The 72089-nt window shown below is 41.9% G+C and overlaps 1 protein-coding gene across 1 annotated transcript; it reads left to right on the top strand.

Annotated features, from left to right (window-relative positions):
- Nucleotides 1-50753: 50753 nt before the first annotated feature.
- LOC311421002 (uncharacterized protein) lies at nucleotides 50754-71674 on the top strand. The gene is made up of 5 exons (XM_084492498.1): nucleotides 50754-50797; nucleotides 52704-52749; nucleotides 55963-56172; nucleotides 57021-57269; nucleotides 71118-71674. The coding sequence occupies exons 3-5, from the start codon at nucleotides 55989-55991 to the stop codon at nucleotides 71135-71137; spliced, it is 453 nt and encodes a 150-aa protein (XP_084348624.1). The 5' UTR covers nucleotides 50754-50797; nucleotides 52704-52749; nucleotides 55963-55988; the 3' UTR covers nucleotides 71138-71674.
- Nucleotides 71675-72089: the final 415 nt, after the last annotated feature.

Raw genomic sequence — 72089 nt, 5'->3', positions numbered from 1 at the left:
CTATATTAGAGAGTCTTTCGAGGCTGTAGAACTCGAGGTTGGGAATGACAAGGTCGAGTCCCTTTGGGTTAGGATCGGCAGGGACAACAAGGCTAGTGTCCTGGTCGGGGTCTGCTATAGACCGCCGAACCAGGATGAGGAGACGGATGAGGAATTCTACAGGCAGCTGACAGAGGTTGCAAAATCATCAGCTCTTGTACTCGTGGGGGACTTCAACTTCCCTGACATATCCTGGAAGCACAACACAGCCCTGAGAAAGCAGTCTAGGAGGTTTCTGGAGAGCGTGGAAGATAGCTTCCTGACGCAGCTGGTTAGTGAGCCTACCAGGGGAGGTGCCCCGCTAGACCTTCTCTTCGCGAACAGAGAAGGACTGGTGGAGGACGTGATCGTCGGGAGCTGTCTAGGGCAGAGTGACCACGCAATGGTGGAGTTCACTATTCTTGGCGAGGCCAGGAAGGGGACCAGTAAAACCGCTGTATTGGACTTTCGGAGGGCTGACTTTGAGCTGCTCAGGACACTGGTTGGTGGAGTCCCTTGGGAGGCGGTTCTGAAGGGCAGAGGGGTCCAGGAAGGCTGGGCGCTCTTCAAGAGGGAAGTCTTAATGGCGCAGGAACGGTCTGTTCCCACGTGCCCAAAGACGAGCTGGCGGGGAAGAAGACCGGCCTGGCTCAACAGAGAATTGTGGCTTGATCTTAGGAGGAAAAAGAGGGTTTATAAGCTTTGGAAAAGTGGGCAGGCCACTAAGGAGGACTTTAAAGAAGTAGCGAGGCTGTGCAGGGACAAAATTAGGAAGGCCAAAGCTCATCTGGAGCTCAATCTGGCTACTGCCGTTAAAGATAACAAAAAACGTTTCTATAAATACATCAACACAAAAAGGAGGACTAAGGAGAATCTCCATCCTTTGCTGGATGCGGGGGGAAACTTAGTTACAAGAGATGAGGAAAAGGCGGAGGTGCTCAATGCCTTCTTTGCCTCAGTCTTTAGCGGCAATACCGGATGTTCTCTGGATACCCAGTACCCTGAGCTGGTGGAAGGGGATGGGGAGCAGGATGTGGCCCTCATTATCCATGAAGAACTGGTTGGTGACCTACTACGGCACTTAGATGTGCACAAGTCGATGGGGCCAGATGGGATCCACCCAAGGGTACTGAGGGAACTGGCAGAGGAGCTGGCCAAGCCGCTGTCCATCATTTATCAACAGTCCTGGCTATCGGGGGAGGTCCCAATCGACTGGCGGCTAGCAAACGTGACGCCCATCTACAAGAAGGGCCGGAGGGCAGACCCAGGAAACTACAGGCCTGTCAGTTTGACCTCAGTGCCAGGAAAGCTCATGGAGCAGATCCTCCTGAGAGTCATCATGCAGCACTTGAAGGGGAAGCAGGCGATCAGGCCCAGTCAGCATGGCTTTATGAAAGGCAGGTCATGCCTGACGAACCTGATCTCCTTCTATGACAGAGTGACGCGCTGGGTGGATGAGGGAAAGGCTGTGGATGTGGTCTACCTTGACTTCAGCAAGGCTTTTGACACCGTCTCCCACAGCATTCTCCTCAAGAAACTGGCTGCTCTTGGCTTGGACTGGCGCACGCTTCGTTGGGTTAGAAACTGGCTGGATAGCCGGGCCCAAAGAGTCGTGGTGAATGGAGCCAAGTCCAGTTGGAGGCCAGTCACTAGTGGCGTCCCCCAGGGCTCGGTGCTGGGGCCGGTCCTCTTTAATATCTTCATCGATGATCTGGACGAGGGCATCGAGTGCACCCTCAGTAAGTTCGCAGATGACACCAAGTTAGGTGCGTGTGTCAATCTGCTTGAGGGTAGGAAAGCTCTGCAGGAGGATCTGGATAGGCTGCACCGATGGGCTGAGGTCAACTGCATGAAGTTTAACAAGGCCAAGTGCCGGGTCCTGCACCTGGGGCGCAATAACCCCAAGCAGAGCTACAGGCTGGGAGAGGAATGGTTGGAAAGCTGCCAGGCAGAGAAGGACCTGGGAGTGATGGTGGACAGTCGGCTGAATATGAGCCAGCAGTGTGCTCAGGTGGCCAAGAAGGCCAACGGCATCCTGGCTTGTATTAGGAACAGCGTGACCAGCAGGGCTAGGGAGGTGATCGTCCCCCTGTACTCAGCTCTGGTGAGGCCGCACCTCGAGTACTGTGTTCAGTTTTGGGCCCCTCGCTACAAGAAGGACATCGAGGTGCTTGAGCGGGTGCAGAGAAGGGCGACGAAGCTGGTGAGGGGCCTGGAGAACAAGTCCTACGAGGAGCGGCTGAGGGAGCTGGGCTTGTTCAGCCTGGAGAAGAGGAGGCTCAGGGGTGACCTTATTGCTCTTTACAGATACCTTAAAGGAGGCTGTAGAGAGGTGGGGGTTGGCCTGTTCTCCCACGTGCCTGGTGACAGGACGAGGGGGAATGGGCTTAAGTTGAGCCAGGGGAGTTTTAGGCTAGATGTTAGGAAGAACTTCTTTACAGAAAGGGTTGTGAGGCATTGGAACAGGCTGCCCAGGGAAGTGGTGGAGTCACCATCCCTGGAAGTCTTCAAAAGACGCTTAGATGTAGAGCTTAGGGATATGGTTTAGTGGAGGGCTGTTAGCGTTAGGTTGGAGGTTGGACTCGATGACCTTGAGGTCTCTTCCAACCTAGAAAATTCTGTGATTCTGTGTGATTCTGTGATAAGACAGTATTTTCTGCTCTTGGCTACCTGAGAGGGCTCTTTTCAGTTACTGTCTTCAGAAACAAACAGATTTAGACCTTTCTCCATCTTCACTCTTTGCTGCAAAGGTGGCCTTAAGAGTACAAGGTCAGCTAAAAGCAGAGTCTGGGGAGCCTGGAAACTCCTGGCCCTGCAGGACACTGCCTCAGACAGAGTGTTAAGAATATGAAAAGGAAGGTATTTCTGAAAACAAAAATTAGCCTTAATTTTGTAGTCTTCCTAATTTGCAGATGCTATTTTTTTATGCACGTATTTTTTTATTTGCTGCTGTTTAGCTCTCCTACTCCTCTTCTGTTTTGAGCTGTGTAAGGAGGCTCCATTTAGAGGGGAAAAAAAAATAAAAAGAGTAAGAAAGGTCCAAGTCCTTAAGGGCTAAGAGCACAAGTATCCGAAATTCTCTAAGCCTTAGCAAAGACCAGAACAGGCACTGTTTCCAAAACATTGGCCAAGAAGCATGGCCCACTTGAACTCAATTAATAGATTAAGTATCTATATATGCCTCCCAGACATATTTTGTGCTAGCATGACTGAATACACTGCAGAGAGGTTAGCAGTGATAGGGAGAAAATACTAAATCAAGTCAAATGCACCTCTCCCAACCAAAGCAAGCTGCCTGCCCAGTCTGTGTGCAGCCCATACACGGACCTCTCTGCCCCTGCTCCCAGGACAGCCGCTGGGGCTCTCTTTTATAACTGGTCCATGGGAACTTACTTAATTCCCTGCCACTGACCCTGCCCCGTCTCTGCACAAATCCCTGCACTGCAGGCACAGCTCTGTGGTTTCTCCTATTGTTCTCAGTTTGTTTTTCTTTCCAGCAGAAGCATAAAGCTCCAGTGTTGGATTTGCAAGTATAGATGACAAATACAGAGCATCAGACTAGCATGGTACTTTTCACCTTGGACTTGTTAAATGTTTTAGCTGGATGCCTATGGAAGATTCTAACAAATGCAATTAAACAGGGAATTAGATAGTGGAGATAGCCCCCAAATGCTACAACAAGCATCCCCACCCTTTTTCAGGCATCAGAAAAAATGAGGAGGAAAGGAGAGGGTGAGAAAAGTAACTTTCATTAATCCCTCTGCACACCAAGTTACTTGTTTACTACTATGAGAATTTTAACATCCAAATCTCTGCTTCCAGGATCCAGAAACTCAGTCCTAGAAGCACATGGGAGCATTACATGCTCTGGTCCATAAAGTTAAACACATACTTACAAGCTCCAGGTCTGAAATCTGGTATCATGCTGTATCCTTCCTAAAGCAGAACCCCAAATAACTAACTGGGCTGAAAAGTTTCCACAACAACATTCAAATATAAATGTCTGTGGCACAACAAAGAAGAAGTATGTTGGTGTTACTGTTTTCACGGTGAAAGATAGAAATTAGTCAATAGCCTTTGGAGCCTTAAGTGGGAGGATTTTCTTTTTCCAGTTTATTGCCATACCAACACAGTATAACCCTGCACGTAAGTTTTTAAAATTTTTTCCCCCTAGCACTTTTGTCCTTCCTGCAGACATAAGCACTGATTTGCAGAACAGCAGCAGCAGCTTGGGTGCATGTGCCTAAGCTTTATGTTATATAAGTCCAATATAACAGTGTGTCAAATGTTTGCTTTGGCGATCCCAATTCTTCAAATCCCCTTTTTACACTAATATTTAAAATGGGAAAAGGCTTTAAAAGAATGGGTGCGAATTACAGGTTCAAAGGTTTTATTAGGCTTCCAGCTGAGCATTGCTTATGCTAAGAATGGGGATTTGAAAAAAAAAAAAAAAGTGTTTAGGCAGTTTATTGGGGTTTATTTTCTCTAAGAAGCTGCAACTGCAATCCCATGGGAGTGGGACAAACAGCAGGAGGGGTGGGGGAAACAAATTATCTTTTTCCTCATGTAAATCCTGTAACCGTGCTTACTTACAGATCATAAAGACTGTTCTCTAAAGTATCCCAATTATGAAAGCTAAGGAAAATTCAGATCAGCAGAAATGAGATTGACTTCCCAACAGTAACAGCCGCCACTAAAAATACTCCATTTTTAAAATAAAATATTTAGGAAATTCTGGCCAAACGTTTGTTGAAAACTCACAGTTTATAAAATTTCACCCAGCTCAGCTGTTAAACTCAGGGAGATGGGAGGACAAAGTCTATGCATGTAGATGGCTAAAGAGGCAGAATTAGCCTGACTGGATTTTGAGCTATTCACACAAGCACATTTTACGGTGTTATTGTGACACTTTCCCTCAATTCAGTTACCTTATCACGTTAAAGGGTTTAGCAGCTCAGGAAGAGCTCTGTGCTTGTGCAGCAGTGTTGGCTCTCCTCAAGCTGCTGTGAAGCACAGGCAGGGCATAATGTGCTCCTACCTGTCTGTATGGTACAGAGAGCAGCATATATGAGCATATACTAGAAGCACTATCTGGCTCTCATTACCTTGCCAGTTCTTTTCCAAACCCATGGGATTCAGCATACACAATACAAATCCATCTCACTGCTACTGAACTCAGATCTGAGCTTCTGCCTTGTTTTCCCTGGACAGTCAAGTCAGAGCAAAGAGAAAACACACAGCCAAGCTCTCCTGCAGAAGTACAGGCAGAAACACTACTATTTGTGGGGTGGGGGAATAAAAAGACCCATTATCTCCCCTAGCACGGAGCTTTGCTGTGCTTTGGACACAGGCACAGTTAAGTGTATCAAATAGCTTTTCATCTGGAGTCTAAGTCTGGAAGCGCCAAAAGGAATTGCAGTGCTGTAATCATCCATCCTCACGTGCCAAGAAGCTTTCATTCCTCAATCCATGCCAAAGAAGCCCTCTTTGGTGGATAATAACGACCTGGAGATCGTGGACTTTAAAACTTTCAGTAAAGAAAGTGAGTTAATCAAGGGGAAAAAAGGAGGTTAACACAGTCATGTTTCACTACAGGATTATAGTGTCAAACCACAGGAAGCTGTCTCTGGTGGTTTGCTGATCTCTGTGGTCTGACTGACTGAAATTATTACACACAGTAACTTCATTGCTGGCAGTATTATCATGTGTCTTTCTCCCTACCTGTAACCCTAAGGACTAGTCTTAGGCCCTGATCCTGCAGTGTCTGGAACAGCTCTAACCCTGCTGCCAGTGGAGTCAATAGTGAAGTTTCCTTTTACTCAGTGATGGAGGATCAGTTCTCCACACCAGGGGATTAGCACTGCTGGTTTCACTGGAGTTACACGGAGTTACACAGTGAATTGCAGTGAGTGCTGCATGCTTGCAATGACCAGACCTTAGTTTAGTTACCATTAATTTTTGCTCTCGGATGTAGTTTGGTATGGATATGAAATAGGTTATCTGGTGCAAACGAGCCAAAAAAAAAGGATTTCACGTTTTAGAAAACCCAAATCTACTACACTGTTCAAATACTAAATAGCAGACTTTTTTAATAATCCCTAGCTTTACCACAGCACTTTTCAATGCTGATTCTTTACAAAGGAGTTCATTCCCATTAATCCATTTTGCAGATAGTGAAACCAAGCCACATGAAAGAGGTACAAAGATCACAGTCAGCAGAGACAGGGCACACTGAGCTAGTCAATGAAGGAAGAAGACAACTTGAAGAGAAAATTACACATATTCTTAAAATTCAACAAACACCTCTTAATTATTTAAGGCACTGTTTTCTTAACGAGGATTAGAAATGATATTCCAAATACATGACTTTCACATGATGATACCTTTTGAAATGAAGGGTTTCTGTTGCTGCTAAAGTAGGACTTTCAAGTATTTTGTCTATCATTTTTAAAAGAGGCAAAAAAAACCAAGCCTGAAAGAACAAAGACAACACTTCAAAGCTTTCAGCAGAGAAGGAAGTGCCTTCTAGCAAAAATCATACACTTTTGTCAATGAAACCTTTGTCAGACAGTTCCTCTCCTGTCTTGGCCGCTGTATGGTTAAAGATATAAAAGCAACTGAAGACAGAAGAGAAAGAGAATCCCTGAGAGAAGGAAAAAAGTCATGTCCCAGCGAAGTACTCTCTTTGCCCTCGGTGTTTACCTGACATACTGTTATTGATAGCTCTTTTTCCAACTCCCCTGACTAAGGGAGCACATATACCTTCTATCGCATTGAAGTTGATTTAAACCACCCTTACAATTTGTGAGGCTGTTTTTCACTTACATACGGAAGTTCTTGAGAGGATTTTGAAGCAATACAGTCTGGTAGTTAGAACCAAGGCCATTCTAAAAATAATTGCATTTCCTCAGGCCATCCATAATTTTTCATTCCTAAAAATACCAGGAAACTCTGCAGATCTGGTAGGGAGAAGCCAGCTAAATTCTGTGGGCATTGAGTCACTTCAAAGCATCGGTGTGAGTTCATTCCCTTTTGACTCCCAGGTTCTCAAGACTTACCATGGACAACTGAGATTTCTCTTCCCAGCCATTTGAAGGGCCATGTGGATTTTTCTGGGAAAAAGCTTTCCATTTGCTCAGGTACTAAGATGATTTTGGGACCTCTATTTTATAACATGTATTCTATTTGATAACATATGTTTTAGTAAAGTCCTGTGCAGTTGTCTTGTACCACTTGCTATACAACAAGAGTTTACATACCTCTCTTTACTGCTCTTTTTCCGAAGTAAGATGTGAAGAACCAACCAATTAGTCACATTGGCAGTGGTTACCTTTTCCTGGAGTAATGCAGCAACACGTTACTTAAGATTTGGTTGGCTCTGACATTATTCAGTTAAGTTTCTTCTGATAGCTATTATCCCTAACAAGTTTCCCTTCAATAACAAGTTGCTTTTGACCTCAACACACCTGGAGACTTCACCCTTACATTTCACCTCTGACCTAGCCCAATATAGTTGACATTTTGCAATTATCAGCAATTTGTTAGCTTTATTTTTGTTAGCACCCAATTATGCAAATAATAGACCTATAATAGAACTGCTCCTATTGGGCTGCAAATCTGTGGAGAAGTGTTTCATGCATGAATGACTGTGGTAGCCTGGCTCTACTTTGTTGGAGCAGAAGAATGAGAATTCAGAGAAAATTTATCCCATGGATACTTTGTTGGGGTGGTAGAGACTTCATGCTTTTTCATTAACACTTGTGAGAACCTACAGTTCAGATGAAGCCTCATTTTATGAGCAAGGACTTCTTAATATTTAGCTTTTCCATACTCACATGCTTATTACCTCGGCTATACACCCTTAACATTTCTCCAGTAAAACTGGAGTGCCAAGATCTGAGATACTATCAAATGACAACAAATAAAACATTTTCTAAAACCAAAGAGAATTAACTTGATTTGGAGCATGTTGAACACATGGAAGATGAAATCCCAAATTTCTTAATGTAGACACTGAGCTGTCACAGGGGATTGGAAGATTCAGAGCAGAGCTGTACCCTGGACAAGTTTACACTGGCTCTTGTTAATCTTGAATACACTGTTTTGTCTTTACACTATAGGCTCTTTGCAGCTTACTATACTGAAAATAGACCAGATGATCCTGTCACCTCCTGCCCTCTATATATCAAAAGGGTTTTTAACCCACAGCATTTCACAAGCACCTGAAATGTATATAATAAACACTTAAAAAAACAGTACACTGGGCTCCATTTCCCTACCTTTTCTTCACCAACAGCAGCAGTCAGCTCTATTTGATGTGTCAACTTCACCATCCTCCCGACAGCAAACAAGTCCTTTCCCAGTTTTCTGACCTCATCCACTTCCCCGTCAAAAGATTAAGGCACATTTTCAAATGCTTGGGGCTATTTTTAGACTGCACTAGAGACATGTGGGGAGGAAAGTAGCTGGTGTACTTTCTTCATAATTTAATAATCTCAGTGTCTAGAAAAACCACTCTGGTTTGAATGTCACTTCACATAATTACCTTGGGTACGGCTGGATTAGCTGCATCAGTCTGAGATGTCATTGCCCAAATCGCATCCCGCTGGAAAGGGACTCGGTGACTCTTGTGGCTGAGAATGTGCAGCCACAGGATGCAGGACGTGGGCTCTTATCTTTGCCATTGGGAGACGCTCTCTTTCAAGTGTCCCCAAAACAGAAACAGAAGCACTGGAATAAGAAAAAACGCAATTGCTCTGTTGAAATCTGACGAGGCCAAGAGTATTGTGCTGTGGGCTGAGACCCTGAGTAAGCTCTGAACAGGGTGGAAGTTCCTCTGTGGTGCCTGGACCCAATTTTACATGGCAAGGTGTATGCTGAAGAGCAAACTGAGACCCAGCTCCACTGCAGACCTGTCTCTACCCAGTCCAGACAGCTAGCTGACCCAATCTCCACTAAGATGAACTATTCTTCACTATGTCCCACTGCAAGGGATTCTGGAACAAAATAGTCCCTGAAGCCACATAGGTTATGCCCAAAAGACAAAATTCAATATAGATGTCACAGGCATACAGCACCAATGACCATAAACAGTCATTTTTAGAGCATTTTATTACTGCCTTTTTCATATTTGAATAGCAGAGAGGAAAGGCAAAGGAGTATCAGATAGCCAGGACTTAGCATCTGAATGTTGCAGGTATAAAAAGCCATGCACACACACAACTGCTCCATGCCTTGTCTGCTCTGTGCACAAAAACAGCCCTTGCAAAATCCTCTGTCAGAGCTTTTTTTTTTCCCCCACAATACTGCCAAGTCCCTGTGCAAATGGCTAAGCCACAAGTGCACTGTGCTGTTGTGATAACAGTGCAAATAAGTAAATATACATGCCTGTCTCTGTCACTGTATTTTCAATTAAAAAATAGGGTCCATGATATGGTGGCATACAGACCTGATGCCACCCTCCTCCCTCCTCTCCAGGAACTCAGTAAGAACCTATATTTTTATCAGGTTCCATATGAAAGTGCAACACTAGTTACCAGGCAGTGAGAGACAGGAAGATAATAAAAATGTTTACAGAGAAAATCCTAGCTAAAAAAAAATCACAGAAAATCAAAGTAGCATAATAAAGCCATCATTTTTTTTTCTTTTTTTTTTTTTTTTTCTTTTACAGAAAGAAACCAGATTAAAATACAAAGTCAGAAGGCGGCAATTCATGATTACCCCTCCTAGGATCACCCTTGCTGTTCTGCCCACTTTGCCAAACATTAAATTTGCTTCCAGCCATGCTTGGCATCTCTGCATCAATGAATATGTACATTTGAATGCATAATGGTTATTGCATGTCACGCTTACAGGCATTTGGCCTAAGTAGCAGTCTCTTTTCCAATCTATAAGTACATGAAAGAGAAGACTAAGAAAAATCTGAGACATTTTGGAAACTGATGATGTCTTGAATGAGCTTCTGGAATAAAACTGGAGCCCCTCCCCACCCAGAGCAGTATTTTTAGGAAGTCGATTGAGAAATGTTTTCCTTGCTCCATTTCCATGTTTACTGGGATACAGCATTGTTACACTGGATTGCATCAGAAAACATGGAAACAGCTCTACAAATTGATCCGACCACAAGGTCTCAGGGGAATTTGCTCCTTGTCTCCAAGGAGTTTACTCAGCATAAACAGTTTCAAATAAATACAAGGCAGGCCTGAGAGAGTGTTTCTCAACTGAGTGTCATAAACATCAGAATATACATGCATCTGTCAGGTAACTTTGGATGGATTTTATGATGGCAAAATTCTCCAAAGGCACCGACTGTAGAAATTATAGAGTAATTTTCCTACCTTCCAAACTTGCTGAGGGTGCACTCCATTCCTTCATCCAAGTCATCAATAAGGATATTAAAGAGGGTGACCCCTGGTGAACACCAGTGGGGGCCAGCAGCCAGCTGGATTTCACTCCATTCACCACCACTGTGATAAAGGCCTTGCCAAAATCCAGGTATACGCCATCAACAGGCCTTCCCTCATCCACCTGGTGGGCCACAGAGTCATAGAAAGAGATGATGCTGGTCAGGCAGCCTTTTATGAACCCATGCTGACCGGGCCTGATCCCGCAGCTGTCCCGCATATGCTGTGTGATCACGACCTGTTCCATCACCATTCCTGGCACCAAGGTCAGGCTGACAGGCCTGTAGTTCCCCGCGTCCTCTTTATGACCCTTTTTCTAGATGGGTGCCATATCAGCAAGTCTCCAGTCACCTGGGACCTCTCCAGCTGACCATGACTGCTGATAGATGATGGAAAGAGGCCCAGCAATCACATCCGAGGATAAGTGTTCTGGCTGGTAACGACCAAAGCAAAGAAGATGTCAAGAGCCTCAGCCTTTTCCTTATCCTCAGTAGTCACGTTCCCCACCGCATTCTGGAAAGGATGGAGATTCTCCTCCTCCCTCCTCTTGTCATTAATATATTTGTAAAAACATTTTTTGTTATCTTCAACCATAGTGGTCAGGTTGAGCTTGTGTTGGGCTTTGACCTTCCTAATTTTTTCTCTGCATATGCTGGCAACTTCCTTGTTCTCTCCCCAAGTTGCCTGCCCCTTCTTCCCCCGTATATAAACTCTCTTTTTCTCCCGGACACCCAGCAGAAGTTCCCAGTTCAGACACACTGGTACCTTCTTCCACGCTGGCTCATCTTACAGCACATGGGGACATCCTGCTCCTGCGCCGTGAACAGTCCTGCCTTTCCATCAGCAACTGCTCCTGGATCTGTGTCTGGTTCAGGTCATGTTGATTTGCGAATTGGCCAGTAAATTATAAAGAATTTTTATAATTGGCCAGTAAAGAATCACAGGTAGTTGATTAACATGATAATGAGAAACAAATTTCTAGTTTGAAATTTGGAACTCTTCAATAGAAATTCCAAAAATGTGCATGCGTTGATTTTCAGAAATATGATTTGCCTTTTTATGTAATCAGTTAGAAACCAATTCAGTTTCCTGGGGAAATGGTTGTCTTAGTCAAAAGATCATTTTTGTAATACAGGAAAACTGTTCCCAGGCACAGCATATCCCCTAATTCCTACCCAACTCTTTCTGTCTCGTATCTTGTCTTCCCTGTAGGTTTTAATTTCTTAGTACAAGAGCTGGCTGAAAATGTAATTCTCTTTCCAGAAAAAAATAAATATTGCTTTCATTATGAAATAATGATATAGATTAAACTGACAGGGACAAAAATGAAAGTTAAATGGCAACAACAAACCCAATATAAATAGATTTGTGTGGAGGGATTTCCAAGCACTTTTAAGTTTTTCTTTTTCTTTTTTTTTTCCTTTTTTTTCTTTTCTTTTTTTTTTTTCTTTTCTTTTTCTTTTCTTTTTTTTTTTTTCTTTTCTTTTCTTTTCTTTTCTTTTCTTTTCTTTTCTTTTCTTTTCTTTTCTTTTCTTTTCTTTTCTTTTCTTTTCTTTCCTTTTTTCCTTTTCTTTTTTTTTCTTTTTCTTTTTCTTTTTCTTTTTCTTTTTCTTTTTCTTTTTCTTTTTCTTTTTCTTTTTTTCTTTTTTTTTTTTTTTTAATGTTAAGGATTTATTTGATTTCAGTTTTTATCTTCAATAAAGAAAAAATAAAAACACAAAACATTATGAGGCTCCAAGGTGAGCAGCCAGGAAGCTGTCATTTTGATTTTCCCACTGGCAAACTGGTGCTTTTTTTTTTTTTTTTTTTTTTTCTGGCAAAATTGTAGCCTTCTCTGGGAGAAATTTTGATTTTGCAAAGAGGCATTTTCTATCAGAAAATCATTCTGATGGAAAATTGCCCAGCAGACCTGTTCAGTGCACGTGGTAGGATGAAATAAGCAGCCCCAGGTTTTCAGGCAGGCTTGCTGTAGGACTGCTTTTGCCATTACAGTGACTGACCAGTCTTCTCCATCATACTCAAGTAAACCTGAGAACCAAGAGGCTTAGTAAGAGCAATTCATTGCCTAAAAGAAGAGGAAATTTGGTCTTCATTCTGCAGTCCATTAGATTGAAAACTGAAAAAAAAAAAGTGCTTCATTCCGAGCTAGGCTGGACCACACAGTAAGGAGCAGGGTAACAGCACCTGCTTGTTACTGCTTTGTAACCGAGGCCCTGAATCCACACAACTCAACTGCTTGGAACTGAGTATAGGGAGGGTGTGCTGATAAGAACATCAGTTCTTATCAGCACACCCTCCCTATTGTCAGGCTAAGGAAACAGCCTGAGATCAAGTGTCAGGGCCCAGGCTCTGCGGGTGTGAGGAGCCCCGAGGAGCCCCGCTGGAAGTGGTCGGCTGGTCCCATGGCAGCCAAGTCCGTTCCCAGTTTCCCCATGAGAACGATGTCTGAGCAGGCACAGCCTTTGGCAGTGCGTTTTGATTGTTCCTAGAGGCTGGCACACAGGGATAATTAGAGAATATTCCGCGCGTATAAAAAGAACTTGTTCCCTCCTCCACCCTGTACGTGGCAGGCTGTCTGCAGAGACACCGAGATTAACTTTTGCACCTGAATTAAAACTGTTTGGCTACTCCCTTTCCCTCCCCCTAGCTCCCCTCCACCCCTTCTGCTGTCCTCACTTTAATCTACAAACCAGTAATGGGTCTGCAGGCGTCCTGCCAGGGTACAGCTCTCATTCACCTGGCAAATGCCAGGATCCTTCTCCTGGCTCCAGTCGTGAACCACGACTAAAACAAGGAGCCAGGAGGTCAGTTTTGAGCCAAGGCATCCGCCCAGTGTGTTCAGACTTTATAGGAACAAAATTTATGGGAACTAAAGACTTCCATCACTCTCTTGCTCTTTCTCTTGCTCCGGAAGATGTTTTCATCGCCCTTGATATCAGAGAGGAAATGTTTTAAAAGACTGAAATTACAAATATTGATAGTCTTACTATTTTTGCTAAATAAATAAAATAGCAATTGCATGGGAAAATAGACCGAGGCTTCGTGCATTTTAATGCATTAATGACAATTTTTACTTCTGGTCTAAAAGCTCAGTGAGAAGTGCTAAGAGGGACTTCAAAACACAGACGCTCCGGGGCTCTCAAATAAAGCAACAAGCCATCCATCAATTCATTCCCCTTAATTGTCTTTCCTGCAATGAACCAATCATATTTTAATTGTCCACTTTGCACGTTTCACTGAGAAACCAGGTAGTTGTTAGTCACATACTAAGTGCTTCTTCAAATCCAACATAAACCCACCAGCAAGCACTCCCGGCAGCTCGTGTGGGAGGAACACTTTTTCTCAGCTGTCTGTGCTGTTATAAATTTAATCCTCTGCTGGAGCCAACAGTGCTGTCAGCACTGCCTGTCAGCCACAGCTCCCCCTCCAAACTGGCTCCTTCCAGCCAGTGGTCCACCACGGGTCTGTACCCTTCCCTTCCCTTCCCTTCCCTTCCCTTCCCTTCCCTTCCCTTCCCTTCCCTTCCCTTCCCTTCCCTTCCCTTCCCTTCCCTTCCCTTCCCTTCCCTTCCCTTCCCTTCCCTTCCCTTCCCTTCCCTTCCCTTCCCTTCCCTTCCCTTCCCTTCCCTTCCCTTCCCTTCCCTTCCCTTCCCTTCCCTTCCCTTCCCTTCCCTTCCCTTCCCTTCCCTTCCCTTCCCTTCCCTTCCCTTCCCTTCCCTTCCCTTCCCTTCCCTTCCCTTCCCTTCCCTTCCCTTCCCTTCCCTTCCCTTCCCTTCCCTTCCCTTCCCCCTTTTTTCTTTTTTTTTCTTTTTTTTTTTTTTTTTTTTTTTTTTTTTTTTTTTTTTTTCCCCTGGGTATTATTGATTTTAGTGCCGGGGAAAGCTGTCCCCTTGTACATCATTACGACTCTGAGCTCTTACAAACTGAATTCTATAATTCAGTTCAAAGTTTGGGTGCATTTGTATTAAACCATCCTCTCTGTGGGGTTTGCTGCCCGTAGTATTTGCAGTGAAGAACTAACGTCACCCATCTCTTGAAACTCTTTTCATTGCCTTGTTGTGTATCTCACTCTGAAGCCGTCACACCCACGGTGAGGGGATGAGGGGAGGCAGGAAGATGTTGGGGGCGCGTATAAGTGACTCAGTGTGTGTCAGACTGCCAGATCTGAGCACAGAAGGTGTCAGACATCACCTAATGGTGGAAATTAGGAAACCAAAACAAGATAAGCGCAAAGGGACTTCCAAACTATGCACGCTGCAACAGCAGAGAAGTCCAGAATTAAGATGATATAAGGACCCAAAATTAAATAAAATTAAACCTGACAATGTAAAGCAGCCTAGCAGAGCAAGACAGAACTACCAGGAACTACCCCGAAGTTCTGCGCTGCCCAGTTAATTCTGCTGCTGGGACTTTTCCCAGTTCCTTTCCATACTGACATGGACCGATTGCTCCTTATCTGGCTGGCAGTTTGTTTTACCCACTTTGTAAAAGAGCTGTAGAGGAGAGGAAAGACGTGTTGGCTATTTAAAGCCTCTGAAAGTCACAGCTGTCAGTCTGCAGCACTGCTGCTGCCACAGAAAGGGGAAGATAGGACCACAGGGGAGATGAATGTTGACTTCACGAAGAAAATATGTCAATATAAGATGCCAAATCCACGCTTCTGACCACTTGTGGTCATTCAAGATCCCAGGGCACATTTTGCAAGAGTATGGGTGTTAGCCCTGGTATACTGGCCAAATCCAATCTTGGCTATTTATATTCAGCCTCCCTAAAATACCGCTTGGAGTTTCAACTGGAAAAGTTAATTTTGCTTTTCTGTCTGGAACTGTGCGATGATGCAGGCCCAACAGTGGCATGCGGTATGCCAGCGGAACGGTGTCCCCGTGGCTGGTGAGCCCTGGGATGGTAGAGCTTCATTTATCATCGTGCATCAGCACTTTAACACCCACAGATTGAGTAAAAGCTGCTATGGGACTTAAACATTTTTTAAAAGTGCCTGATACCAGTTCCAGACTATTACCAGGAAGCCCAAAATGCGTTAAATGCGCTTAATAGCCAAGGCTCATGGACTTCAGTGTGTTTTGAGATACTGCCACAGAGACCTGGGGTTCTAGATTCAACCTCTGCATTCCTGTGTTCTGCTCTTGTGGGTGCTGATCAGCTGGGCTGCACGATCAGAAACCCAAGCGTGAGCAATGTTAATTCATTTGTTCTTGCCTGGTCACCTGTCATGCATTTTGATCAGAACCAGAGCATTTTGACACAGGACAAGAACATTTGTCAAAAATGAAAGGTTAACTGTAGTGTCCACTGATTTTTTCCTGTTCCACAGAGCCCCAGTGGCAAAATAAACCAGTAAAAAATAAACCAGGGGGCTCAAAGTGCAGGTAAATCCTGGGAAGCTATTGTCAGCTTCTAAGATTTTTTACTGGGTTTAGCACAGCGAAGTGAACACTCAGCATTGAGCTTTTGCCACCACTACAGTTTTCGGTGGTGTAAAATTTAATACTGTATCACAGGGATCAGAATGATGGGAAATATATATATTTTCTTTAACTTTAAGAAACAATAAATAGATAAAACAGTTAAAAATGAAAGGTATTCAAATAACCAAAGGCTGCAGCTGACTGTAGCCAAGCTAACTCTGGGACATTGTATAATTCCACTCAGATCTGGAAAAGAGATACAAGGAGAAAGGTGTATCAGCCAAAGTTAATATTTGCACAAAAATGGTGAGTCATATAAACTGGGATTTCCTTCTCCAGCCACTTATGGCATATCGTCTGAGTCTCAATCGAATTTGGTGCAAGAATTTTCATCTGATAGTGAAAAATGTTCAGCTCAGGTAAGAAACACTTCATTTTTGGCTGGAATTCTTCTGTACCTAGCTTCTAAAATGGGTACGAACAAATATTGTCATCAAGGGTTCCATCCCATGCTGTTGCTCAACTGTTTTAACGATGTACCCGCTTCCTTTCTGATCCTCAGTTATCTCCCAGAAATGCAATATAGAACCAATACAATGGCAACTGGCCAATTTTTTATTTTTTTTTTTTTTTAAAGAGGAAATTTCAAAGTCATACCAGCTAAAACTGGCTGATTTTTATTATTATTATTTTTTTTCTCCCCTCTAGAAAGTACATGACGAATAAAGACCTACTGTTGAATTTTTTCAGCTTTTCCTATCACACAAATTTGATAGGAATTTGCCACCAGGAACTATTGCTTTTTACATTGTTTTGTCACAAAACCCTGAGCAATTTAGATGAAACAGAATTTTTTGATTTTTTCTTTTTTTCTTTTCTTTTTTTTTTTTTTTTACATAAAACCCTGCTTGTTTGGAGACACACATAAACAGTGTCTTTTTTTTTTTAGCAACTTTATTAACCACCACTAACCATCTAAAAAACCCTTCCCTGTAGTGTTTCAATGCAAATTCAGTGCAAGTACTTGCTAAGAAAAACAAAAAAAAACCACCTCCCTCCCCCAATACATCTCTTTCCTCCCTTCCCCCCCCCCAGTATCTCTCTCTCCTCCCTCTTCCTCCCCCCCCCTCTCATCCCCCCAAAATGAGCCATATGTAAGCAGATATATCACAGAATCACAGAACCATTCAGGTTGGAAGGGACCTCCAAGGTCATCCTGTCCAACCCTTAACCTAAGGTCCACCACTAAACCGCACTACAAAGCTCTACAACTCCACGCTTCTTCAAGGTAAGCCATGGTTGCTTCTTGTCTGAAAGGGTGGAGTAATGCAAGAACCAAGCTCGTACAAGAGCCAGTATCCTACAAGAGTATTTTGGAGCAACTTGAGGCCATTCTCTCTAGTCGTATCACTGGTTATCTGCGAGAAGAGGGTGACCCCAGCTCCACACCATTTCCTTTCAGGTAGCTGGAGAGAGCAATGAGGTCTCCCCTGAGCCTCCTCTTCTCCAGACCAAACACTCAGCCGCTCCTCACAGGACTTGTGTCCCAGGCCCTTCAACAGCTTCGCAGCCCTGCTCTGGACGTGCTCCAGGGCCTTGATGGCCTTGTTGTTGTTGTGAGGGGCCCAAAGCTGAACCCAGCACTCGAGGTGTGGCCTCACCAGAGCAGAGCCCAGGGGGACGATCACCTCCATGGCCCTGCTGGCTGCACTGCTCCTGCTACAGGCCAGGATGCTATTGGCCTTCTTGGCCACCTGGGCACACTGCTGGCTCATCTTCAGGCGAGCATCTACCAGCACCCCCAGGTCCTTTTCCTCTGCACAGCTTTTGAGCCACTCTGCCCCAAGCCTGTAGCACTGCATGGGGTTGTTGTGGCCAAAGTGCAGGACCCGGCACTGAGCCACGTTGAACCTCCTCCCCTTGGCCTCAACAGCCTCTAGCTGTCAGAGGCGAAACGTTAAGAGGAGCCATATAACAACGTTGTGGAAGCTACCTGGAGATGTTTAAAATGTTTAAGAACACGTCAGGCAAACTTCCAAGTCCAGGTGTAGTTCATTCTGACTCAGTTCAGGAAGTCAAACTACACGATCTATTTAGTTTTCTTCTGGTTCTAAACTTCTACGATTTTATTATCATTGAATGTGTTTTACTCAGACTCGCAGTCCGCCAGACGTTACTGAGCTTCTCCTGTTCCTCACACAGTTAACAGGATGCTTAAAAAGAAAAGGGCTTTTTATTCAGCCACATACGTAGAAGGAAATTCTAAATAAACAATTAACATTCAAAGAAAATCGTTCGTGTAAGTAAAGAACGTATTTCAAACACAAACACAACAGCTCCACTTCTCTGTGGATGGTAGTTGTAAGACAGCTGGATGAAACAAAAATAAGCTGAATCATTTTTTATTTTCTTGCCTATAGACTGGAAGACATGCTTCACTAGGCTTAGCTGCCTTTCCTCTGTGAGGAAGCCAGGCCTTCATGGGAAAGTGCTGGGCACGGTTCGCTTTTGCCTGCCACCACCTCCGAGTCACTCGCCAGAACCCACGCCAAGCAGTAGTACTGCGCTCTCCAGAAACAACACGCAGCAGTAACACGGGAGGAAGGACCACACGACAACACCCTGCGCGGGTCTGGAAAAAGTGATGGGTTACAGGGTGACTGATGAGTGTCAGCAATGAGCAAGAAAGGAAACAGGTAACTGCAGCAGGGAAATTTGTTCTCTGTATCTCTCTCTCCTCTGAGAAGACAGAATGGAAAAAAACGAGGTTTTCCAGATGATCCCTCGGTCGCTTTCTCATATTTTGCGTGATGAGGGTGAAAGTACTACAGAAATGCTTGTCAGTTTTGTCAGGACACATGGCAAGAAGTTACCATCAGTGAATGTAAGGAATGCGAATCTGGTTTTGGTAGTTCAGAGGTAACTTCTGCAATTCCAGGTTTAAATATAACCATCAACATAAAATAATGCTAAAAGGCTGCTGTGAGACAGTGAAGCAACAGCTTTACTTCTGCTTCTCACAGTTTGACTGTGCTCTACCTTGTTCATTAGGATTTTAGATTCTCTGGAGTAGGCACTATTCTCCAGAAGTATGGAGTATTTCGGTGCTCAGATTGCTGCTCTTGGCAATGTATAAACGCTAGGTCAAATTTTAAAAAGCATATTATGCATTTAATTAGGTCGATATGGAAAGAGTAGGATTTATTAAAAGCACCTTGATAAGTTCCGGGCCTTTCTCCCATTAGTTTCCAGTGGTGACTCATAACCTAGTTTTATGAACTGTCTGAAAAAATCCCTTTGGGATCTTACCTGCATCTTTAAGCACATTTTATAAATTTGACCTGCTGGTGCTGTACAGTCCTTAGAACAATGGGGTGATTCCTTTGGGGATTTTTAGGAATGACAGTAATGCCTCCAATAACCAAGTGATACCCCTGCCTATGGCACATTCAGTACCCAGACATTGATCTTCCTCTGCTTATTCAAACATACACTTATTTCTTAAATTCTTTTCATTTATGTTCTTGTAAAAATCCGAAGAGTTCTTACTATTTCATTAGTAAGACTAGACTGTCCTACAGGCAAATGCAGGGTTCTTAATAATAGGAATGAACACACAAAAAAAGTAAATTCAAAGCCATAGGAAAATCCCCATGGTGCTGCCTCTGCTGACCCAGACACGTTTGGTCAGATACCTAAAGGCATTATATGGTTTTGTTCCATGTGAGAAAGCACAGGTTGTCTTGAGAGACTGGTCAAGGATGAAGTAACTAACAGCACAGCTCCTTAAGAGTGGCCACAAATGTGGAGGGCTCACGGCAGAGAGCGGAGGCAGTGGCAGCTGCACTACCCACACAGAGTCACGGAGCTAGCTCTCCTCATAGCTAGCTCTCCTCATAGCTAGCTCTCCTCGGCCGCTCTCCTCATGGCCGCCCTCCTCACTGAGGCGCCTCTGCTCGGCTTCTCCTCAGGAGCGTTTCCCGCCCTGCCCTGCGCCCCTCCTCTTCCCGCCCCGGGCCGCCGCTGACGCTCATTGGACAGCGCGTGAGATCTCACCCTCCTGGGCGGGACTTCACGGAGCGCGGGCCAATGGGAGCGAGGCACCCTGTTGCTAGGGTGACGGCAGAACGTGCTGCGGCCTGGGGCTGCGAGTGCCGCCCTGCAGCCTGAGGAGAGCCCGGGGATACCCGGCGCCATCTAAAGCCCGTTCCCCTCCAGCCCACTAAAATTTCTCTTTATCAAATTCAGCAGTTCACACACCAAAAAATATAAGGGAATTTATGACTGAGTGCTGTTGAGAAGCATACTCATGAACAAGTATATATCTGTGTGTCTATACAGACATGCATGCGTGTGGCTATAACATAATTTTAATTCCAATAGAGCAGCTTTTGCTTTAATAAATAAGATGTTACGAAGGGAGGGTGGTCAGCTTGTTTGGAAGAACAACACTGAACGGGTGCGACTCAGCTTTCCCTGGCTTTTTAACAGCTATGAACTGCTTGATATTTTTGGCTCAGCTCTATTATTATAATTTTTTATTTTTTTTTCCTTTTAAAAAATATGAGGCAGTAGGCTTCCTCCCAAGACACACTCAGGTGGGGCCGCTTCTAACTGCTGACTTTCCCCTGGGGCACCTCATTTTGTTAAAAAAAAATAAAAATAATTCTATATTAAAAAAAAAAAAAAAAAAGGACAACTCCCCCATGACGCACTCAATAAAACTCTGATTGCTTTTCTGTCTCCTTGCCCCATCCCTCCAAGTCACCACGGGCAGCGTAGCCTCATTACACTCTCTGGCTTAGTCCCTTAAAATGTTTTAAAAAGTTTGCAGATGCAAAGGGACTGACATTTATCACTTGCAAATGAGAGCCCTACTGTCATCTCCAAGGGAAGAGTTACATTCTGTAATCCTTATTCCAGGGCACTTTTCTGCTTACTTTAGACTGGGAGTCTCAGTAAAATGAACTAAGTGTGCTTGGTTTTATTGCTGCAGGATTTGAGTGACTCCCTGAGGACGGCTATTAAGCCTCAGAAATCTCGATGGGATCGTTTTAATTTGCACGTCATCCCGAGTGAGCATGATTTGACTACTACTCTTCCATGTCACCAGAAGGAATTTTTCCTGATGTTCAGCTCTTCTCATACAAGAGAGTTGTTTCACCTAATGGCTACACTGGGGAACCCAGTCAGTTTTTAGCTTGTTTTGGGAACTTTGACTTCACTCAGTGAGTTTTGCCTGAATAAAAATGATAAAACCCTTTGAGATGAGACCATTGGTAGGGGGCAGGCCTCGTTTCTGCTGTAGCCTGTTTGTTATTGAGAACTAGTTCTGACTGCTCATTAAAACATAATAGATGAAGAACATTTTGTCTATGTTACATGAAACATTATTAACCCTTTTCAAAATATTCATTTCTGTTTTACTCACTCTTTTATCATGCTATGAAGTAGCTATGGATAGATGGGACTGAGAGACAGGAACAACAAGCACTGTGAAGGTCTCCAGTCTTTCCCAAATGCCATATGCACACAGAACTTGGAGAATACCTGACAGAGTCTACAGACTACATTTCTGAATATAATCAGAATTGGGCAAATCAGAACAAGTGATTAGGTATAAAGGAATCAGTTATTTCTATTCAGAAACTAATGTGGAAGTTGAAAATGATGTTTTAAAAAGAAAGGAGAAAGAAAGACTTTTCATCAGTTCTCAATATTTTTCCAGAGAGCCTTCCTGGGAGATTTCATATCCAACATAAATCAGAAATTAAAGAGTTTGACTCCTGACCTGCTTGGAGTATTTCCTGTCCGTTTTGACCTAAGCTAACCCACTGGTATTCAGAGGGGCTTAAACAAGCAGCAAAAGTGGAGATGCCTTAAGTCAAAATGGCTGAAACTTTTTCTGTTGCAACTAAATAAAATGAAAGGGAATATGAGGACAACATGTTACAGTGACAGCTTCTGTTTTGTTGGTTCATCTTTTCATCTGGAAGTCAAGAGACTGCACTCCAGATATTTCTATCTCAAATAGAGCATAACATAATTAAAATCATATCCAGGTTTCTGCCTAAATTTACTGAAACTTTGTGTTAAGTGTTACCCATTAATGATAAGATCCAGCCAAGCTTAGCTTCTTCTAAAGCATTAATGGCTAAATTAAAACGAAGCCAAGCTGGCCAGTATTTAACCCAGCTTGACCATTGGTCACTTTATCATAAAATATCAGAAATATGATGGTCATATCAACACATTTCTCCTTCTCGGGAAGTATTTTGGCTGTTCTGTTGTTCCAGGGCACATCCCTTACATTCTGCAGCCAAAAATAATGTTCAGGATTTCCAGTCTCACAAACATGTTTCCCATTCACTTCTGTCTGTGGTTATGTGAAACACTTCTCTAACAGAAGCCTGCTTAGAAGAATAGACTTTCTCTGCTGGGTCTGAGCAGTAAATCTAAGTCATGACCAGAGTGATTATCATCTTAGAATCATGGAATTGTTAAGGTTGGAAGAGATCTCCAAGATCATCTGGTCCAACCATCACCCTACTACCAATATCACCAACTAAATCATGTCCCTAAGCACCACATCCAACCTTTCCTTAAACACCCCAAGGGACGGTAACTCTATCACCTCCCTGAACAACCCGTCCCAATGCCTGACTGCTCTTTCTGAAAGGAAATGTCTCCTAATTACCAACATGAACCTCTCAAGCATCGACTAACACCCAGGTCCTTTTCCTCTGCACAGCTTTTGAGCCACTCTGCCCCAAGCCTGTAGCGCTGCGTGGGGTTGTTGTGGCCAAAGTGCAGGACCCAACAAAGAGGTCTTGTGCTGTATGCTTCTGGATTGAGTATTAATAACTGGTTTGTTGGGTCTGAATGGATCTTAATGGCTCAGGTAATTCTTCCCGTGTCTGTAGTTTTCATCAAAAAGCCTCAAATCTGTTTACAAAGGAAGTCACTGCTTTGGTCCACTGTCCAGGCCTGTAAACCAAGGAGAGCGGTTCACATAGCCTAACAAGAAGACTTTTGGATCCACTTTCTTTTGACTAAAGAGAAACTACACAGCCTGAAAAGCTGCTTTCCCCAAGTACCTTCCTAACCAAGGTGCTTAAATTTATGCACTGTGAGCTCCCCCCCCCCCCCCCACGCCCTAGGAGATGTGCCCAAGGCTGCTCAGCAGTATTTGAACCAGGCTTAGTAGGCCTCATGGCTCTCAGTTGCCTGTTCAAAATGAAAATATCTTGTCCTGCCATTGCACTGAGGGAAGAGAGAGAACAGCAGAGAGAATAAAACAGCAACTTTGTTTAGGGGGTCATGCAGGAACTGCCAAGTATCGTTAAGAAAATTCTTCCTTTTCTTGTGATATTAAACTCTCCTCTTGGCAGGTCCCCTGAAGCAGTCAGTGTTTTTTGTGAAAATACACAAGGTACCAAATTCTTTAACCTTGGTTCATTTCTCATTATCTTAGACTGTTAATAGTCCTGGGAAGTGAACAAATAAGCCCCAAATCTGTCTGTGCTCCAGCTGGGATCCCTGACTCGCTGTTTATTTTTTAACTCATAATTTCAGTTGACAAATAACAATCAAAATATGATCATGGCAAACTCACAGAGAAATAGTTCAATGACTTGATCAATGATTTGCCAGATATTAGGTGCCCTGTTTTTAAACAGCGATGTCCTTGGAGACTCTGGTCCTGGAGAACATACAGTCATTGAATCAGAGAATGGTTTGGGTTGGAAGGGTCCACTGCTGAATTTGCAGGTTGTTTTCAGATTCTGTCAAGCAGTTTTGTCTCGGTACTGCAAGCCTTCAAACATTCCCATGCATACAAATAAGAAAGCTGTACTCGCACAGAGCTGCACTGTCGAATTGCTGAGGGACACTGTAGCTAGGACCTGTCTCCGACAGAATCAGCAATACTCAAGCATCTGTCCAGATCTCTGCTCCCACTGGCTCTCACAAAGAGTTAATCTGAGCCAGTACAAACTCAGCACAAGTTTCAAGACATGTACGCACAGCACCTCAAGACAGCTTCTATTTGTGCGTATCTGTAGAAGAAGAAAAAAAGTTCCATTTTCCAGAATTTCCTCCCACTTCCTCTTCCCTGCCTGTGCCTCTAACCACTGCTGTATACGCAGTTAATTGAAATGGTGTTTGTTTTATCTTGAATAACCTTGTAATTGATTGAGGTGGTGGACAGCAAGACTCCAGAGTCATTTACATACCTGTGCGTGGAGCAGTAATTTCTAGGAGGTTTTCCACTGCTCCCCCTCCCCAGGAACTATACTTCCCTGTGTGTGCATGTTTGCATATACCTATAGCTCGCTCTATAGATATTCGCATTCATATAGATCTCCCCACAGTCCATTCGCTCTGGCTGCAACTGTCCATTTGCTGCGTGTTGAGATCTTATGTTACTTGGGGTGGTAAGACTTCTGGCACTCTTCCCTCCGAAAGAAAAACAGCCTGATTGGGGAGTGCTTGCTTCGTACAAGGCCTCGATTGTGTGCGAGTGCCGAAAAAGTAACAAATGCAGTTTAATTACGTTGGATGCTTGGTGGCTGGTTTGCAAATCTTTTATTTGTTTTGAGAAGTGCCCCAGCAGCAGCACTAAATTTTGTGTGCATTTGGGGAGCCTAATACACCACTTATGCTGGGGGAGGGAAGACGGTCTAATTAACTGGGCTGCTGTCAAGCTAATAAACTAATGGAGAGCTTAAACAAATAAAAAAATAAAGGAAGTAGACATGATGGGGGAAAAATAAAGTGACTAGACATGAAGTCTTACGACATGCATTTCCACCTTCCATGAAAAGGTATCGTTGGGCACCCAGAATTTTGCGGATGAAGTTTTATGAATCGTAATTCAAGTCCCCCTTTTAGGAGGCAAAGGTTTAGCAGATCTATCCAGGAATGAGTAACGAGAGAGGAGCTTTTCCCATCCTGCCCAGAAACCAATTCCAGCTCATCAGAGTTGTTCATTTTGGAAAAGAGTCAGATTCACATTCATGGGACAGAGGGGAGTGGAAAGCAATCGATGTTTAAATCTTCTCCTTGCCAGGCCGAGATGTTACATAAGGTTGAGGAAAATGTTTTATTATCCCAACTAAGCCTGAAGTGTCAGATACTGACAGCATTTCAGAGACAGGATACTGGGCTTGATGGTCCAATAGTCTGACTCAGGCAGACAGATTTTCTATTCCGCCCTCTCAGATTATTAGTTGTTCTTTTTTAGTCCATTAGGTATGAGGTGATTTTAGACTCAAAAGGTTAAAGAAGCACACACGTTGCTTTGGGACTGGGCTGAAAGAAACCTCCCAGTTCTGGTCATTACCGAGCACAAGACAAATAAAGTTTTATTTTTATTTTTTATTTTTTCCATCTGATTTCTCAGTGCCTCGCTGCCGTGAGCCTGCCAGCTGAGATGGCACACTGCTACTGTCTGTGGAGTACCTGTGGTCAAGCCAATATAGTTCACATTGTCTTTTTTAAGTCCTTTCTACATGTTTCAGGTGCCATAGTGTTCTTACATGAGATTTTAGGGTAGCATATGTCCATGTTTTACCAAAGTTTTCAATTCTTATATTCATGTAAGGGGATCGTGGCTATTGCAGCTGCATTTTTCAATGCTTATCTCAAGTCTTGAGTTTTCATAAGAACTCCAGGTTTTTTCAGATGTTTCTGAGCAGTCAATTATCTGATCTAGTGGTTAACAAAATAACCAGTGCTCCGTGTTCTTCTTCAGGAAAATATTTACAAATCAATATCTGTGTTATTTGGCCACCTCAGCTCATCAAACAGAGAGCTCCATCTTAAATAAATTGTGGGAGCTGTTGCCAGACCAGAACTTGAAACATATCCTTTCAAACCCTAAAGAAAAGAAGTTTTGCGTTTGGAGAAAATGATGGGTCCCAGCCAGCGTGGGACGTGTGTGACTGGGATCACATGAAGACGTGGGATGCCTCAGCTCTGGAGCTCAGCCAGACTCAGCCTGGAGCAGGCAGGCGGGATTCGAGGGCTGCTTTCAGAAGCAGTTCAACTGTCCGCTCTTTTCCCTTTCATTTTCAGGATGAAATGTCAGCCTAGAAGCCAGGGAGATTTCTTCCCTGGGTTTGATGGTGCTTCATGAGTGTGACAGCAAGTTAAAGAAGTAGAAAGATTGCATGGTCACAGAACCAAAAAGAAAAACAAACAAACAAACAAACAAACTTATTTTTACTTATATATATTTTTAAATCTCTGCATTGAGCAGTAGTTTCCTTTAAACTTGGAAGGTTTTGAAAGGGAGTGAGGTTGTGGTTGCATCCTTGCAGCCCTCCTCATACATTCTTCGCAGTGCTGCAGACAGATTTTGTAGCACATCACGGTGATGGCTACAGTCTGCCCTACATTATATCCTCAGCAATCTTCCTGATCCTAAGGATTCCCTGCAGCAGTGTGGCTCCCTGTGCTCTCGTCAAGTCTCGAGTGGGAGGCAGCAGTCGTGCAGAGAGCTGTGCAAAAGGGCTTGAAGGAACTATTTTCCAAAGAGAAGTCAAAATCAACTTTTTTTTCCAGGAAAAGGATTGATTTTATGTGTTTATTGTCTTTGCTAATGTACTTCAGGCTATTTCTTGATTAATAAACCTGAAGTAATGATTTTGGCTCGGGAAGCAGATGTTGGTTGCCTTAGTTAATGCTGTGCTATAAGATGCTAAAAGACTACACAGATGACTGAGGCAAAGAACAGAGAAGTAAAACTTTCCATTTCAATCAAAACAAAAGCTTTCATCTTTCTAGAATAAAAAACTTCGCTGAATATTTTCTTCCCTCCAAAGTTGAGCTGTTTCAGCCTCACATCCCCCATAAGAGACAGGGAAGAGCTGGATCTACACACATTGCTCACTCACTGCATTGTCTCATTGACCATAATTACTCTGCTCATTATTGAGCTCATGACAAACAGTTGCAGCCCTGGGTCATTGGTCTCAGCCTCATCTCTTTCATCCATGCTGAATTTCCCTGAAGATCGGGCATTTGACATTTTTCCATCCCTCCATGTGCTCATCTGAAATATGGTAGCCTGTATCGAAGGAAATGGGCTTTGCTCAGTGTTTCTGAACTTCCTAAGGAAGTTCTAGCCATGGACCAAGCAATTACTCACACTGCTCAATATTCTGGCTACGTGCTTTCCTCAAAAGGGAGAATGAATATTCAAACTGATGTGAGTTGTGAGCTCCGTATTATATTCCACAGACAATAAAAAAAAATAAATCAAAACCATCTTCGGTGAAGTTAATTTACATTTTTCTGATTTAAAAATTGTAAAGGGAATTTGAAAACTCTTTTTAATCACGTTCGAGATTTGTTGCTAGGAATTATAGCTGGACTGTGCTGATGGAAAGACTTGGGTCATTAAGAATGCCCACAGGAAAAAGTGTTTGTTATGAATATTGTATTTCATTAACAAGCCATCCCAAAGCCAGCCTCAATCTCCAAATTGCTTCAAAACTCTTGATTCCAAAAATTCATCACTTGTGTAATGTGGTTTACCAGACGAATCTGGACCCGGGACCAGATGAGAAGATACGGTTAAGCAATAGAATAATGGACAATAAATAACAAATACACTGTCATAATCTTTTGATCTGACACACAAAACCAGCATGTTGATTTTTAATTGCTTTCGTCTGTCCAAAGTCAGTGCTTTTATCAGCATTTTTAGAAGATCTAAGACATTTGACTAACTCTGCTTTTTATTATAAGATATCTGGGTGACATAAATTGATTTCAGTCCTAGTGATAAGAGCTTATGAGCTGTCTTTGGTAAGGTGTGCCCTGCTGTGCTTCTCACCTTTTCCTTTTGATGCAGTATACTTCAGATTTATTTACCATGGAGTTTCTTATACCTCATCCTTCTGTTTCTCTGGATAAGAGGTAATGGAAGGAAAATGGAAAGACTGAGAAAGACCACGTTTGGAAGGCAAACTTTAAGCTGAAATGAACAGTACAGTAAATTTGAGGAGGGCATTTTGTGTGTGTGTGTGTCTAAAGAAATATAGTGACCAGCTACAACAGATTTCAGCATGTTAGAATAAAATACATAAACTCCTACACAACTAGCAAAACTAAGTTCCAAGCTTGTTTTCTCCCAGTGTTTGCTCCTATATTTTAGACGAATTATAACAATTTGAAACATTTATCTCAGCTCTCTTGAAATCAGCGTATATATTCTACTTCGGAGCATTCTCACATCCAACTTTATCTCCGTGATAGATTCATGGCAGGCAGTTAACAGTTGTTAAAAAAATACACGGAGAGGTTCCTCCCTCTTCCCCCCCCCCCCCCCCCCCCACCTTTTTTTAATTTTAATTTAAACATTTGAAAATGAATTGCACACACATCCAGGATGGAGTTTCCAGTCTGAAAATAAAGATCAGCATTTGGTATTGCAGTTAGCCACAGATAAAACTCAAATTTGTAACACTTCATTTAGCAGAGTATTAACCCCTTGGGAAGTGAAAGGGAGACCTTCAGTGAACAAAACTCCTCAGTGTAGAGCAGGTAAAAATACATCTACGCGAGTTCTGCCCCTACATGTTACAATGGTGTGAAGGTGACCAGCCCAGCTCCAACCCGTTTGTTTAACCAGCTCAGAATTAATCAGAGCACTCTGGGATTAATAATTACTTAATCAAATAATTGCTCCGTGACTCCAACACTATCTTTTTTTTTTTTTTTTAATTCTTCCAGCAGGCTGGAAGTAAGACCTGTGAATATGTAAATTGGAACTGATTAGGGGATTAGGTTTCACTCTTTTTTTTTATTATTTGGAATAAAAACAGCCTGCAGATCCCTCTAAGCCAAGCCATGTCTCTGAATTACAGCGCTAGCGCCTGTCGGCTGTGATAATTTCACTTCATTAAGTTCCAGATATAAATAGAGAAAGTTTCTTATTTTTTTTCCATGCACCACCTTTAATAAGCATGGATTGAAAACACAGGGGGTATTGATCCATGCAGCTATTGGGTCTTTGCGAGGCTGGTGTAACAGTGAAAGAAGACCAAACACCTACCTGTTGGCTTGTGCAGTCAGGGACAATCCATCTCTGTTGAATCCATTTGAAAGCTTTTGCACAAACTGCCAAAAAAGCGTTACAAGAATGAAAGTGTCAGCCCCGCCATTCATAGCAATGCAAAACAAACACGTGCGACTGGCCTGTGACAGTGAAAAATGTCCGCAGGACGCAGGCCAAGATTTCAAGGTTAGATGTCTGATGCTCAGCACCTCTGTACAGTGGCCCCCAAATAACTTGGCTGACTTAGTGCTAAGCAAGCCCGGTGTCCACTAACCTACAGGGAAGGCACATGCTAAGCAGCCCTGAAACACTTGTGAGTAAAAGGGAATTGTTTATGCACTTTCTTTTCTTCTAATATCCAACTAATATCCGATTTCGAAAAGTATTGTCCACAGGCCAGAGTGTAGGGTCCACATTAGGGTTTTTAACCATGGCATCCTATTGTATCTATAGAGTATCAGAGGTTTTGCATTTCAGGTTGCCACATGTGCAAATCCAGCTGTGGGATATCTGCTACAGAGTAGGGAGCTCACAACTCATCAGGAAATCGGAACATTTCTTTACTTTGTGACTTACAGCTTGATGCTGGGACATAAGAAAGCTAAAAAACATTTTACTCAAGCTCAGAAGATAATTCTGTGGCAGAACAGAACCATTATCTTTTCCAAAATTTAAGGGTTATGTTCTTCATTTTCATTAATTTGGGAATGGCTAAAAGCCATGGGCACAGAATAAAACAAGTTCATAATTTTGCACTAAATTATGCACTCCCTTTGCCATGCATCAAAGAGAAGCTTGGAGGTGGGTGATCACTGATGCTACAAGCAACTTTAAGGACAAAGGTTCACAGCTTTATTTAGATGTGAAAATTAATTCAGAAGGCCTCATCTTTGTCATGGTTAAATGTCACATAAAATCTATATGGCCACATGTGAGTAATGGCCTTTCTCTGCTCAGAAAAGGATCCCGAGTAACAAAGGTTGTTGCAGGTCAGCAGTGAGAATTACCCTGGTAAATCTGTTTTTTTGCAAGGGGGTGAATGCGAGGTTCAAATACATCAACTGGAAACCTAGGCATGCAAGCAAAGCTGCTTAAAATAAAATCCTGTACACAGTCTACTTCTGGCAATCCTTACTCCAGCAGCTAGTCTTAGGAACCCCCTATTTTTTACATTAATTTTATACAGAAACATTAAAATGAACAGATTTGGGAGCAAAATGTGCTGGGGCCTGGAAAAGGGATACAAACCCCTCCTGCTTGTGGTCAGCAAAAGGTATTTTAGGCTTCTTTATGAGACATCTTTCCCCAGTTTATAATTTGGCATCTATAGGAATTACCCGGCATATTGGTGGATTTGCAGGTGCCAATTCACCTCGGTAGGGAAATGATAAATGATAAAAAACTCCATTCAGAGGTTCTGACACTCAGTTTTTCTTGTAAAGGAGTCTTCAGAAACATTGCTTTGGGAAAGAAAGGTGCTTACTGAGAAGCGGGGCATGTGAACTCATCATGCGAAGGGGACTCTTATGTGGGAGACTGAAAATGCTAAAATGAGATCTCTTAGTTTGTGCTAAATTGACCAAACAATGCTCTCTTTTACACGTCTTTAAAGCCATGAACAATTAGAGTGAATAAAAACAGCTAATAACAATTGATTTCAGGCTGAACCCAGTGAGGACTAATCCTGGTTCCAAGAGGACACACTGAAATAACTAACTGCCACCACAGATGTTCTGGGATTTGCTAATATTTATTTCCATGGGCCACTGACAGTCAGGAATGACTACCAAATGAAACTGGCAAGTTCACCCTGATCCCAGCCTGCAGCTTAGCTAGGGATACACAGTGAGAAATGCCACGGCGCCTCAAAACGCCGACAACCACGCCTGCGTAGGCAGGGAGGGGGTCACGGGGCATCCTGCCCCCCCGTGCTGCTGGAACGTTGCACGGGCTGAAAGCAGTCGTGAGCCTGCAACAGCCTGGTGCAGATGCTGAGTTTGTTTCAGCTGCACATGCAAAAACTGAACAGCATGGTGTCTTCCTGCGCCAGGACTGCCAAGGAGAGACAGCAACAGCTTGCGAAGGAGAAATGGAGTGAAATTCTTGGCTGGATGCTCATATTATGTAAATTCAAACTGAAAGCTTTAAGTATTTTTTTAAAATAATGTCACACACGTGGGGCTTGTTAAGTGTTGCTGACTACTATAGGCATTCTTAAGGAATTAGGAGGGCTTGCAACTCTAGAGCACAAACTTAGCCACTGCTGCTGATTCTTAAAAGCACCTGGTGGATTGTGTGTGCTCTGCTGGCATTTTCTGAAGAGCTCAGGTGCTGATTTCCAAAAATAAAAAAAAAAAAAAAAGAAAAAGAAAAAAAAGGGAAAAAAAAGGAAAATGAAAAAAAAAAGGAAAAAGTAAAAATTTTAAAGAGAAAAAAAGAATAAGAAAAAAATATAAAAAAAAGAAAAAGAAAATGAAAAAGAAGAAGGAAAACAAAAAAGAAAAAGGGGGGGAAAAAAGGAAAAGGAAAAGGAAAAGAAAAAAGAAAAGGAAAAGGAAAAAGAAAAAAAAAAGAAAAAGAAAAAGAAAAAGAAAAAGAAAAAAAAGAAAAAGAAAAAGAAAAAGAAAAAGAAAAAGAAAAAGAAAAAGAAAAAGAAAAAGAAAAAGAAAAAGAAAAAAAGAAAAGGAAAAGGAAAAGAAAGAGAAAGCACGAGAATTACTGTGAAACTGTAATGCTGCTCAGAGGAACCTTGATGTTTTTAACAGTATTCTCAGGTACTTTAAGGCAAGGTGTGCTTGAAATTGAAGTCCAGGAATTAGAGAACACAAACTTCATTTGTTCAGGAGCAACTGGAAAACGTGACTGTGTTTCCACAGAGATGGGGTTATTTCCTTTCCCACAATTCAAATCTTTTCCACAGGTCTTGTTTCATTCAGGTCACCCTAATGTTTTGTTGAGGAGAATTTTTTGGATTTTGATCTCAAGAGTTGGCTGAGCTCCAGGCAGAACAATGAAAAAGTCGTAAATCACTTTAATAGATATAATAAGAAGAAAAAAAATGAAGGCAGAGAAATGGAGGGACTGAAATATGGCAGTCCCAGCGCATCCATCAAACACAAAATACTCTTCTTGAGGTACAGGAGAACTCACCAACTAGTAAAGTTTAGAGTTGTTATGGTGTTATAAGGAGTTCTGATGCCTGAGATGCCATTCAGACTTATGCATAAAAAACGTATTTTGATGTTTTCTCCAATTCGTGGTGCCAGTTCTGAGTGCAATGTTCTGAATTCAGCATGAACAGTGACATAACATTAGGCTTGCAAAGCTTAGAGTCACCTCTTCTAAATTGGCTGTGGGCATGTGGGAATCATCCCAGCTACCTTTAATCACCCAAACTGCGGCCACCTCGACTATCTCAGCAGTGCTTTGGGAACTTCAGATCTTCAGGTATTTCAAGAGAGTGACTAAGCCCCATCTGAGCGATCATCATCAGAAGGTGGTTACAAAGATGGAGAACTCATGTAGGAATCAAATGAAACCTAAGGTTAAGATAACTTCCTGAATTGTGTAGAAGTCAAAAATATATGTATCTGGTCTCATGAAGTCAAGTATATAGCAAAGCAGTGGTGATTCTAATAAAGTGCCTGTCACCTCTGTGAGTACTCATGCTATGGTGCAGGATGGGTCCTTCAGGCATATCATATTAAGTGCTGTGCAGTATTTATATGTATTCCACAAAACTTGAGTGAGTCTGGTTGCTTTGGCCACTCAGAGCTTCTAGTGATATCTGGAGAGGTCTGTAGCAGGTGACTAGAAAGACAGTTTTGTTATATTATGCTCAAACCATACCATGCCCCTGTCACAAATCTGAAGAAGGTTTGTAGTATTTTTTAGCAATGTTTGGGAGACCAAAAATTACAGAGTATATATGGAGAATATTTTTATTGAAGATTTTTTTTTCATCTTTGCTCTAAAAGTACAGTATACACAACCTTTCTCCTCAAAAGCTGATAAATGGTTTAGCCATTATTTAAGGTTCGGGAAAAGACAGCTACAGAAATAACATTTTAATGTATTCCAGATTAGACTTCATGCTATATTTGTAATAAAGACTTGTTTCCAACATTGGTTGGCAGATCACTCATATGGACAATTATCCAAATAGCTATTAGGATACGATTGCGCTCATTTCCAGGCAATGCAAGATTGCCAGAACTGAGCTTGGCTGGCGGTTGGATTTTGGTTTGACTTTTGGAGAAAACCACAAGAATTTGTCAGTCTTCTTGGCCGTAAGGGAGTCTTCTTGTCTTGAGGCTATTCTTTTTCCTCTTCAAATATAGAAGGCAAAACATGTTCTTGTTTGGTTTGTGTTCCTTTCTATTTTTTTCATTATCTCTCATCTTAGTGGCATCAGAAGACTGAGATGGAACTAGGTTAGGAGGTGAGAGACCTCTCTGATCATTCATAGAAAAGAGGAAGGTCAGTATGAGAAGAACTCATGTATTCTGGAGGATAAAAACTGAAAAGAAAATCAAAGGTCATGAATTTCTTGCACTGGGGGAAGGGAGCCTAAGGGAGGGAATGCATAATGCCAAGCTAAATCAGTGTTAGTTGGGAATAGAGACTCCCTCTCTTTATGCATTATGCTAATGTGTCATTTGGCAGATCTGAATCATGCTCGCTAGTGTAGTCCAGAGCTTGAGCCGAAGAACACCAACTCCCTCAGAAGGAAAAAGATCTCTTTGTGCCAGGGAACATGTTCTGTGGTGAGATGATGTAATTGTTTGAAGTCACAGATACAGTGGTCAAGAACCTTTTCCATGTTGAAAGATAGATAGGTCCACAATGGTCCATGAAGCTTCAGGTGAATCCAGCTGTTCCCTCTGCTAGATCTTAGAATACAAATAGGTTCGTTATTTAGTGCCAGTCTAGCCTGGGTGCTACTGAGACCAGTAGATGGGGATTTGGGTGCAGGATCCGTCTCTCCCAAGACCTATAACAGCACTTTGCAAGACCTCTAGTAAGACACTTAGGTGATGATGCTCAGTGTTCTTCCCTTTGTGAAATGGAGGCAAGAAGTCTAGAACCAAATCATGCTAAATCGTAAGTAATGCACTGTTGAAATTAAATTCCTGAAAGATAATGTGACAACAGGGGACTTGGTAAGGCACCCAAAGCTTATTTGCTCTTCTGTATTTCTGTAATCAGATAAAAGGCTTTGGAGAAACACATCACATTAGCTCCTAGCAGTTGACGTGATTTCTGAAAAATATCTTTCCAAATTCTTTGTTTCTCAAGATGAGAAGGTCCGTGATTAAAGAGTTGCCTTTTTAGTTTGTTTTTCATGAGTAAAAACATATACTGTATAGGAGCTGAACAGTGAACCAGTGCTTCAACCCCAGAAGCTGGTAAAGACAGTGGCAGTAAGGCTAGTGAAATTAAAAACATTTAAGGGACAAGATCACAGGCTCTTTGTTAAAATATAATTTCAAGATCTTCTCCAAGCTCTGGTTGGGTCTCCCTGTAAAGACTTTTCCATGGGGTGAATACTGCAACATTTACTGTACAGAAATCCTTTCTGGCTGGCTATGTTCCAAAACAATGACTGCACCAAAAGGGCTGAGGCATATCCTACCAATGGAGCAGAAAATTGCTTCAAGGCTAATAGCAGTAACACCTTGGCGAAGCAAACACTGTAATTAGCAGTAAAGCAGCACCCATGCCCAATAGGTCTATTGTGTCCCGTATACGATTTTGCTCTTTGGTGCAAAGGGGAAACGTGTGTGTGAGTGAGAATGAGTGTATGGAGGTAATCCCCATCCAGCATGTTAATGATGAATGTGCTGCAGTTGGCATAAAGTGGAACATATGCCAAGATGAGGCCCTCTTGTTCCTTTCAATCCCCCACCTACATTCTCCCAAACACCACATTATATTTTTAGCATTTTTATTTTCTTGGAAAAATATATAAACTGCAGTTATAAAATGTGTTTAAACAAATGAAATGGAGCTAGCAGGTGTACAAAATGTCCTAAAATGCTTCCCATGGCTGCAGTTAAAAAAAAAAAAAAAAAAAAAGTAAACTTAAACAGTTCCATAGTGGAAAAAAAATCTCTGGTTAAAGTATATAAATGTCAGTTTTTCATACGTACTGCACAGTCATTTTCATTTTTGACTCCTAAAATCCAGCTAGAATCATTCTTGTTTCATAGTTTCATTTCTCACTCAGATTAAAGGGGTTAATTCTCTCACTGCCATCTGTGAGGAAATACTATACCAGAGGTACCAATATTTTAAATTCTGAGATCCCCAGCACATCATGTGGAAAGCTAATGCACAAAGCTGTAAATGTATTCTGTTATTTACCATTTTTGTCATCTCTGTTTTGAACCTGGATAAAACTGAGATTATTTATATCTGGGATTTAATTTTTGGTAGAACAGAGTTGCATGTACAAGCTTAATCAAAGCTGAAGGGTTGCTGGCAGTGCACATAAAAAAAAAAAAAAAAAAAAAAAAAAAAAAAAAAGTGCTTATATATTTCTATATATGTATGTGTACATATAGAGAAGATGTCAGCCCCAAATAATTTATAATCAAAATAAGCCATTAGCCAAGAGACAAGAGGCTATCCAGAGAAGGAAAATAATTCGTTCTAAGAAGAGCTAGAAATAGACTTTTACATTGTACTTGTGCTGCCTGGTTCAGTGGAAATCCTATAGGAAAGGGACTTTGTGGAAGATTAAAATTGAATGTGGTTTCGGATCCTAACGCCTCTCTGCCCTGTGAATGCTCAGAGTTGATACTTTGAATTTTGGGTGAGACCCATCAGTAGGTCTTTGTAATGATTGCTGGGCTGATTTAGCCCGGGAGGGAAGAGGCAGACTTTCACCTGACAATGAACAAATGCATTTCTACACCTGGCTCTGAAAATTCCATCTCAGACTATTTTTCATTTTGTTTTCTGTTTGTCCATTTTTCAAAGTACCAAGTGCCAGATGAGCTGCTGTGGAAATCAGGCCCAAGCCAGGCCCCTTGCAGGGCTGCAGGTGCCCATACCTCACCTCAGGCCCCAGGATGGGCCCTTCCAGCCCTGCTGGGCCCTTTCCAGGCCCTGTCCCTTCTGCTGAACAGCCCTGTGGAGCTCCTGGGCCTTTGTTTTTAGCCATGAGGGTGTGATGTGAATTCTGTCCACTTGAAACCAAGATCAGAGTAATAGCAAGATGTTTTTCGGTCCCTGAGATGGCTTTCAGCTTCATGCTGTCCATTAAAAAGTTACTTGAGGGAAAGGACTGTATAACATTATGAAATACATAGAGAATACATTGCTCTTGAGGCAAAGTATATTAAAAGCAGATTTGTTGATTGCTCTGACATATTTTCTACTATTTGCCGTTTCTATTTGCTTTTGCTACAGCCTGCTAAAATGCAAAAAATTATTCCATATTCACCACCAGGAAGCCATATTCCAGAAATAAATCATCCATCCATTTTTAAAAACACCTCTTTGTTTGTTTTTTTATATAATTAAAACTTTTCAAATGAACACAAAAATTCAGCTAAGTATCTCAAAGTATATTCTTGATTAGTCTAGCCTTGGACAGTTCTCTGAGATGTTTGAATCAAATCCTCAATCCTATTTACTTTATTAAGCACCCACTGTTACACTGGTATATTAAGTTAAGTATGATTCTCCAGCCTCACTTAGTGTGCTGATAAGAGTATCAGCATGCCATATTGACAAATGCGAATGGATGGATTATTCCGTCGTGTGCCCAATTTTCTTTTAATGGGTCATTTTCATTGGAATGGCTAATTCATTCCACTACTGCTCTGCAAACCTGGAGACCTGTCTTAATTTTAATGTCTATTAGATGGCTGCAAATGTGCTAAATTCTGCAAAATGGTGGAGATTCATTTTGAAACTGGAGAGAAGCTGAAATGGAAAAAAGGAGAAATGGCTAACTTGCCTGAGATACAAGGTTTCTGGTTGTTTAATAGTAAATGCAGAGTTAGGCAAAGACAAATGACAGTAAATGAAAACATTTTGGATTCCAACAGGCTGTTGAAAAGGTGTGGAGATGACTTCTCCTCTAGCATAACAGTATCATTGTTCTAGCTTCTACAAGCTTTTTAGTATCCCCATCTCTGAACAGAATTACAAACCTAATTACCAGAAATTATTTCATAAAGCCTTGAAGGCAGTCCAGCTCACTGCACTAGCAGTGATGGACTTGGAGAAAAGCTATTTTAAACTCACGGTCCATATGCTGTCTGAAGTTTAACGTGATTTGCAGTGAGGCCGCTAAGAGTACTGGGGCCGTGTATTCAAGCCTGTCCATATGCACAGACAAGTGAAATCTTTTCAAACAAACAGGGTGGAAATTCTTGGCTTCTCCAGGAACCGGCCTTATTTCCAGCAGATCGTGGTTTGGATTCCCAGTCTGCCCTTGGCATTCCAGTTTTCCCCCTGCTTGCCACAGCTAGATTGAGTTTGCTGTTTCTGGACTGAAATGCTGAACAAGATCCTGGTGCCTCAGGTAGGCGATGTTTTACCATGGAGGATGAAATCCCTGTCTGAAGTCAGAGAATGGAACCTCCTAGCTAACAACTGGCAAACCTACAGGAAAGGAATTGAGCTGCCGTCAGTAGGTAACATATTAATGGTTGGTGTTTAATTTCTTATAGGTAAAACATAAGAATATGGTGGTCCTCGCATTAGTGGTCTAGCTACAGAAAAGTGTGTGTAGAAAGGTAGCACCATTTCCTTCCATCTACCATTAAGCGCCTTGTGGATCTGCCAGAAAAGGGAAAATTAACCATCTGTGGAAATCCAGCAAAGGCCTTTTCCCCTTTAAATCATTAAAGGAGAACTTAATGATGCATCAGTCTGGAGAGTTCATTTCAGCCAGATGCACACAGGCATTTTGGATATTCGAGTGGCTGCTTTGAAGACACTGAAGCTTCATATTTCCTCCTTAGTTTTACTAGGCATTGTAGATAATAATACCTGCATTTCCCTCTATTTCTACCATTTTGGAAATGGTAGAGGTTAGAGGCTGTTGTGATCCATAATAATATCTGCTGTTGAATTTAACTCTGCTGTAACCAACATGTGCTGGTTTGCATGACTGGCAGAAATAGCATCGAGGAGAAAAATAAGACTCAGCCCTATGCAGGGACAGTTGAAAGATGACTGAAATTTGGCTGATAAAAAAATCAGTGATGCATAAATGAATCATTAATGATTATTATAATCATTATGATTTTGTTCAAAGTAATAGTGACAAAAAAAAAAAAAAAAAAAAAAAAAAAAAAAAGAGAGAGAGAGAAAAGCCTGTCTTTTTTAAGGCCCTTTTAAATGCAAAGACTCATCTATAGCCACCAGATGCATGGTACAGAATTTTTGTTGGTTGGAGACCAAATGAGGGACAATGCTATACACGAAACTTGCTCATTTGGCCAATGTTATGCTTCATTTTCATCAGTGCTGTCCATGGAATATTAGATATTCTGGCAGTTATTTAATAAGGCAAATGCACACAAGGAGCCCTTTAAGGTAAAAAGTAAAATAATCTCTATTTTCTCTTCAGGAGGTTTTGGCAAATGGGAAAAGATGGGGAAGAGGGAATAAAAAGTGTATAGGAAACAAAAGTTTTAGCAGTCTGTCTAACCAGTTGGTATAATTAAGTTTTACTTCAGCCCTCAGGAAACCCCAGGGAAGTTTGTGGCATCCCGGTTCATGTGCATATTAAGTAGGGGATCATGTAACCTACATGCAATGTTGGAAAAGGTTGTTTTTTAAAGAGTTATAACACTCTTTTTTAGCACTGTCAGTCTGAGGCACCTCTTGACTTCAGCAGTATTAATCCAGAGTTATATTTGGTTGCATAGAGTTGAGTTTGGATTCACCAATGTTCCCTGGATTAGAAGTGGAAGGAATGTAAATGAAGGGAGCAACATGACCTAAAACAAATGGGTTGAATCCCTGATCAGACACTCCTCTGAATCGATTAATGGTGGGAAGTCACTAAATATCCGTGAGGGAGGTGTTATCATTAAAGGTGCCTCCTAGTGAAAAGAGGTTACTAATAGGAGTAACCTCTTCAATGTGGGCAACAATTTTTTGTCCAGCAAGCAGATTGGCTGACAAGCCAGCGGTCTGATTTTTTTCCAAGCATAACTTTTCTGCTCAGGATTCCAAAATCTGCTCATCCTCAGCAATTGCTCAATCGCTTTAGTTTCTTGCAATAGAGGAGCTACAGTCATATCTTCACCATGTTCTTCTTAAATACTTAAAACTATCAGTTTACACTGACCTTATTTCTTCTATTCAATACTAGGGTAAATTCTCAGCTGCTGAGATCAGTCCTGTTCCACTGCAGTGAAATTGAATAAAATTTGTACTGGAACATCTTTCCAAATAAAAAAATGACTTTTTCATCCTAGATGAAAATTCCTGCAAATTTGCAAAAAAGTCAGATTTCTTTAAAGGGTTTTTAGTTCTTTTCTCCCCTCAAAAAGAATTAAAAAAAAAAAAAAAGTGAAAATACAGTATTTATTTTGGCCAAATGGGTTGGCCAAACCCATTTGTAATGGCCAAACTGATTTATAATCAGCTAACACCAACCAAAAACTTGGCTCTGTGTTTTGCTACTGCACACAGCAAACACATCAAATTCCCCCATTCTCTGCTGGAAAACACAGGCGTGTGCTGTGGGAAGCTGATGATGTTTGCCTCTGCATTTTCCAGTCCTGCTATGGTAGTCTCCCAAGTGATATGTGCTACTTTTTCCCTGCACTTCTCTTTTCAGGTGCAGATCTAATTACATGTCATTGCTCTCTGTACAGGAATATCAGTGGGAGCATCAAAGTGCTCATGGATGGAGCTGAAGAAAGTAATGAAAGCGAATTTTGCCGTATGCACTCCAATTTGAAAGTTAATTTTGGTATGAACATATTCTTCTTTGGAATTAGTTTTCTTTGATCTGTTGAGATCTAACTCTGAGGTTAGGAAACTCAAAACTATTTAATCTTCCAATATTTGTGAATATTGCTTTGCTTATTGGATTCACATTAGCTGAGCAGGTCATGTTGTATCTGTCTTGCTACTTGATCAGACAATTAATGTAATTAAGCAACAGGGCATAAATGATTTCAGCTATATATCATTTACATATACAGGCAAAATGGATTCAAACACTAGATTATAAAAGTGGTTTTAGCTATATTTAGAAGTATTTCATTAGTTCTTTAAAGGCCTTTATTCAATAGCAATGCATTGCTTCACAGGCTGTCAAACATTTTTGTCATTTGATGTGACTGCATAATTTTGGCTTATACGACAGTTTTCACATTTGATTTTCACAGTTGCAACTAGCAATAAAGATTAACACTTAACTTCAAAAGAAATAATTAATTTTTTAAATTATCTTTCTTTTCCACATTGTAAAGTTTATTAATGGAAAGGAAAGGATGGGAAGATTTTGTGTACGAGCTTTTTCATAACAATTTAGGCTTCCTGAGAAGATCTCAACCACAATATCTCATTGTGTAGGTAGGGAAACAAAGCGCAAGAACGTAGGGGCTTGTAACTCATTTTAAAATATAATCCACTAATGAGATTACAAATTATGAATTCTAATCCTTACCTCTTCTCTCTTCTTTAGCCTTTGGTCCACTAAGCAGTCCTAAATATGATCCAGGACTTTAAGAGACAAATATTCCTATGGTATTTCAAGTGTGCTGAGTAGTGAGATATAGGTTTACGAAAGGCCTTAGAGTGGGACTTTTTTTATTATTTATTTCCCCCCAAACAATGCTGTTATAGAACCTGTCCTCACAGAATATTCAACCCTTGCACATTTCCATTTTGGGCTTGCAACCAGGTGTGTCTGAACTCTCTGAAGCAGGGTTTTACTCAGCATGATTCCTGGAACGTAAATGCAGCTTGTCCCCATGTGTTTCCCCCAGCAGCTTCAGTTCCTGAACAAGCAGTTCTTTCCTTGCACGTAAGTCACCTACATGCTGGAAAAATACCAGAACGAACCTGCAAATAGCTGCTGTGCATAACGTCCTCCAACATACACAGGCATCTTCTCTTAGGTGTATCTCTTGGCTTTCTGTGCTTCTGTCTCAAGGGCTGGGATTATGTGTACTGTGTTATGTTAGTACTCTGATTATTTTATTTTATTTTATTTTATTTTATTTTATTTTATTTTATTTTATTTTATTTTATTTTATTTTATTTTATTTTATTTTATTTTATTTTATTTTATTTTATTTTTTGGACAAAGCAGTGGGAACAGAAGAGTAAGGGCTATGGCACCATTTAAGCTCAGTGCTGTGTGACCTAAACCAACAAATTGTAACTGAGGGCAATCAGGACATGTGCTTCAAAACCTCATGCTGCTCAGTCTCAGTAGTTATTTAGCTCAACTGGTAGCAGCTCATTCCTCTGATACTGAATGTCCCAGGCTCACTCTCACAGGTGACTTTCTGCTACAATAATGCTTTCATAGCTACTTAATGAGAATGGTAAAATTTAGCATTTTATAAATTAGTTCTCCTGTAAAAAAACTGTTCAAAGACACTCTTCTGTGGCTTCCATGAAATGAGTTAGACACCTGCCAGGGATGGCCTAGGTTTATATGATCTTGCGTTTTTCAAACTGGATGTGTTCCTGAGATTTCTTTGAGCCCTACCTTGTATGATTCTAAACATCTTTATTTTTATCCACATTGCATCATATGTTTGTCTTTATTCCTTTTCCAGGCCATCAGTCTACTTACTGTTTCTTCTAAGCATCAGCCAGCCTCCCTAACACAAAGCATTAAAACCACCCCACTAATCACAGAAGGGTTAAAAACATGATTGGTGGGCAAAGACTCCCCCCTTTTTTCTGCAAGGTTGGTTGAAATTGTGAATAGAGACTGACAGCTTGCCTGAGTGTTTGTGGTTCAATTTGAAACCACAAGACCCAGAAGCACATGGTTTAGATTCAGTGTCTTTCTCTAGCTAACACGAACCATTTGTTTAAGCAGCTTGGCTATCTGTTGGAGAATAGTTTTGCACCAGGATCAGCCTTGATTCACCCCAGACAGCCGAATACATTCAGATGGAAACCCAAAGAAAAAAAGGAAAAAAATCCCAAACAAAGGCTTGCATTTACTTTTTATTGTTTATTTTTGCAGCTTGTAAAGGAGCTACTAATATCCTGGTAAGAAAAAAAAAAAAAAAAGAAAAAAAAAAGAAAAAAAAAAAAAGGAAATCTGAAATGCCAATCAAAAGCAGTGCCAAATTAGGTAGTGTTTACTTCAAAAATACATTTTTCATTGCCTTTTTAAAAAAGGCAAATTCTTGTAAAGTAATAATGTCATGGAGGGTAGAGAAAGAAGAGACTCCAAAATACATTTAGACCAATTTAGAACAATCTTTTTGGCTGTATAAAGAGAGGCATGTAATATGGCACCAGTTTAGCCATTGAGCTTTCACACATAAAACATTTGAATATATACCTAATTCTAGTCACTTACTTTAAGCCTACTGTCCACAGAAAAGCATAAACATAAGTGCTGTATTGCTTCTGATGGTCACAGAAAAGTTGCAGGCCTCTGTGTCAAACTGGAAAATCAAAATCAAAATAAAATGCATAGAGAGAATGTCCAAGTCTACACCAGCACTGCAGAACAGCCACAGGTGATGTGGATGATGCCCACCCTTGGCAGAAGGGTTTTCCCAGCATGGATGGGAAGCACAGCAGGGTGGGAGAGCTCCCCTCTCCCACTCATTAGGAGGACACAGTTTGCTCTACCGAAGCACCTTGTTGATACTACACTCACACGTACTGCAATGAGGTAATGTCACGTCACTCAGACTCTCTTCAAAGATTGGCACTGGAGAAGTGAGGGAGGTAATTTGATGAACTACTGTGGTAAGGCACTACACTGAGTGTTCAGTTACCCCAAATCTCAGGTATTAGATCCGAAATGAATTCTCCTAAAGCAATTTCCCATCAGAGAGCCCCTGGGGTTATTTATTTTATCTTCCTCCTTCTTGAACTAGAACCGACTCCAAGCTGTGACGTTACAATGCAGCAAGCCACGTACTGTACTCAGAGGTGAAGTACCTTGGAAGAAAGAAAGAATTCTCTGCTATGTCTCTCTATCTCCTTGTTAGGAATAAGTGACCGTAAAATCTGTGTATGTGTGAAACCACAATATATTCCCCTGTTCTGTCATTAAAAGCCACTCACAACATAAAAATGAATCAGAGGTGGGAGTGCATTCACCGGCAGGGAGGAGCATGCGATTATATACCATGAGTTTACTTCCAAGAAAAGATTATATTTCTGGGAATTCAAAATAACATATATTTTATTTTAGTATTATGGGAATATTGAAAAGACTTCTAACGTTACTGCTTTTTAAGCTACTATATAATCACAGTATAATTTTTATTAACAAAAAGACTTTATAACTTCAGAGACGTGCTGCAGTCATTGCAAAGCTAAGGAAGTGAGCATGAGGCTTTGAGGGCTGAGATACACAGTAGGTGTATCAGGAAAACTGCCTTGGCAGTCTTAAAGCTGAATATGAGTGCAGGTTTAACGTTAATGTCTGTTGTTTAAGCTATTTGGCTGAGCATCAGGAGTAGAGCTATACAGAGCTATTCACCAGAGACACACACTTACAAGCCCCTTTCTTTTCTCCTTCCCTCCTTCTATTTCTTGAGACCTCCAGAAGATTTTCAACCCTTAACTTTGAGTGATTGCCTTTTGTGAAAGAGAGGCCTCAAATAACGGTGCTTTGATCCTCAGGTTTGTGTAGTAAAAGCAAGTGTGAAAAATAACCTTCCAAAAGTGGCACAGAGAGTTAGAGCAAACTGTTGTAAGTACTGTTGTCAAGCCCTAGAAGTTCTCAAAACCAAAACGCACTGCTTGAAGTAGGATGAACTCTGTTCTTACATCAGCGTGCAGTATGCCTGAGCTCTTGTGATAGTGGTGGTATGGTAAAACATTGTGCTGTGGAAAGAAATCCAAATACTATGCAAAACAGTTCCAACGACACAGAAAACCATCCTGGAAGGCTGAACCCTTATGTTACAAAAACATACATCTGACACCACACAAGGAATTGGACAGTAGCATTTAGAATACCATCTTCCCTAATTTGCTTTTATGCCGATTTATTTTATGTGGACACTCGTGGGTGCCTGCTAGTTCTCGCCATTGTGACTGCTGATGGCTTTTAGTTTCTGTGATCACAGTAGGCTTTGTTTCACGGATCAATCAAAATCTGCTGAAAAGGGGAAGCGTGTCCCTGACATATGCCATGCGCTCAAACAACAAATAATCTACTGCACAGTCACGTGCAGAAAGAAGGAGGGCCTTGGCAAGAAGGTGGGCTTGCTCAGGGGTCCTGGCTCTGTCCTCAGGAAAATGGAGCTCCTTCTCCAGATGTGGAATTTGGTTACGTAGGGTGTCACATAGGTAAGGATGGAATGACAGCGCTGTGCTTCTGTAGTTATTTTGCTCTAGAGTACAACACAAAGAAGGCATAATATCAACTCTTACAGTTTTTTTTTTTTTTTTTTTTTTTTTTTAAACATAGAAAGGAAAAGAAATGCAAACCAGTTAATTCTTAGAGCGTTCTGTTTCCATTTAGTGTGTTTTACTTGCAAACGTGGCTTCAAATGTCTGGGATTATCAGACTGCTTTTGATGAATGATATTATGACAAGTTACTTCTACTACTTTTTCTATTGGGAGAAATCTTATTTATGGAAACATAGAAGGGAGGAAAAGATAGCTTCAGGTTTAGGCTTTACTTTCCTATAAATAAAGCCTTCTGAACTGTGTCTCATTTGGATGTAGAATGTTGGAATCATTTTCTGTAACAAAAATAATAGAAAAAATCAGGAAGACATTTTACTAACATAAGATTAAAACAAAAAATATTAATTTAATAAAATGAAATAATATCACTTTTACCAGTATAGGAAAGTTTTACTCTTAAAAAGCTGAAAGACTTCAGTGTTATAGCTCTCAAGAGAGCACAGAAAAGTTTCCCTAATTTTAATGAAAGTGTGACTACCTCCCGTGGATAAGAATAAAGAGCCTGGTCTGTGACTTACAGCATCAGTTCATACAAATACAATTAGTTCACTTCTTTGTATGATCAAGTAGTACCCAACAGCAACAGGCACACTATTTACAAACCAGATGATGCTCATTGCAGGCTTGCTTATGACACACATGCTGCGGTTGTTGACACCAACGCACAGGAATTACATCCATGGCTCAGCAGGCACTGAAATGAAGAGCTGTTCAAGATTGTAAGTGGTGTAGTTGCACATGGGGCTTGCATGGCATGTCTGCCTGCAACAGGAGGGCTGGAGGCAAGGTGGTGCTGCCCAGCATTGTGCCACTGCGCCCTCTGAATGCAGTCAGTGTGGCTCAGGCACCCTCAAAAAAGCAGCTTCGAAGGAGCTGATGGGTGCAAGGCACTAGAAAGAAAATAAGAAACAATCAGAGTGTGAACCCAAGCCCATGAATGTTTTTTATTTTATTATTATTATTATTAATTATTTAAATAATTATTAATATTATTTAAATAATAATAATAATAATAATAATAATAATAATAATAATAATAATAATAATAAATAATAATAATAATAATAATAATAATAATTTTACCTAAGACAACTGCAGACTCTTTACTGCACATTTCTTTCCCTGCAAGCATCTGTCTCTTCTCCACAACATACCATTTCCCTTTCTGGCAAGACAGGCTTTGGACTCCGACTGGAAATACCATGGAAGATTCAGCCTTACCTGTTCATAAATGCAGTGTTTCTTTTCAGTATGACACAACATGCCACCTTTGCATGAAGGGAAGAGGATCTCCACGAGTTACAAAAGAGCAATAGTTGCAGCAGCAAAGCTGTTGAGAGATGAGCTTTGAGGCTCAGCAGAAGCTCGAGCACCCTGGACATTGTCTCCTTTATGGCAGAGCACAAACACCAGGGAAGGGGGAAAGGGGTGGCCTGGGACATCCCAGACACCCACTGGAGTCCAGGTCACAGCCAACTGGAATCCTGAGGTTTTACTGGCCAGAAGCCAGTTTGAAACCCACTCAAGCCACCCCAGTATTTTATAACATTGTAAAGACTGTATTGTTTAAAACATTTCAAAAATTCTCCACACAATCTGGCAGCCTTCCAAAACCGTCTTAAATGAGCCAAAACTATCAGCAGCCACCCACCTTCCTGTCCATTATCCTCTGATTAATGACATTCCACCAACCGGGTCTGACATTCAGAACCTCCCTGCTGCAGGACCTCTGCGTAAATGCGATCTCGGAGACCTGTAAATTGTCTGTAGAGTTTGCAGCTGTGTTTTATATGGGGGTGCCTCTTCGTAACATGGTGGCCATGCAGGACAGGCTTCTCGGGGAGGTGGAGAGAGATGGGGGCTTGCAGCATCCTGTAAAACCTTAATTAGACATAGCAAAGCATGAGAAACCAAACCATGCTGGAGGTATGGGACTCTTTCTGTCATCGTTTTCTTGCCTCTTATATTTACCTTGTACCTTCTGAGTCAAAGTCATTAGTTTAGACCAAATAACACCTACCATAAGAGACAAGTGATAGCTGACCTCTTCGGTTAGAATTAATAATTGAACAGATCTAGTTCCGTTAGGAAAAACAACATCAATGTTTATTTCTGTTATAGATGCAAGACAGATTGTAATTAGGTACAGGATGTGTTATTATTTAGGTATCTCGATCAATAGCCGTGCTGCTCCCTAATGCAGTGTGGAACAGGAGGGTATTTTCCAGGTAAGAAATCTGGAGAGACATTGCAGTACAGACGTCAGCCTGGGAACAAAGCTCAGCTCTTCAGCAGCCAGTGCTCTTATGTACACCCTGTACCTGGGACAAATCCCCAGTACAGGGAAAGCAGAGTTCAGAGAGTACCTGGAGAAGTGAGATGTTTTCCAATGTTTGGACTTCCATGAGCACTTAAAAGATCAAATGAAATGTCTTGCTTTCATTGTTGGTATGCCCAAGAAATCATCAGAGATGATGAATTAGCTATAGGGAAAGTGAAAAATGACAAAAGACCTTACCCTTTTCATAAATGCTGTGTCCAGCCTATAGACGTGTGCTTGACACTGCTTTTTTAGGTAATTTCAACAGTGTCAAAATTGTGTAAGTTACTCTAAAGTGTAAACGCAACCTCATCAGCTGATAAGAGATCATACAATGCAATTTTGCAGAATAAATAAATACTTCTACTGGTCATTAGATCTTGAATCTGTATTTTTCATCCATTTGACATTTACTTTTTTCCCCAAAATATCGCATTACCTTAGTGCCTGGAAAAGGGAAGCTCAAAAACCTTGAAGAGAAGACACATTACTGTAATGTCAGAAGTCCACATGTATGAAGTGTCTGAGCTTCTGCATTGCCCTGCGCATGGGACAAAAGATGAGCAGAGCATCTGGTTTGTGATTTCCTCAAGAGTTGGTCACTGAAATGCCTTAAAATCCTCTATTGGAAGTGTCTTAAAATCCTCTATCGGAAGATCATTTCTTCATGGTTTTTTATTTTCCTAAAGTATTATTTTATTTTTATTTTTATTTTTTTGCAATGTAGTCACAGAAGAGGTGTGTAATGGTATGTTGTACAATTCATTCAGTGGATTTGTTTTATGGCTTAGGCATATACCCTCACCTCTTTCCAGAATTTGGTGTTACATGTTTGTAGGCATCCATTTCTGGCTGTATGTGTGCTTGGATCTTTCTTTGTGTGTGTGTTTATTTATATGTATATACTCTCACATGTCTATATCAATATATAGAAGAAAGTATATATAGATGCACATCATATGATTTTTAATAAAACTTGCTTTCCACGAGCAGCCACAGAGTACATTTTCCCTCAGCAGTGACTCATCGTTCTAGCTCTCTCTCTCTTTTTTTTTTTTTACTGCTTAATCCAAGAAACTCTGACTAAGTCAGCTCTGCCACGTCCCAAGTGTAGCAGGGATTCCTCACAGTCCTTGATGCAAACAGAACTAGTAATTCTCCTCAGAAATAGCAAGAAATTGCTATTTGCGGGCTCATGCTTTACGCAATGATGACCTTGGCTGAGGCAACCCAAATGGAAAGGGCCCCAGCGCATGAAGTCAATGCCACTGTGGTAAATAAAGGCAGCGCCAGGAAGGCACAATTTCAACATCCCCTGGCAGATGAAACATAGCTGGGCAGGGGCACCACGCGTATGAGCTATGTTTTCTTAAGAGCAGTCTGGGAACCTCATGGCACTATGTCATAGTGAGACAGTCCAGTTTTGTATCTCAGCTTGTTGTTATTTTTTTTTTTATATATGTAGACCCTTTTAGTGTTCTATACAGCCATTAAAATGAGCTACAACAAAATCTGCTGGTTTACAGAAATAGGCTGGGAGCAGAATGTCAGGTATTTGTCAACCACCCAGGATAAAGCAACTTCAGAACATTTCAGGTACTGACTAAAAAATTTTAGAACAAAAATTTAAAAATGTAGAACTCACTTCAGAACTTTAGCTTGGCAATAAGAAGTCATTGGGTGAGACAGGTTGTAGACCAAGACTGAGACTTACATGTCCCTACCATTTTAGACAGTAAAATTAAAATCCTACAATCCATAAAAACCCATTACACATTCCAAAATTTCTACCAGCAATCTTAACTTGATCTAACTGAAGCAAAACATCACTTGGATTGACAAAAAGGAGTAGCTAACCTCGTGGCAGCCTGCTCAGGTTGCTGGTTTGTAAGGATGACCTGACTTTTTTGTCCTTTATATCCTTAAATATCACCATGAGTAGCCAGCACACATCAAGCTGCTTTAGTTGATCAACAGACATTACAAAATGAGTCTTGGTTCTCCAAGACCCAGATCTTCCTTTTTCCCATGGAAGGATCATTCTTCTCCCATGAGAGGATCCATAGCCCTCAGGCAGTCCCTGAGCTCTAACACTACCTCTTTAAATATGGGTACAATTTTAACATCCATCACAGCAGCATTTAACATCCATCACAGCACCTATGGAATAGTCCTGATCATTTCTATGTTGGATATGCCCACACTTCTAAGACAGTTACGTTTTAATCCCAGACTCATTCACAGGGTAAAAAGGGATCCCTTAATGATAAGCCATAGCTTGCTTAGCTTAATTCTGGTGTCTGCCAATGGTGTTTTTTCTCTCTGACTTTTTCTACATCTGTTTACTGTGTGGATTCTTCACTGAACAGGCCGTTTACTCGTTATAATATGAAATAATGTTTTAGTGGAAGAAATATTATCTCAGAAACATACCCTAGCTATATAAGCTTACTGTTTCTCCCTGGGTTCTCAGCTTTCTTTCATCAGGACAGTTTTGTTAAAATGATATTACCTCTCTTGGGCGTACTTCACAGGAGCTTTACAGTTATGATGAATAAAACAACTGTGGCGAGACTGCAATAAATTAATTGCACCATTTTATATGAGTAAGAGAATGGGCAGGAGACCTGAGACTGCAACACCAATCTGACGATGACTTGGGATTCGTGGTTGAAAGACTGGTATGAAAAAGAGAAAAGATGTCATAGCGGAGTGGGAAGGGGATCTGGAGGAAAAACACAAAACCAGCCCAGCACATTGTGGTTAACAATAAACAGTTTGGAGTCTCAATTTCCATTCAGCCAAGTACATGGGAAAGCTGAATTTCTAAGCTAGCAATTGTGTTTTATTTCTTTATGAGATACAAAAAGTTTCTGTGAATCTGTGTCTCTGCCTTTTATTGGCCAGAAAATAATTGTCTGACTGGAGCCCTTGAAAACTCAAAGAAGGCTCTTTGAGGGAGATGCCCATCTCTCCAGTTCTCATTTTATCCTAGGGAGGACCCGAGTTCCTGTGCTGCTGGTAACAGATCGCTGCCTGGCTGTACTGACAGAGCCTGCCAGGTGTGCTACAGCTCCCTGCATTGCTCTGTTAGAGTAAAATTTGTCTTAGTATATAGAGGGAAGGCTGTTTTTTGTCCAGTTTAATATAATATATAACAAAATGGCTGATCCATATGTGCAGAGTGGAATCAGAAATGCTTCTAAAAATTGTCTGAGCGCACGGAGCTCAGAGAGGAGATGCGCTGAGACGCAGCGCCAGGTAGGAAACGATCCTTGTGATCAGGATCATCCTCCTGCCTGACTTGTCACTCGAGAGAAGTCACAACACAAATTGGGGAAGGAATAATGACAATCAAAGGTGAGCATTGCTCAAAATATCAACAACCAGTCCTACTCTGTCACGTTTACTGGCATGAAAGCCATCCTGTTGCAGGTGCTGCCCCGTGTTTTAGGATGGCATTGCTCAACATGTACAGAAGTGCTTTTGGTCACCAGATGTCCCCAGGGCCGGCCTCGTTCCTCATGGTGTCTGCAGCAACCTGGGTTGTCCTTGGCCTCACCCCATCCCGGAAGGGCCCCGAGGAAGTAAAGTGCAAGGCGTTTGTTTGATAACCCCAGGTTTGTTTGCAAAGGGAGAGAATCCAACCCGTCAGACACCATCACATTGCCAAGAGGAAAACTGTAGACTAAAACAGAAATGTTGTCAGTGAATATTTGAGCAGGAGAGCACTTTGCACTGGGAAGTCCCCGGACATGCTGTGACATGAAGTCCTGACGATTTGGGCTGCAGTGGTTTTGCAACGGGGCTGCTGCTGTTTTCCTGTGGTGCTTTTAAAAGGTCCCAGTAAGGCGCTTTGCCTTTACACCCTGTTTTTTTTCTGGGATCATTACTTTTTAGATAAACATGCCCATCCTTTGCTGTTGCTGTCTCTCATCGTCTCCAGAAGAGGTAAGAAAGCAACTTCGGGGCATGACAAGATCTGCAGCTGCCCGTGCCCGAGCTGCAGAGCTGGGAGAAGGAGAGTCTAGTTGGGACGGAGGGAGACAATTACCCGTGGCGGGGACCAGACTAAGCCCAGTGCCCCTTGGCAGGAGGAACAGAGGGGCAGCACCAAGCCCCCTGCACTGACCCAGTGGCACCTCAGGCCCTGCTCCCTCCTGCTGGCAGGGTCCCACGTGCAGCCCCCTCCAGATCCACCACCCCCAGCTTTCTGCGGACCTACAAGGATTTCGTAATGCACCTGGCAGAGCCAGCTGGCCACTGCTCTTACACAGAGGGGCCTAATCCTGCTCTGTGGGTCCACATGAGGGTTAAGGAGGCAGTGACAGTGCCTTGATTAACAAGTTTTCTTTGGTACTCTTTTTCCATATTTAAAAAAGCAGGTTTTGCCTTAATTTTTCAAGGGAGAGCATGTTCCGTACTAAATAATTTTAACAGTGACATACTCGCCTGATGTATTAACACATAAAATATTCCTAAGACAAATTTTGCTGATTGTCCGCTGATTTTCCAATCAAGAGGTAGAGCTAATACTGCTATTTTTAAGTTGCCATCATGTTTGCCTGTTAGTTCACTGTCACAAACCAGCGTTTCAATCTGAATGTAGTTGCTATTATAGATTTCAAAATCATAATGAAAGGCTTTATTAATATTTTGAATTTTGTGTATAAAGGCCTGAAGTCTTAGCTCTCAAGTGAGACTTTTATTTTTTTTTATTATTTTTTTTTTTTTTCTGCAAAATTTGCTATGTAGTTCTCAGAATTACTGTTCAGTACCTGAACTGAACTGGACTCAATGCCAAATAGGTAAGATTTAGTACCCTCAGCTTGTAATTAGAAAAAAGGGGGGAAGAAAGAAAGAAAAACAAACAAACAAACAAACAAAAACCCACAATGAAACAAACAAACAAACAAAAAAAGACAAAGAAAAAGGAAAAAGAAAAACAACAAAAAAGAAAAGCAGAAAAAGAAATGGAGGCATTGGGAGCATAGAATGGGAGCTAATTTCTTTAACCTTTCTCTTTTTTTTTTTGCCTTTTAAAGACTTCCTGAACTGACTGGCAAATGCTTTTTCCAGCATTTCATCCCAGGACAGGCTGGGAAGCTGGAGGTAGGATTTGGTACAGGGAATTATGAAGTGTGCAATGTAGTGACGATAGGCAGATAACAGCTTCTGGTGGTAATACCAGGGAACATAACGGAGGCTAAAACCAGAAAAAGCCTTCTCTGCTTAACCAAGGATCGGTAAGAGAGGTTGGTGCCAGCAGAGCATCAAGCATCACCTGATAGATTACCTTTGATTGCTGCTCAGGGTTCAGGCATTGCCTGTTCTCCAAGGTAGCCAAGCATGAGGAAAGCATTTGGATGTTGGCTCAGAAGCAGACGGACGGCGAGCTAACAAGGTTCCTGCTGGTGGAGATGCAAAAGATGTAGGGAAACTTATACAGACTGGTGGGAGAGGTGAGAGAAACCAGCATTTTGCCCTGCTCAGAACTTTCCAGACCTGATTTTTAACGGGGATTTGGATGTAAAGTTTTCCCTTCTTTGGGCCACATGGTTCATACATTTTCGGAATGTGAGGTCCATCTGATGACTTATGACTGAAAGCAAAGTGGGAGGTGGTGGGGCCCAGCCACACAGCAGTGTGAGGCAACCCTGGTCCCTGGGGATGTGTCCGACCCAGCCAAACCCTCCTGTTTCCTTGGTCTGCTTGAGAGCCCCTTGCCCTTGGAGTGCGGTGTTTGCCTCTGGAGAATATATCGTCTTCTGGGAAAATGTCACAGAAACTGTTGTGTAAAGTGAGCCAATTCCTCCTCCGTTGAAAACGACATCATAGCTTTCTTTCTCCTTCACAGCGGGAACCTCTTCCTGTAAATACAAGACAGCCCTGTCGAAACATTGGTAATAAGATTTTAACTATTTTCTTTGGAAGTTTCACCCCCCTCGCCCCCTTCTTTGTGGATAGTGGTTAAAGTGATAATTAGTAAATTCTGGTACTCATCCAAAAATGCTCCAGTGCTGAAATTGTACACAGGCACACAAGAAACACGTGTACACAAATTGTCAGCACCCCACTTTCTGCCATCAGTAGAAACAAAAAATAATGGCGCAGACCCCCTGCCAGCGACTGTAAGCATGCAGTTATAAAAGAGTATGTTAAATGGTAATGACCTCACATTTAAACAGTGCTTTTCATCCAGAAGAAACCTAACTGCTTTGCAAACTGCCAAGGCTTTCTGAAAGTCACTGCAGGGCTGGAATGGGTGGTCACTATGGGACAATTTAGGACAGGAAGTGAAAAATACTAAAATTCAGTAGAAATTGAAGAAAATGCAGGGATCCCCCAAAATTGCTTGTTTGCAAGAAATAAAGATTAAAGAAGAAAAAAAAAAAAAAAAAAAAAAAAAAAGAAAGAAAAAAGAATATGCAATGAGTTATTTATATGACATAGAAACTCCAGTGAAGATCAAAATAATGTTGTATGAGCAAAAGGCATATAACAAAATAGGACATTTTTTCCAGCCCAATGAGTTGGATGTGCTGACTTTACAATACTGCCTGTGAATGTTCATTTAGAGGAGTGTGCAAGGACAGTTTCCATTTGTAATGCTAACTTAGTCATAAATCTTCCAACCCAAGTCCAGCTCTGTGCCATTCACTCATGTAAAAAGTTCTCAAAGATTTAAGTAAAGTGTTGGTGGGGTCACAGGAGGGGAAATAAAAGGAATCTTATTCAGCTGGCTGAAAGAAACCTGAAAAAAATTGAACTTCTTGAAAAAGAAACTTAAAAGCTAGTATTTTTTCAGTTTGTGGGAGATGCGAGTTGGGTGCTGGCAGTTTTCCTGTGTGGGCCAACACACCTTTTCTCACTGCATCCCTTGCAATGAGCCCCAACCTCCTGTCTTATGGGTGGGAAATGGGGCATCGCAGGACTCAATGACTAAAACTGAGAGAGCTGAAATACCCTTCCAAGAAACACCGAGGTGGTCTTTCTGAAAGCAACTGTTTAGGCTTTTAATTGAATAGTTTACCTCTAAGTAAAGACAAAAAAAATAATGTTTTCCAGGATATATATATATTTTCAAATAGAAGTCTAACTTTCTCCAGAAAACTAGACATTTGAATATTTTATTTTTCTTAAAGACTCATGTTCCTGTCAAAGACAAGTCCTACTTTTCTAGTGGGAAGGAGGCCAAGAACTTGTACTGAAGAGAGTAAGCTATGGGATCAATAAGTCCAGAATTACGCCCTGAACTGTTTCTTAAATTACATGTACACAATACATTTCAGGGTAGTCCAATGAAGTATTTGTTTTTTCATTGACTCTACTTTAAATAAATTTTATAGAACTAAATGGAATTTGATAGAAAACAATTTCTCCTTTTATTTTTAATTTTTATTTTTATACTGTTGTAAATGTGAAGGAACATGGAACATGATGATCTTCTGTGGCACCACAGAGAACAAATTCTTCATTTCTACTTATCATTAGGATCCATCACTTTATTGGGAAAAAAAAAAAAAAAACAACAGAGTTCCCTCCCTGCTTCCCCTCTTTCTTTCTTTTTGCTAATAGGAAACTTAGACACAGAAGAGCAAAAGAGAGAAGCAAAACAAAGCACACTCAGCATTAATTTGGCAACAGGGAAACTTACTAAAACAGATTTTATTGTTTAAAACCGAGACTTGAAGTTTTCCCTCTATAAAAAAACAAACCTCTCTGACATTTGCTGGAAATACTGCTAGCGAATGGATCATGTATTCCATTGCGCAGGAGATGCAATTAGATTTCTGCAGGTTTGTAAAACAAACTATGTCCTAGGAGCGCTGTCATGGAACCACTGCTCTGATTTCCAGTTGGATAACTGAGCTTTTAATTAGGGCTCCAGTGGTGCAACCGCTTTGCAATTTCTAAAGCTACCTAAGGGATTTGAATGTCAAATTCTAATTATGATTATTGTGAACGGAGCATGCTCTAAGAGGCTTTGAAACTTTTGGCCTATATCTTCACTTTGTATAACACGGAAGGATTTACTTAGCAGAGAAAAACTTTAATCTACTATAGGTATGAAAAATTACTGGACTAGATCCTCTGCTACTGTAAATCAACATATTTTATCCAATTTCAGTGGAGCCGGGATGATTTTTAGCCCCATAAGAGCCACTGTCTTTTGTTTTCCTGGCAAATGGGAGCCTTGTGGAGGCCACATGAAACCAGCTCTATACTGAGGGCTTCTTTGCCTTCCCCCTGAAGCATCTGGCATAGTGATATCACACTTGCTGTGTTGGAAAGCTTTTCAGTGTGATCTAGTCTCCTACCTGATAACAGATTATGTGTTTCTGCTCACTATGGGGAGTTCTTTGACTGTATGGCATTTCCAGAAACTTGCAGGGAATGAGATGGATGATTCAATAGTCAATTTACATTTCCAAAAAAAAAAAAAAAAAAAAAAAGAAAAAAAAAGAAAAAAAAAAGAAAAAAAAAAGAAAAGAAGTCATTGCAATTTTTATCCCGCTTTGGAAATTCTTAATACAGACTGTTTCAACCATTTCAGTGATCCCCCCAAAAGGCAAAGGGCTTTGCTAAGAAATTTCTGGGACTCTCTTTTTCCTCTTGTAAAGGTTTGATTTCTGCAAAGCAGCATTTGTGACTAGGGGACCAGGGGAGTATAAAAATCCCAAAAAATGCATTTCATGGAAAATTCCCAGCTAGCTACACAGGTAGCATGCTGGGCACTCAGGGGATCTGGCTTTACTTCCCTGCTCTGTTCAGTGTGAGACGTGGGAGTATTGCTCAGGGTAAGAGTTTTCAAAAAACCCCACGTTCCAAGTTGGCTTAAACTTCTTCATCTTCATAAAGGTGAATGGTCACCTACCTCCTGTTACTTTCTCAGACTGCCAAGAAATCCAGTTTAGGAATGACTGATGAGGGCAGCCAGTGGTAACCAAAGAACTCCCAAAGGCAAACGAAGGGCCTGTAGCTGATCACCGCTCGCAAGTCAACTTCCCATGCTCATTTCAAACAAGTTTTCATGCTCCTTCACCCCTTCCCCAAGTCCCTGGTTGATTTATTCTATTGCTGCCTAAATGCCTTTGGGTTTTTAATTTCCTCAGGGGTCTTCAGTAAGGAGGGGACCCTCATGCTGAAGCTGGTGAATGTACGTGCCATCGACACCCACTTCTCAGATATCGCTAAAACATTCAACAAGCAGCACAGTGATCACTCTGCCATGATGAGGGCTGCCCAAAAGATGAAGGAGGTTTCTGGCTGTGCTCCCACTTCTAGTCTTACAGCCTGCATAGAGACAATGCAGCAGGAGCATGGTAAGCAGACCAAAGGTAAAGATTAAATGAGGCCAACTTTAAAATAATCAGAACCATTCAAGTTGCCATCATTGTTATAGGGCTGCTGTGTCACAGCACCTGTGTCCGGAGCCTGCTCAGAGCCCGAATCACTGCTCCTTCGCATGCTGTATGACAGAGTATAGATTATTTCACATTTCATGGAGATCCCGGTCATTTTTACAGCTTGTTTCTACTTTATGTTACCATGTAAAGTTTCCAAATGGGCTGACTGATTCTGAGGACACATCATGAGATCTGGCTTAGCAGTGCTACTTCATGTGGCACTAAGGCCAGCCCAGCTATGCGACATCAGCCTTTGCCATACCACAGAACCAGCCCCGAAACACAGGGGACAGAAAAGCCACAAGTTGGTGGCCCTGATCAGAACAATGAGGTGTCTCATAGAAGATTAGGATGGATTTGCAGTACGCTTTTCAGAAAAAAATCACCCAATACCCTATGCTTTTCACTACTTGAACAAAAGAAAAGATGGATCAAATTGAACCAGGTGGAAAGACTATTGATTTCACCGGAGGGAAGCCACAGTATCAGGGCTCATTTTGGCCCTGTCTGCTCAAGGAAGTTATGCGGAGTCAGTTGGCTTGCTGCTGGCAAATGCCTCTACTATATAATGCAGGCACGCAGAGCAGCCACAGTGATAAGGAAACTGGAAACAAGCTTATTTTATGGATGCCTTTCACAGTCAGTCACTGGAGAGCTTATTGTTTCATGTGCTTAGTTTTGCAGAAACAAAAGTGCTCAGACATCTCTTTGTTGGACTCCAACCAGATGCAAGCCACAGGATAGACCTTGTTTTGTCTTTTCAGGTGCCTGCACCGTGCAGGTGCACATGGAAGGCTATAGCTTTTTCCTCCTTGTGAAGGACAAGAAAGTGCCTGACAAACTGAAGCAGGCCCAGCAGCAGGTGGGGGAGCTGAGTCGTTCCACAAAGCGTGTCCTCGCGAGAAAAACGAGACTCCAGGAAATGATCCGCTCGCTGCTCCAGAGCCAGGCTCAGCTGGAGGAGAGGATCAAAACTGCAAACCCCGAGTATCTGGACCAGGTACGCCTAGAAGGTAATCTGAGAGAGAACATCGAAAAAATCAGTCTGGCCAAGGAGCTCTCAGAGCAGTATGATGAAGCTGCCAGGAGCATTTTGAGGGAAATGGCCCAGCTAGCTGGCTTGAATCTGGAAGGGGCTCCTTAAATAGGGGCCAAATAGATGTTTATTACCTGCCACACATACAGAGCAATAGCTTAGAGGATGCCTGGGTGGTCAATTGGCTTGGGAGTGTCGTTAAATAGCACTCAGCAAATGACTTATGGGTGGCTGTGTGCCTCAAGTCCATTTTATTCAATTATGAGCAGAAGGATGTATCTGGAAAAGGGATATTTTTTTCTACCTGAAGCATTAACACAGGTGGACAGAAAGTGACCTCTTCAGTGTGGCGTCTTAAGTCAGCCTTTCTGCACTAATGTAAAGAAAAATATTCAGTACCTGACCAAAATAAGAGCAATTTGCTCTGGAAATTGGTAACATTTCCATCCCTACATAATAAATGAGTGACTGTGGTGGAAAAGTATTTAGGGTGACCCACAAGGAATCTAAAAACATGGGGTCAAATCCTGCAGAGCACCCAGCTGGGGTCATGGCAACGGTAGCAGGGATGAAAGCAGTGCTCTGCCCCGTGCCATGCACTATTGCTGGCAGGAACACTGTGCTTTGGGGCAAAGACATTGGCACAGGCATAGGGGGGCAGATGGAGGAGATCAACCTCGGACCAAGATTTCAGGGGAAAAATGAAATAAATCAGGAAACAAGGTCTGTCAGCTTTCCACCCAGAGCCCCCACACTCCCACTACTGGCAGCCTCAATGAATGGCAGAGAGAAGCCTTCCCTTCAGACACCCTGCAAAACGTGGGACAGTCGCTCTGAAATAATGACCAGCCTGGTTAACTGTATGCTGTGACACAGCCTTTGAGGAGGGCTGGGTAACCCGGCACAATATGGATGCCCAGCACCGAAGCCTGGTTCGGAGCTGGGATGGTGCGAGTGGGGAGGGTTGGCTGGTTTTTGCAATGCTGGACCTGTTTGGCAGTCAGAAAACTTATTGAATTCATCACATTTTTTAAGGGTGAGGGAAAGAATAGAAACCACGAGTGCAATCCTACCCAGCACCACAAATAACTACAAAGGGAGCCTGACCTCTGGGTTTTCAGGCTGTCTCTGCTCTGCCCAATATTAGTGTTTTAAGTCCCTGTTCTGTTTGCCTCTGCTTATCCCCAAAATACGTCAGAAACTCCCAAGAGAGTTTTCTGGCCTTAAATGGCCTCGTACTTCCTTCAGGCCTCCATCTGCTCATGCGCCCACAGGGCCCGTGGGCAGCGTGTTTCTTTGCTCTCTGCCAGTCTCTCCCTCTCCCTACCCATTAATCTCTGTCCTGCCAGAAATCCAATTTAGACATTTTTAGGAGCTTCAGCCTGTCCATTGGCTAGGCATATGTTTTTCATGAACTTATCAAACTCAGCGAAGAAATTTGTAACTTTATTTCTATTTTTTTTCTAATATAAATGAAAGCAAGTCCCTCTATAATCACATCAGGTAGAGTGTTTGGTCTCCCTACCTCTGCTCAACACAAGGGTTTCTCTCCAGACATATACTTCTTTCTATTCATTTCATTTTTTAAGGAATTTGTGGAAAAGGTTCATTGCCACAGACATTTCCTGCCACTCACCTGATAAAATCTTGAAAATTACAGCAATGCTTCCAGTAGGCCCTGGGTCAATCACTTCTCAAACACACTGACATTTTAGCTGCCGGGGGCTTCAAAAGTTTTCTCTACTCCCAACTTTTTAGAGCACCAACTTCTCTAAACACTGTTATCTCATTCCTTTTTGTTGGAAAAGAAACTGAGATCTTGTAAGGTTCCCTGTCCTCTGCACAGGACAGCAGTGGTCAGGGTATGGTCTTCCCCAGGACTGAAACCCATTCTCCTGGGACAGAAGTGGGTGGGTGACCACATGGAGGATAAACTTTCCCTCATACAGCTTTTGATAACAGTGGAATATATCTAACACCACTTGGTCATGCATCCTGGCAACACCGATGTTGTTCCCACACATCTGAGGAGCCAACTGAGCTACAACTCCAGTGCAGCTTTCCTGGGGCTTGCAGAGTATTTAATGGAACATATGTAATCTATATTAGCCTTACACGTCCGGGAAATCTCATATAGACTTCTGCCGCTATTGTTACACTCAGACACACCACAAACCTCATAATGTCTGTGGTTGATCCAGTCCAGTGCACTCAGACGTGGACGTTTCCAAATAGCCCTTAGACATTTTGGAATGCGTGGCATTCCTCTTCTGCCATTTCCCACGTGGGAGCGCTCACTCACCTGATGGAGGCTGTGACCCTAAAGCATCTAAGCCAGGCTTGCAGCTACCCTGAGACCAAGCTGCTGATCAGGCCTGCAGAGGAGTTACTCTAGCTATTGGAAATGTAAAAATAGAATATTTCTTTATCCCTTTGGGTTACTAAATGAAAAAAAATCTGTTTTGTAAAAATTAAATGTTTTGTGAACTGAAGGATTAAAGAATGGATTTAATGGATTTTTTCATAAATGTCTCATTTATCAAAAACAATAATAAATTTTTGTTTGAAGACCCATTCAGAATTGAGACAAATTTTACATTCCTAAAGCCACTAGGAAATACAGCTGTTTGCAGGTTTTGGAGCTTTTCATCTGAACATCTTTACTGGAATCAAATTAGTGTGGTTGCCTTTATAAATAAGTATTAATCAGAGTAAGGGTTGCAAATATCTGACCCATCATAGAATTGGAGTCTGGTTTCTTTCTTTATGTCCATGAAGTGAAGAAACAAGAAGATATATTTGGCAGCAAAATACTATCCTGAACTTTGGAAATTTGTATTTTTTGCTTCATTTTCTTCATTCTGTGCACTATAGATAGCACTTCTCCCCGATTTGCATTTGTAAAATGGAAATGTTTCATGGCAGTCTTGTGAAGAAAAACATACTAAAAACTCACGAGGTCCTCAGGTACTATTGCAATGCAGGAATGAGTGTCTTGTAAACCTCAGGTGGCCAGACAGAAGAAGCCCTGGTGACAACAGAGCCTCAGGAAGCTCCTTCAGTTCAAATAAACACCCCAAACCAGTTGCTTAGACACTCTATTGAAAACCTGCAAAACAAGGGTGGAAACCTCGTGAGCTGTCTGTTCAGGTTAGAAATCGGAAATTCTGTATCACAGTGTTACAGCTCCTCTCCTCATGACCATGACTAAGGAGTGCAAAGTCTGCATCAGAAAAAAAATAATAATAAAAAAAAAAAAATAGAGAAAGTGAATCTGGGCAACCTCACCAAGAAAAAGTTTCTAGAATTTTTGAGAAAGTGTTTGGGGGTGGACTTTGGCATAAATCTTGGAGCCTGAAGCATGCCAGAAAGCCTCCATACTGAAAACCTGCACCATTTTTCCCTTATCACATTTGCACTTTGTTTTTAAGCACTGCAGGATCATGTTGCTGACCTGTGTCTGGAGCAGAAGGTGGGACCTCCATTGCTGCTTAGTCTTTCTAGGAAAAAGGGCACTGTAGGAAAACATTTGGATCCCTAATTGGCCTCATTAAAGAAGCTGGCCATCTGGACCCCACTCATTCTAATTAGTCATCAATAGGGCGGTGATTTGGTCATAAAAAAAAAAGAAAAAGAAAAAGGAAAAAAACAAGAAAAAAAAACGCCACCTCCACTTTCCTCGTCCTGCCTTTACGCAGAGCTATTACACATGACTCCCTGCTCGCAGCCTGGAGCGGGTGGATGTGTTCTCACTCAGCAGCCATCCACCCCGGCTTTCGCGGGCCAGCAGCTTGTTTCTTGGCACGGCCACTAAACCTGAGCCTGTAAACTGCGGCAGTCTGGAAAGGATGGAGCTAAATATGGCAAAGAAACCAAGAGCATGTGATTACCCCACCCTTCACTTGTAACTCCGTCTGGTATCCGCACTTCCAAATGTCATTACTGTGCAGAAATCCCTGGATAACACACAGGGAAGGGCTCCAGGCATTGCCAAAGCACCTTTAAAATTCTGGGGTTATTAACAGGCACCCACGTATTTCCAAGCAATTTTCCTTTGGTCAGTATTACTTGGTCCTCATACAAGAAGGGCAGTTCAGGAGAAGGGGAGGTAGATGGGCTGAATGACTCTTGCTGCTGCTTTTATGATTTCCAGCTTCTCGTGCTCCATATACTCCCTTTGACTCACTCAGTTCCTATCCAGGTAGAGTCGCCAGGACACTTCTCTGAGATGGAGCCTCCCCATTTCAGCCCATCCTGAAACAGGACAAGCCAAAACAATTACAGAAACCACAGAAAGGTGTCTCAGTGAGTGTAAGTGCTCAGGGAGCTTTAAGCAGAGCATGGTTTGCAGTAATAGATGGGCAAAACTAGAGAAAAATGGCAAAGATGGTTTCATTCAGCACCAATGGTACATCAAAGGATGAATCACCTGTGGGTGGTCTTAAAAGCAGAGGAACTTCTAAGGTCATCTTCACATTCCCAAACCTATCACCTCCTTGTTCTGTGCCTCTCTAAATATCTCACCTCCCTTCTCCCATCTCATATGGAGTTCTTTTTTCCTGTTCTTTGGGGAGCGTTCAAAAAATCGTGTATTTAGGGAATGGGCCTGAAAATGTCAATGCCGTATATGCACAGTCCAGTAGGTAGGTGAAAAGTAGCAGGCAGTTAAGGGGAGAACTAAATGCCATCATTTTGTACAGCTGCTATAACCCAGCTTGGTCCAGAATAGCTGTCTAAAATGAGTGGCAGATCCAAAGCTGTAGCTGGGCTACATGAAAAGGTGGAGGGAGGCTGTTGAATCAAGAGAAAGCTGACTTGGCCACCCCATATGTTTTACAGTTAATCTTGTATCTGGGCTGAGGAAAAATCCCCCTTGAAACTAGTCTTTAGTTGGCCAACAAAGGCCCTGGGTTGCTAGACACCTTATTAATAATATTCTTCTGTAGTAGGGGGATGTAGTTCTTTATAAAGATTTATTAGTCATTATTATTTTCACAGAAGCTTTAATGTACAGTAAAAGACCTATAAAGACAAGCAACCAAAGGAACTCATCTATTTCACACTGATGTGCACCAAAAGAAAAAAAAGTTCTTTTTTTTTGTTCTTTTTTTTTTTTTTTTCTCCCTTAAATAATAATAAAACAAAGAGCTTTCAGGAGCAGCAACAGCAGAAGGCTAATGTAAAGTGATATATTTGAGACCCAAGAGGATGGTGTAACTTACTCTTGCCTCTGCGGCCTGTTTATTGTGTTTGTCTGGTTGCCCTGGGAACCAGCTCACGCCGTTTCACTTATTTTATAATGTTCCTGTAAATGTTAGGTAGGGCCGGGATTTATTATACACTGTCAACACCTAAAATGGAACGCGCCGCTTAGTGTCGGTTATTTGGCAAGATGCCTTTCCAGGCTCCCTTAAAAAAAAAAAAAAAAAGTCTTTCTTGCACATATATATGTGTGAGTGTGCATGTGTGCATGTGTGTATGGGCATTGGCATCCAAATAAATAAAAATAAGCCCTGTATGCTTTCCAGAAGCCTCTGCCCAGGGACGACTGATGCTGGGTGGCAGGAGGGCTGGGCTAAGGGAACATCTGGGCGAGGAGCAGCCACGGACCTGCAGTTGGGTGGGATCTATGACTCACATTATTTGCGTGAGGTGAATATTTAGGGGATGGGGAAGGCGTGTTTACCAGGAGTGTTTATTATCCCTAAAGAAGCAGTGCGATCCCATTGCTGCTGTCCCCAAAGACCTCTGTTAATTCGGAGCGATGAATCATCAGAATTATTAGGGCTGGAGCAAGCTGCTTTCCTTTTCTTCCCTCTCCTCCACCAGTCCCTCAGCATGACGGAGCAGATTTGATTGCAGACTAGTGGGTGTGAGGCTTATTTTTTAATTTGCCTTTTTTTTTTCTTTTTCCCTTGGGTGGTACCTCTCAGACTAACACATGGTGTTTAACCAAGAAGACTATTAACCTCTTAAATGCTCGCAAACAAATTCAGCAGGCATCCCAAAGCCCTGAAATGCATCTCTCTAAACCTCACCACCTTCTCCTTGCTCCTGCTCCCAGCTGCAGCCCTATCTGCAGCCTCTCCATTCTCACATCCCAAGCGTGGGGTCTCCTCTCCCACCTCTGGCTTTCCTTCACTCAGAAGCACGTGTCCCCACATGTGCCGGGGGGCCGCTGCCATCATCCCTCCGGTCACCCTTTGTGATGCCAAGTGCCACATCTGCACCAGCTCCTCCTTTCCCTTTCGCCCAAACGAGATGGATTCATGCAGTGATTTGGTATGACTGCGAGTGCCTTGCTTGCCAAAAAAATGCTCACTCTGGCCACTGGTAGTCAGCTCCGCTCCCCATGTGGTTTGCCTCCAGACTTCCAAGGGGATTTGGATTCAGTGGTGAGTGGCGACTGCTCTGGCTAAAATCATGGGCCAGGTGAGGAGCTGAGGTGGGTCCATCGATGAGTAAAAGCCAAGAAAAGTGGCTTTGTTCCTCCTCGTGCTTGGGGCTGCTTCTGACCCGAAATGTTCCCTCCTTGGCATGAAGCCTTCCACCACTGAACAGCTCCAAGGCCAAGGAAGACAGCCAGCACCCAGAGCATTAAACACGATGGGATTAGGCAGTGCCCTGAGACTGAAGGTACAGAAGATGGAGGATCTCCAAAACATTTAAGGATGCTAATGGAAAAAAGCAGAGCCTGGGACAGGATGGCTGGGGATAGCAGTTTTAAGGAAGAAAGTCGGATGAGGAAAGTTAGGCTTGATGGTCCAAGGCTGCATAGTGTGACTTTTTTATTCAATCAGAAGGAGCTAAGGTTGTTGAATTTATTTAGGAAATATTAAAGGTTAGGATTTCTATTTCCTCTGTGATGCTAACTAATTTAAATCTTAATTCCCCACTTAATCTGCCTGTGAGGCAAAACTAGAACAAAACATAATTAATTCATATTTGCAACGTGACCTGAGATCCTTGACTATAGACTTCATAATGATAGACTATGGTCTCAGTATGGTTTGTATGTGATTTCTGTGAAGATAAGCCAGTAAAACTGGACTTCATTGGTTTGTTTCAGGCAAGAAGGTGGATAGATAATAGAAAGATGAGAAGAGAGAAAAATCTTTCTTGTAGATATTTTGGAAGGAAGCAGATGTTGTGTATAGAGGTCTGTTTCTTCCTAAAACTTCTGTGCATGCAAGTTAGCTCTTGGAATAATCATCAGCAGCAACTCCTTCAAAGACATTTACCTGAGCCACATGCAATACAAATATCCATGTGCACATACCCTTGCCTATCTCAATTTCAGGGAATTATTCCATATGTAATTAGTGGCATTTTTATTTTTTTTTAAGAAAAATGCAACAGTTAAAGAAAAATTAGAATGACAAAAGATATTTTTAATGACCCTAAGATGGAATGTATATGACAGTGACAAGAGTAACTTAGTGAAATCACAGCTGCTCCTTTTAATTGCCTCCTAATTTGCTCTCTGGTGCTGGTAATTGGAACAATTTGCCTGCAGAACCCTGTGAGGTCTCAGATGTTAATTGATTTTGTCTTGCTTAATCAGCCCCACAAGAAACAGAGCCTATTTCACTGACGGTTTTAAGCTTAGTCCTGTGATTTTGTGATACACTGGGCAGAAAATGTACCTACCCACACAAATCATCTATTGACCAAACTTAGATCATGGGACTGAGCTAGTTCCCTGTAGTGGAAGCCGAAGCACCTCTTTTTCGTATTTTGATCCTGAAAAATACCTCAGATGAAACTGCTCAGCATTAGTATATGTATCAAATATAACAAGGTGATACCTGAAGTTTATTCCAACTCAACCAGCCCTAAAAAAAGTAGTGTTTGCAAGCATTTTTCTTTCTTGTGCTTGGAGGCCAGATAAATTTTAATGGAAATAAATCTCTTCCTTGCATGTGTAGCAAAAGAGAATATATCATATAATGGGCTATTTAATTTTCTTTTAGAAAAGCATTCAGGTTCTTAGTGTTGTGATTTAAGGAGGCTCTGTTATTTTATTTCAGGATAATTTATTATATTATTGTTATCTTGCACAGAAAAATAATGGAAGAGATCTCACAAAATGCCGGTGTGCTTCACAATAAGGTCACTATCTGGGAACGGAAACCACCTTCAGTGCATGATAGCACATTACCAAATGCTTGAAATGTTATTTCTGAACTGTGTGAGAGTAGGTGAGGCTTAGAAGCCACTTTCACTGTGTTGTTAAACCTTTGTTTTGCCACTTCCCTCATGCAAACCAGACGTAGCTGCTGGCTTAGCATCACGCTAGCACTTCCTCTGCTATATCCATCAGGTTTATGCAGGTTTTGGTATGGGACAAGCGTTGTGGCCTCTAGACAATTATGCCTTCCTCCCCTCTCTGCCATCCCAAACACACCTGGCAGAGTCAAGCTATGGCTGATGTAGCCTTGCCTTTCTTCTGCAGCACTCAGAAGCAATCAGAGACACAGGGAAACACAGCAAACCTCAGTGAGCATCATCAGCAGAGGGGGAATGTCCACACCTGTGTGCATCCAGCTGTGTCTCAATTGGTGGCAGAGCTGTTTTATGTTCATTCAGATCTCCATCAAATCCAAACCTTTAAAGCTGCTGTGGTCCAAGCACTCCTGTCATAAGAGTTATTTTGATGTTCTAAAATCCCCCATTGTCTCTATTTTTTATGCAGTCTACCCTGTTTACTAAAGCCTTTATCATTTCGCTATTCCTATGCATTAAGTGGTATTTCTAAGGCGCTTTTCCTTGATGAGAGCAGCTAGATCAGTAGTGTATCTTTTCCATGAACACAGTTCATGGGTCCTTCCCCACTAATGCCTGTGCTGGACTTCAAGCCAACGAGGACAACTACCCCCTTAACTAAAGCAGAGGCGTGTTTGCTGCATCAAGCCCAACTGCCGTCACCACACGTTCCTTCAGCATTGTAAATTTCCATTTGCCATTACCCACATTTCTTAAAAGGAAGTAGATTGTAACTCTCTAAAGATTTATAGTTTCTTTCTAAAATATCTATCATTTTAAACGCAGCGCTGCTGCTGACATTCACCGAACTGCCATAGATAGACTGGTAAAGTACTTAAAAAAAAAAAAAAAAAAAAAAGACATTACAATATATCCAGATATGTTTCAAGAACTTTTGTCGGGTATGGACTCACTTGGAGACATATTTCATAAAAACTGCTATTTACATTTCAGCTATATACTTTCTCTCTTTATGTCGTTTTCCATTGCTCTGGATTGCCAAGGCTTTTGCATAAATAGAAATTTTCCCTTTCGTCTCACCCCGCCGGAGCCGTGCGGCGGAGCCCGCGGGGCCACGCGTGACATCACCGCTTGTCCTCAGAAACACCGCCCGGCAGCGTCACAGGATTGACCTCAGGTGTTGGGTTTTTGGGTATAACCATTATTGAAAAGACAGCGGTCGAGATTTACTGGCTGGTAAGAGTTGATGATGATCAGAGATTAAGGGTGGGACTTTCCAAACAGTACGAGCCTTGAGCGCAGTCGAATTTGTACTCCATTACCCAGGAGCTTTTCAAGGCTCCACCCTAAATCTGTATGAAATTATTCTAGCGGCAAGGAAAGTATATTTACCTAATGTCAAATATTAAACATTACTGCCCATTAAAATATAGGCCTTCATTATATTTGGCCCAGTGCAGATGTGCAGCAGAGAAGGAGCAATTATCTTTCCCCACGCTGTGTACCTGGGCAGAGGAGCTGTCACTAATTCCTGGTGTCTGCCTGCGGATAACGAGCGTCTGCCTCGCGCGGCCCGTGGGGAAGTGAGCTACAGCTGCAGGCCGTAATTGCTTCTGAGAACCGGGCCCTTCATAATGCAAGTAAGCCAAATTGACCATGCAAAAAAAAACGATGCATCCAAGCTTGTGGGCACTTTGGAAAGTCGGGGCCAAAATAACTCCCTCCCTGTCACGCAGCGCGCTGCTGGCAGCCGCGGGGCTGGAACACAGACCTCTTTATTCCCAGCCCCTCGCGCCTGCTCCGAGCTCATCCCTCGCTCACGTAACCTGGCCTGTGTCGCTGGGGCTGCACCTCTTCCTTTTGTCACAGTTCTTGAAACTGCTCGGGCTTGCTCAGTATAAAGCAAAACCAAGAGGAGCCGCTCAGGCTGCGAGCACTTGGAGGAGCCCGCAGCGCCCCGGTGACACCAAGGAGCCCTCTCTGTGTGTGATGGGACTGTGGGAACCTGGCACGGCTCCACCGGCTGGGGACATCAGAGGCGAGGTGATGGATCTGGCCTCTGGATGGCAAGTGAGCCACCTCGGCTTGGATTTAGCTGACAGAGCAGGTCTAGGGGAGCGAGAAGGGGAACCTGGCAAGCCCAGCCCTGGGCCTGCTGCACCGAGGGTCACCGCGCATTGTGCACACCGAGTCCTCGTGCAGTGAGACATGAAAAGCCCATGCTGGCACGACTTCTTATTAAGCTTGCTCAGTGACACAGAAACTCTTTTCTCTTAAACTCGCTGAAAAGCTGTGGTGAATTTAGCTGAAAGTGCAAATTGCTGTTGTAACAATGAGGGATGTTCTTATTTTTCCCTGCTTAGATTTTCCTCCCATCTCTTTCCTTCTGACTCCTCTCTGCTTCCATCGTGAGGCTTTTTCCTAATAAAGCTGAGCTTAGAGAGGGAAATAGAGAGTCCCTGGATGTCTATAATGCACAAGCTCTCAATCCTGCTGCCCACAGGTTTGCAGAGTAGCAGAAAATCAGTCAATTTTGGGGTAAAGTGGGAATTGAAGCTCCCAAAATAAGGCTACAGAAAGACAAGCTTTCTACCCTGTTGGATGAAATCACAAAGACAGCAAAAGAACTGGGGACACGTAAATTGTGAAAACACATTAGTCCTACACCTTCCACCTCAATTTTCTGCCTTTTTCTTGTTAGAGTAATTTAAAGTCCATGTGGTTGTATAACTATGCTTTTAAAAAAAGTGATGAATGACAGCGTTTGAAGAAGCTGTTGGCTGTTTCACCCACATGCCACTGTTGGAAGCAAGAAAATATTAGCACAAAGCAAAAACGCAATGGGCTGTACAAAGTGCAGAGGAGTACCAGGCTTTAACCTGGCAAAACCTTGCAAAATCTCTCCTGCCCATAAATATTGGTTTCAGCTCACTGTGCAGATGAATGCATTACTCCATGCTCATGAAGACAAAACCTCCAGTGAAGCTAGCCGACCAACACTGAAATCGGTTGCATTGAGCCTGAATAAGAACGATTAACATGTAACTGAGGCTTTTGCTGAAAGAAATTATAGGACATAGCTACACAAGAATAAGGACCCTATTAATGTCAATGGCTTTTAAATTTTGCTGTCCCTAGTGAATAAACCCAACCCTCTGTCAAAAACTGTCCTAGTCAGCACCAGTTGAGTTTTTTTGTAGGGGATATTTCCTAGGAATGGAAAAGCAACCCTTATATCATGCAAATATGAGGAATAATTGAGCAAGAACTCTTTCCCCTGAAGCTGAGAAGTTTTGTTGGAGGGGAGCTGCTCGGGACTCTCTTTAGCATCGCATTCCCTACCAGACTGCAGCGCTCTGAGCAGGACAGCGCTAGCATAGGGCTAACACACAGCTCCTTGTTCCTGACATATAGGAAAAAGAAACACAGTGAGTAATCATCAGATAGAGAAGATAAAGTCTTATTTTCTAAACCAGAAATAGACATTCAGCACTGAACGGAGGCATGATCCATTCTGTTGTTTCTTTTGGAAATGGACCCTTGTAATAAAGTGAATGCGTCCCTTCTTGCTGTCAGGGGCTCCCAGCAGACAGGTTGTAATAAAATATAAAATTGAGGTTTTACCCCATAAGTACAATTGTTTGTCTCCCCCTGCTGATTTCCCAGCTCACTAGTGATATTATTTAAGATTACTTTTGAGATCTTCCTGCTGTTTGGCTGGATTAAGTTAAGAAATGTTCTTTAGAGGAACAAAGCAAAAATCATGGAGCGTTTCTAACTGTGGAAGACCCTGAAAGCCTTGCTGCCTACATTGCAATTGCAGTCTCAAAGACCTTGCTGGGTGAAATCTTCCCTGGCTTACTCACCATGTGTGAGAAAAGGAATTTTTTGACCTAATAGTTCATTAGAAACTTTCCTCAGAATGTTTCTCAGTTTCCACTACACTTCTCTGGGAAGTGTTCCTTAGGTCCAGGGTGGTATTTCTGCTTGAGATGTGCCTAAGAGCACTCAGGTCATCCCACAGCAGTCCACTAAGGGATGTTCAGATGGGGAATGTGATGGGATGAACCGGGGGAGCTGAGTCTGCTATATCCCAATGAATATCTTTCTCTTTTCTCCTACTGTCTGCGCAGGCAGGCCTGGAGGCAGGGAAGGATGGAGAGAAATAGGCATTTGAATTTGTCTGGAGTGTCTCACAGAATGTTAGAACATGATAAATATTCTACAAAAATTATAAGCAAGGGAAAGTACTGACCATCCCACTTAACCCCAAACCTATATAGTTTGGTTCAAAAGTTGCCTGAAGCACCCCAAAGCCATCTGCAGTAAAGAAATCCCTTGAGCTGATATAAAAAGAAGGGGTATCCCCGTGTCTTTTCAGTGACGCCTGCTTTGAAATAGTGATAGTCATACATGTACTGTAGCATTTTTCCAGGAAAACTGCAAAGGTTGTAATTACATAGTCTTCATAGACTTGGAAATGGTTTAAGAGTTTAATGGTTTAAGGTCTAGTCATTTCTGGCTACATATGATAGAAAGCAGAAAAAGAAAATGACTTTTTTACATATAATGACTTTGGACAGTAGTAGTAGACAATGTGTAGGTGAAAATTGAATTAAAAGCCTCATTCCTGTATCCCTTAGCCTTTTGAGGTTTAACATGAGATCACCATCATTGCTTTAATGAATATTTCTCCTTCTTCATTCATATTTTTTTTTTCTTTTTCTAAAGAGGGGACAACTGGGGAGGGAGATGTGGGGTTGGAGTACTACAGAAAAAGGGTGGCAACTAGAAGACAACAGTAGGCAGCATGAACTGCGTCTCGTTCCTGCTCATTTCAGAGGTGCCAAAGCTACATGGGACATTGTCATTATTATGGCTTAAAGTTGGCTAAGGTCACCCCGGTTCATCTGTTTTATACATTGGTAGCCTTCTACTTATTACTTGCCAAACAAACCTTTTTATTTTTGCACACGTTTATGTTGATTTTGTGGTTTCTGAAATTGGATTCTGGCTCCTACAGGCCTGTGTTTCCACGGCAACTACGGACCTTATCTGCTGCTGCTGTTTGGCAGACAGACAACAAGGCCTTTCAGTTTACTTCTCTCTCTTTTTTTTTTTTTATATATTATTTTCTTTAAAAACCTTTTTCTTCTTCATAATTTTCTCTTTTTTCCTCCTTTTTATTATTTTTACTTTTCCCAACCCCTGTCATTTAAAAATCACATAATTAATTGAGCACATCCTGTGCCACACGGGGCTGCCACGACTTTGAAGTCCCAATAGATCATTTTATAGAGCCATGGGTACCATTTTTTCCAGCACAGCACCAGGCGCCAGTGCGAGTGCTTGTGGAATTTAGCATATCCTACTCCAGGTATGATAAAGAAACCTTGGCACCTTCTGTTTGTTTTTACTAATTTCCTTTCCAAACTGCCTTTTCAATACAGAGGAAAGACCTCAGGACTTAAAGTTTGTTATTTTCTCTCCAAAGTTAGTCCCTGTTCCCCCTGCCTCCCTCCCTCCCCTTCCTTTAAACCAGACTGAACTGCTTCTTCGCTTGGTGGTAAGTTTTCTTTTTTTCTTTTCTTTTCTTCAGGAAAGTGTGGTCTGATTTAGCATCGTGTAGCTCGGAGCTGTTACTGATCCTATAGCAGCAGCGAAACCAGCCGAGGGGAAAAGACCCTGACAGGCTCTATTAACCCTTAAAAACAATAAATGATCTCATCACCTTCTCAAATACAGAAGAAGAAATAATAATGCAATAATTTACTTCAGTGAAGGAACAAGTCTTTTGGGGATTGATACTGAAATCTATCCCAAAAGACACTGTTGCTGGCACTAATGAAGAAGGGCTGCTTTTCCACTAAACTGAAAATAAACTGCAATGTCCCTCAGCATTGCAGGAGAACATGCATATACAGGCATGGATAGACATGTACTATGTGAAGAAGAGAGAGAAAGACAGAAGATGAGTGGAAACCTGCTAAATGAAATGAATATACAGGTGAAAAATAGCTGAGTTTCCTGACAGGAGGAAACTTTGAAGTGGCACCATTGTTCAGCCTGCATTTGAAACACAGGGCTTTAAAATCCCATAAAACCTTTTTTTTTTTTTAAAGAGTCAGGAACTTCTAGGGATGGGTTTAAAACTGCTCGTTGTCATGTATTTTTCCACATTTTGAAAAGGCAAACTTAATCACATGGAGTAGCTTTGTAGCGAGGAGCTAATTCAGGATTAATCCCTGCAGAATTACTGTCTTCTATTTAGAAAGGCGGACATTCTGTCTTACAAAGAATAATAGAAAAAGAGATCTTATATACAGACATATTAAACCAGCTTCTGACATCTAATGGGAAATTACATTTCTGTCAATGAGATCCAGAAGACAGTGTAAAAATCCTGTAGAAAAGATTTTATTCTCTCTGAAAATCTGAACAGATTTTAAATGATTTCTGGGCATGTTTATGTTTAATTTTTATAGAGCTACATTTATTTCATCACTACTCAGGGTCTTATTCAAACTCTCATGTTGTAAATGAAAAGATTTCCATTGATTCCAATGAGCTT

Source organism: Aythya ferina (assembly GCF_964211825.1).
Source record: "Aythya ferina genome assembly, chromosome: 18".
NCBI lineage: Eukaryota > Metazoa > Chordata > Aves > Anseriformes > Anatidae > Aythya > Aythya ferina.
This window is presented reverse-complemented; position numbering and strand designations above follow the sequence as displayed.

Coding starts and splice junctions, on each gene's coding strand:
- LOC311421002 (XM_084492498.1), top strand. CDS start 55,989: ATGCTGAAGCTGGTGAATGTACGTGCCATCGACACCCACTTCTCAGAT. Junction 56,173..57,020: donor GACAATGCAGCAGGAGCATG/GTAAGCAGACCA, acceptor TTGTCTTTTCAG/GTGCCTGCACCGTGCAGGTG. Junction 57,270..71,117: donor GGACCAGGTACGCCTAGAAG/GTAATCTGAGAG, acceptor TCTTTTCTTCAG/GAAAGTGTGGTCTGATTTAG.